The 56406-nt window shown below is 38.7% G+C and overlaps 3 protein-coding genes and 3 long non-coding RNA genes across 8 annotated transcripts; 2 read left to right on the forward strand and 4 right to left on the reverse strand.

The window, feature by feature from the left end:
- Positions 1-13965: 13965 nt before the first annotated feature.
- On the reverse strand, positions 13966-14358 carry LOC120322142 (techylectin-5B-like). Its single transcript, XM_039376994.2, has 2 exons — positions 14229-14358; positions 13966-14176 (listed from the first exon to the last, which is right to left on the reverse strand). Exons 1-2 carry the CDS (start codon positions 14325-14327, stop codon positions 13985-13987), a joined length of 291 nt encoding a protein of 96 aa, XP_039232928.1. The 5' UTR covers positions 14328-14358; the 3' UTR covers positions 13966-13984.
- Positions 14359-27236: 12878 nt separating this feature from the next.
- On the reverse strand, positions 27237-41564 carry LOC6523698 (plexin-B). Its single transcript, XM_002099534.4, has 5 exons — positions 40764-41564; positions 32466-37235; positions 31822-32408; positions 27609-27791; positions 27237-27547 (listed from the first exon to the last, which is right to left on the reverse strand). The coding sequence occupies exons 1-5, from the start codon at positions 41332-41334 to the stop codon at positions 27440-27442; spliced, it is 6219 nt and encodes a 2072-aa protein (XP_002099570.2). The 5' UTR covers positions 41335-41564; the 3' UTR covers positions 27237-27439.
- LOC120322138 lies at positions 28671-30661 on the reverse strand. The gene is made up of 2 exons (XR_005561904.1): positions 29003-30661; positions 28671-28947 (listed from the first exon to the last, which is right to left on the reverse strand). It is a non-coding gene; the product is annotated as an uncharacterized LOC120322138 (long non-coding RNA).
- LOC120322137 lies at positions 39631-41001 on the forward strand. Its single transcript, XR_005561903.2, has 2 exons — positions 39631-40678; positions 40745-41001. It is a non-coding gene; the product is annotated as an uncharacterized LOC120322137 (long non-coding RNA).
- A 2597-nt stretch (positions 41565-44161) lies between the features above and the next one.
- On the reverse strand, positions 44162-52328 carry LOC6523693 (transcriptional activator cubitus interruptus). 3 transcript variants are annotated; one of them, XM_015191235.3, is made up of 6 exons: positions 51987-52322; positions 48461-48821; positions 47750-48399; positions 47178-47690; positions 46951-47115; positions 44162-46896 (listed from the first exon to the last, which is right to left on the reverse strand). In XM_015191235.3, the coding sequence occupies exons 1-6, from the start codon at positions 51999-52001 to the stop codon at positions 44419-44421; spliced, it is 4182 nt and encodes a 1393-aa protein (XP_015046721.1). In that variant the 5' UTR covers positions 52002-52322; the 3' UTR covers positions 44162-44418. The 3 variants fall into 3 exon arrangements, with proteins under 3 accessions (XP_015046721.1, XP_002099571.1, XP_015046720.1); XM_002099535.4 differs by having other exon boundaries at positions 48461-48837; positions 51862-52322; XM_015191234.3 differs by having other exon boundaries at positions 46836-46896; positions 46951-47048; positions 48461-48837; positions 51862-52328.
- Positions 52329-54707: 2379 nt separating this feature from the next.
- Positions 54708-56148, forward strand: LOC120322141. Its single transcript, XR_005561917.2, has 2 exons — positions 54708-54976; positions 55802-56148. It is a non-coding gene; the product is annotated as an uncharacterized LOC120322141 (long non-coding RNA).
- The last annotated feature ends 258 nt before the right edge of the window (positions 56149-56406 follow it).

Raw genomic sequence — 56406 nt, forward strand, 5'->3', positions numbered from 1 at the left:
TACCAAAAGCTTATAAAGTAAAGCTTAGGTCAGCGTCTGCACTATTTCCTGCACGCGCCAACAAAAAGTAAACCAAATCATAACACAAGCAATATTAACAGAGCATTAAACTGCAGTTGCAAAACAGTTCACACGGGCACCTGCAATTCCTAATAAATATCAGCCACAACAGGAAATGGATAAGCAGGTCACACGGGCACATGCAATTCATGAGAAATATTGACGACAACAGGAAAAAGCCAAATTTATTAAGAAGTCATCAGCAGAACTGCAATTAACCAATTACAGCCGACTGCACAACTGACACACTGTTATCAAACTTTGATTCGTCGCTGCCACCGTCGCTGCACCAGCGCTGCCACCATCGCTGCCACCGCTATACAAAATTCTGATTCACAAAAGGCCAGATTAGGGAGCTAGAGTAGAACTTTAATTTAGTCTAATTTTTGCATTCAATCAATAAAGGTGGAAAAAATAAAATTGTAAATTTATTTTTTATCTCATTCATAAACAAATAAATTAACTTATATATACTTTAAATGGCCGGAAACGCTTCCTTCTGCCTGTTACATACTTTTCAACGAATCTAGTATACCCTTTTACTCTACGAGTAACGGGTATAAAAATACTTGAGTACATTACCACTAATCACTTTAAGAATCTGGAAATATGGGAATATTGGAATTCAATAATTCAGAACTATCTTTAGATAATATAAAAACTTTAAATCCATTCATTAAAATTAATAATACCAAGAAATCACTTTCCATCCCATAAATTGTTAATTTTAGTCATTATATATTTAATTTTTTTAATTGTTAATAAATATATCCACGTTATATTTGTAATCAAAAAACATTGGCCAGATATAGAAAAATCTTTTAATCAAGAAGAATTTTTAAGAGAATTAAGAGATCACCTAAATAAAACTCGAAATGAATCGGGACGCTCCATATTTGAATCAACAGGGGCCCTAGCCCAAATTATAAACAATTTTTCGAAATCCAATCTGAACGATTGACTTTCCTTTGTTCTCAAAGCTGCACTTCGCCGGCCTGAAACTATTTATATAAACAAATCCAAATCTTCCACCAAGTCGTGAGAACCAATCCGCGGCCGGTCCACAGCGTGGCTACTTAGATAAACTAACTATCGTAACGATAAACTAACTATCTGGTGACCAAGAACTTATTGCGCTTCAATCTGCAATCTGCATTGGTCAACAAATTTGAATTTCACAAAGCAATGAAGCAATTTCATTACCAAGCTTTTAATTTAAACACAGATCCAAATTTTAGAAGTTTTACGAAAAGCTCCTGGCCGAGGTTTGGAGAAAAATAATTATTCTTAAGCTGACAGTCCTATTTGGAAACGGAAAAAGATCGGACACCGATCCAAAGATTAATCTTATAAATCTATAAATGATAAAACAATGTCATATGATGAATACAAAATAAAAATTATATATTTTGTTTAATAATCACCGCAGTATAAAATATAATTTGCATGCTTAATCTCAACTTTCTAGCTTTTATAGTACCTGAGATCTCGACATTCATACGAACAGACAGACGGACGGACAGACGGACATGGCCAGATCGACTTGGCTATTGCTCCTGATCAAGAATATATATACTTTATATGGTCGGAAACGATTCCTTCTGCCTGTTTAGCCTCAGAAAGTTTGCTTAACGAAATCAATGAATTCGTTTGGTTGACTTATCTTACCTCTCTTTTATTACGGTACCTGTGTTGATTGTCACCTCGAAAGTTGGATGATATGGATCTTCTGCTTGACTAAGAGGTGCTACTCTAGTCAGAAACACAAGTCCTGAAGACTTATAACAAAGCATAGATGCAATAATCGACCAAGAGAATTTCTAATATAATTAAGCCGTTAATAAAGTCATGCTGGGCTACAGGCAGAAGAATATTCGATTGTTCTTCTGTGGACCGCCTAGAACAACCAGTTGGTCCCTATCGGACAATCTATTTGAAACGGATTGGATAGAGGACAAATGGTTTATATATTCAGGAAATTTATAAGACGGCAAAATGTAAGAGCACGTAATATAAACATAGCTATCAGAAAATGACAGCTTTACACATAAGAATTCTAAGTTACGAAACTCATCAAAAAGTACCTCTGACGTGTGGGTAGACCTAACAGCAATTAGGACTCCACCTCCCCGCCTGGAGGGACGATCATGCCTGTATACTGTGTATATACCTGGGAAAACTTCGGAGTTAAGTATCTCCGGTTTTAACCAAGTCTCTGCAAACACAATAATATGGGATGCAAAGGAAAGGCTATTAGAATACAAATTAGTTAGCTTACTACATAAGCCTCTTACATTTTGATAACAGATAGTGAGACTAGATTTTAGTTTTTTGAAGATAAAGAAGTAGAAGTAGTAGAGGAGGATGGGCAGTGATCTGGCCACTTGTGGGCAGCCTACCACCAGCGGCTTTCTTGCGCTTTGGAGATTCTTCTAATAGTTTGAGTCTATTAAATTGTGAATCAAGCGCAGAAAGAAGATCATCAGCTCGACGAAAAATATCTCTAGCCACGCCAAAACTGCTGATCAGTCCTTTCAAGCCACCTTTAGTTTGGCGCATAAAGAGTTGCATTTCATTCGCAACTCCTAGGCAAGTATCACAACAGTATTTTAGATTAGGGCCTTTAGCTAGGTCATCACTTGTTCGGCCGTTAAAACCAGCGCACTTAGTGTGCACCATTCTATCACATAGCCAACAGGTCATTTTTTACTGCTCAGGCTTTATTACCTGACGGCATTTGTTATGGAAGCAGACAACATTGGTTTCCATGTTTAAATGGGTTTTGACCACTGTACCAAAAGACAAAATCAGGAAATGTACCGCAAGAGCGCAGTCTGCACTTTAGGATTTTGTGTGGGAGAGAGAGAGCGGGTGCACCGTGCAGTTAAGTACAAAAACAACACCAAACAGGACTACGGACAACGCACGAAAAGAGAGAGTAAACAAAACGCAAAGACAGAAAGAGAACAGATTGAATTATTTATTAAAGTAATGCACATATCACAAAAGATTCACTCGCGAAGCGAACGGAACTTTAACTAGTACGGATTACGAAATTGAATTATTAAAGAATTTGTTAAATTCCACCGCTGGATTTAGCAAAACAAAAATAAATTCGGAGCGCAGAAAAAAAACACGACCGTTCGCTTTGAAGCTAGAATATGACTCTGATTGATACTGCGAGTCCCTATTATCCCCACAGATGTGCCATGTCCATTTAAACGAATTCAGTTTCCAATTCGATTGGCATTTGCCATGACAATTAATAAGTCCAAAGGCCAATCGATGTGGATTTGTGGCTTAGATTTGAGCACACCATGTTTTTCACATGGTCAATTATACGTGGCATGCTCTCGAGTGGGTAAACCCTCCAGTTTGTTTGTCCTAGCTAAAAATCGGCTAACCAAGAATATTGTACACGCCCTAGCATTAAGAGAATAAATTTCAAGGAATTTAACAAATTGTTCGGTATGATGTTATTTTCACATTCCCTTTTCGCGCACAGCGATTCACGCCTCTCACTGATATACCATATTCTTACACATTTGCAATAATAGTTGTTTTCATGCTACACAGAGAAAAAATTGTTTTTGTTTATATAGCATAAATTGAATCACGGCTAGGTGAGATGAAGTCCGGGTGAGCTTGTATACTTTATAAATGCTTCCTTCTGCCTGTTACATACTTTTCAACGAATCTAGTATAACCTTTTTCGTCCGCGTATTTGTGCCCGTGTCCTAGGAAGGACTCAGGCCGAGGGAGAATAAATATTAGAAAAGCCTGTGAAAGTTCGTACAGTTTGTCAGTCATCAGTCCTCAAGCTAAGCTGTAGCTAGATCGTAAAACGATTAGGCAATGTTTCGACCGCATTCCCTCCCCTTCATGCGTCCGCATGCCTGATGGATCGCCGCGGGCTCCGCACCCCTTTTGGAAATTTGTTTTTGTTATTTTGTTTTGTTAAAATAATAGCATAATTTTATTAATTAATAAATTGTTGGCCATGTGCCATGTGTAGTACAGAAAAATTAAAGGCTATCATACAAAGATTATGTCAAATTGACTATAATTGTTTTTAGCGGGGAGTATCGAATTCATCACCGGCACCGGTGCGCACTTAAAAAAAACAAGAGAGAACGCTATAGTCGAGTTCCCCGACTATCTGATACCCCTTACTCAGCTAGTGAAAGTGTGAAGGAGGTCTTTAACACTGACAGTTTTTGGCGGTTTGTGGGCGTGGCAAAAAGTTTTTTGGCAAATCGATAGAAATTTACAAGACTAATACAAAAATGAAAAAAATATCAAAACATTTTTCAAAAGTGTGGGCGTGGCAGCTTTGGGCGGTTTGTGGGCGTTAGATTGGGCGTGGCAAAAAGTTTTTTGACAAATTAATAGAAATTTACAAGACTAATGCAAAAATAAAAAAATATCAAAACATTTTTCAAAAGTGTGGGCGTGGCAGCTTTGGGCGGTTTGTGGGCGTTAGAGTGGTCGTGGCAAAAAATTTTCTGACAAATCGATAGAAATTTACAACACCAATACAAAAATGAAAAAAATATCAAAACATTTTTCAAAAGTGTGGGCGTGGCAGTTTTGGGCGGTTTGTGGGCGTTAGAGTAGGCGTGGCAGCATGATTCGACAAACTTGCGCTGCGTCTATGTTCCTGGAGTCTGTATGCTTAATCTCAACTTTCTAGCTTTTGTAGTTCCTGAGATCTCGACGTTCATACGGACAGACAGACGGACGGACAGACGGATATGGCCAAATCGACTCGGCTATTGATCCTGATCAAGAATATATATACTTTATATGGTCGGAAAAGCTTCCTTCTGCCTGTTACATACTTTTCAACGAATCTAGTATACCCTTTTACTCTACGAGTAACGGGTAAAAAATGGTTGGCTATTTACGACTACAAACGTCGCTCTGAGGGCTCTTTTTTACCATAACAAAAACAAGGCGGATAATCGCCGCTGAAAAGTTGAACATTGAACATTTATTGTCTATTAATGAAATGTATTGCCTGGACGAGGCTAACAATAAAATATTTTCTTTTATAACGACACCCTCCGGTTATCAATTTTACAAAAATATACGTATATTTAATAATCTTGTTTTTGCATAACAAAAACAAGGCGGATAATCGCCGCTGAAAAGTTATTTTTATTTAAACATTATTGAACATTGAACATTTATTGTCTATTAATGAAATGTATTGCCTGGACAAGGCTAAATAAAATATTTTATTTTATACCGACACTCTTCGGTTATCAATTTTACAAAAATATACGTATATTTACTAATCGTATAAAAATAAAAGAAGAACGAGAATATATGCATATATGTATATGAATTAACTCGATAGGTCTCTTTAAAATTCTCAGAGCAAAAAGTCTGGGACACTGTGGTTAGCGTATAAAACGATGTGCCAAGACTAAAGTAATTGGCTATGTAGCAGACGCATTCTTAAAGACGCTTCCTAAAGACCACCACCAGTAGAATGAAGGCCAGAGCCACGATTTAAAAATAAAAACTTAAAGCACATCTATCTAGGATTATCGTTATTAATTTATAAGCATCAATACGACATAGAGATCAGAAATAAAATAAAGAGAAGAAATGCTATTTCCTAGTATGAGTATGTTTCCGTTGTGATGGCGAGTGTTATTGTGCAGTTAATTTGGTGAACAGTGAATATGGTACAGTTACGTCATAATTCTGGAGATGTTTCTTGTTTTTAATTGGTTTGGAGTGATGTGTCTATTAGATTGTTAAGGGCCCAGGATGGTCTTTATTTATGGAGCTTTTCTGGTTTGTAGGGTAGATTAAGCTTGGATTTAAGTCTGTTTTATTATTAGTAGTGTTTTCCTTGTATATTAATTTAGCTTGACAAACCTGTAAATTGGTGTGTTCTATTTCTAAGGAGAAAATATTTGCTTCGTAGAGTAAGTTATTTATTGGATTGGAGCGATGGGCTCCGAGGGCTAGACTTATTGCGTAGTTGAACGTTGCAATTAAATTGGATAGACATTTTATTATATATAGTTTACTGTGGAGCATAGGTAAAAGGAAATCGAAGTGTGTATTCCATTTATATTGTTGTTTGTTGTTATACCTAGATTTGTTAATGTATTAGAGAAAGGAATTTGTATGTTAACGCAGCTTATTTAAAAACTACAGTTGAGTATTTTAAATATTTGGAGTTGGCATTTGGATAGGGATAGCTATGCCCCTGAGTAGGACCCCAATTCCCTACATTTTTAAAGAGGTTATCTATTCTGAAGCTTGTTTTTATTTTTTATTTCAATTTACTAAACGGAAGAAGTCGTTGGTGAATGCCGTAATTGGAAGAGCTCACATACCCATTCGAAGGCTCTTGAAAAATCAAGAGTGACAAGGGTGGTGTGCATTTTTGACTTCGTTGATCTTTTTTATGAAATTCTATTGTCTTGGAGAAGATCTTTTTAATGTTTAAATGGCTGAAATAAGTTCGGGATGTGTTGTTTTTTCTATGGTTTGGTCAGTTGGAGAGGGGGTATAGTTGTATTTATTGTTTCGGAACTCCTCTGAAAAGCTATTGTGCTAAAATGTTATACATTTGTGTGTGTCTCATTGTTCACTGGGTTTGAGATAGTATGAATTTTGTTTTACTGGGTTTAGTCCGCAGAATAGTCTTTTATTGGCCCATATTTTGTATGAAGGGGTAGTGTGTTGGATGGTTGAGGTAAAGAACTAGAAGGGTCTGTTTTTTGTTTACCTAAATTTTTCATTTTGTGCGTCTATATTCGATAATGTTTTCTATGGTATAATTTTATGAGGCAAGTTGTATTTTTTTTATAGTTGGTCGAGGTGCTTATTCCACCATGGGACCCTGTATGTTAGTATGTTTGGTGAGGTTTGTGCTAGGGAAGTAGGGTATTTCTGGCTTGTTAAGTGAGTACGTTGTTCTGTTCTCGGTTGGCTTCTATTAGCTTGAAAAAGGGTCTGTTTAATTTTTGTGTACCAGTTGTTGGAAATAGGGTCGTGGCAATAGAAAATGGTCGCTGCAATGGAGGTCGTTTAGTATTTCCCACTTGGCGTGAGGGGCGATATGCATGTAAGTATTGTGTGTTGAAAAGTGTGTGGAAGATTTGTCGTTTCATATAATAAGTATTTGTTGTTGGGAAGCCCCAGAACGGGTGGTCCCGTAATAGGTGAGGGTGTTTATAGCCTATTAAATGTGTATTGGAGTGTCTGGTTAATAATGTTTTTGGTCGGAGAATGTATGCGGAAAATCTGTTGGTGGGTTCGTAAGTTATGGGCTGGTTGCTCTGTGCGGTGCGGCGACTTCGATGGTCTACTTTTGTAACGGTTTCTGTTCAGAACTTGTTTTTACTTTCCTTTGAAGATTTGTTTTGATTCTTATTTGTTTTTTTCAGAAGATTGTAGTTGTTGCGATCACTGGGGTTGCAATATCTTTATTTTTAAAAACGAATGACATAGACGTTTGGATCGTTGCAAAATTACAATTAACTAGCAACTCTTGTTATCAAAAATAGGATTCTCTACTACGCAAACTCTACTGAGCTAGCCGCACGTATTCCGTAGCGAGCAGACAAATAAAAATCAGTTCGTTACATCTGGCGCCCAAATAACGTGATTATCCCGGCAGTAAACACAAATAAAGCAGTATGGGTAGAAGTTGGATCTACCGTCTCAAAAAGGAAGATTTCGCGTATGTCGCACAGAGGTTGCGCATATCGCTGTCCGGAAGGACAGAGGACATGCGGAAAGCCCTAGTGGAGTACTACGCAGAGACAGAGAACGACCCAAAGCTCGCAGCAGTCTGGACAGAATTGGAGGCAGCATATCCGGACAGACCAGGTCCAAGCATAAAACTTACGAACCCCGAGGGTGAAGACTTAATCGCAAGTCTGAACATGGAGGAGATGTTTCGAGAAGGGCAACGGAGAGAGACAAGCAGGGAAAGGAGGCCAAGTCCAGAAAGACCCAGGCCCAGCCCGCCAGACTACGCGAAAGTAGCGAAGCAAGTAAGAGAGTGGTCTTTTCGCTTCGACGGAGAAGAAAAACCCCTCGAATTCCTGGAGCAGGGGGAATGGTCCGCAAACACATACGGGTTGGACCTGAATATGATTCCCCGAGCTATGCCGGAATTAATGCAGGGAAAGGCTCTGAAGTGGTACATAGCACCAACAAGCACTGGAGGACTTGGGCCGAGTTCATAGACAGTTTCCAGACGTATTTCCTGCCCAGGGGATACTTCACGAAGCTCGCGGACAAGGCGAGACAAAGGAAGCAAGGGTTCAGGGAGGCATTCAAGGACTACATGGTCGAGATGCAGACCCTAATAAGACCCCTTGGGTATGGGAAGAAAGAAACGCTGGAGCTCATCAAGGAGAACTGCACGCCAGACCTCCGAATAGCGTTGAGATCCTACCACGTGGACGACCTAGAGGCTTTCATGATCCTGGCAGATGAATACGAGGAACTGCACAGGGAACGGGAGGCATTTGCGGAAGAGCACAAATACAGCCACAACAAAGCCCCGGCCGCAACACACGTCACGTGCAGAAGGTGTGAGGACTCAGGAGATCCGGGCACGCATACCCGGGAACAGTGGGCACAATATACCCCGGTCCAGGCCAGGCGACAAAACACGACCCTATGGAGGCCGCCAGTCACCGCACAGAGACACACTGGAACAACGTCAGGGGGCAACCCGGGTCAGAACCCAACCCATATTTCCAATCCACAGGAAGCGTGTCGCAGGTGCGGCGGACACGGCCATTGGGCAAGAGGCTGCCGAGAACAGAGGCTGCTGTTCTGCTGGATGTGCGGGAAAGTAGGAGTCCGAAGCACAGAATGCTGCCAGAGAGCGGGAAATGGCCAGCGATCCCAGCCGCAGAGAGACGGGCCGGGGTCGCAAGATGCCGCCTCTCCAAACTAACCGGAAAACTAATCGAGGAGGAGCAGCAGTTGTCCGCAGCGGTAAAGATCGGTGGGGACACGTACAAGGCCACAATCGACACCGGGGCAACAGCAAGCTTCATAAGTGAAGAGCTGACGGACAAGCTGGCTGCCCAGGGAGCGATTACAAGGATACGACGGCAGGTTAGGTTGGCAGATGGAAGGTGTGGCGAAATCAACGCAACGCTCGAAATAGGAGTGGAGTTCGGCAACAGGCGACTCGTCATGAGCCTGCTAATATTACCAGGGATAGTGGATGCGTTGGTGCTGGGGTGGAATTTCCTCACGCAAGTCGGGGCCGAGATCAAGTGCGCCGGTCATGAAATCCGAATACCGGCCAGAGGCAGACGCAACGGGTGGCTCGAGGAGAAGTTGTCGGTCGCATTAGTCCAAAAGGACGGCGAAGAGGACCACGTGGACAAATTCCTGGAAACAGAGCTCGCGGAGTTTCAAGCCATGACCGGAACGTCGAGTATAGCCGAGCACACGATAACCATGAATACTACCCCAAGAATCCAAAGATTCAAGGGGAGATCAACGCGAAGGTGGACGAACTGCTGAAGATGGGGATGATAGAGCATTCAAGGAGCCCGTACAGCTCACCCATAGTCATGGTGAAGAAGAAAACGGGAAAATGGAGACTATGCGTGGACTTCAGGCAGATAAACGCGAACTCCATAAAGGATGCCTACCCGATGCCACGGATAAACTACATCCTCGATCAACTAAGGGAGGCGCGATTTATAAGCAGCCTGGACCTAAAGGATGGGTATTGGCAAATACCACTGGAAGAGTCAAGCCGGGGCTTCACGGCCTTCACGGTCCCAGGGAAAGGGCTGTTCCAATGGAAGGTGATGCCATTTGGCACTCCGCGTCGGCCACATTTCAACGGGCCCTGGATCAGGTGATTGGACCGAAAATGTCGCCGCATGCATTTGCGTATCAAGATGACATCATCGTGATTGGCCGCACCCTAGAGGAACACAAGAGAAACCTCAGGGAGGTATTCAGTCGCTTGAAGAAAGCGAACCTGAAAATAAACCAGGAAAAATGCCAGTTCTTCAAACAAGAACTTCTGTACCTAGGGCACCGCGTCACAAGCCAAGGGATAGGCACGGTTACCGACCCAGTCTTGGCGTGCCCCGACTTCGGGAGAACGTTCATCCTGCAAACGGACGCCAGTGACTACGGGATTGGGGCAATCCTCATTTCATACTCCAGCCGGACCCTAAACGGAGCCGAGAAGAACTACTCGACAACGGAAAAGGAGTTCTTGGCAATTGTGTGGGCTATTCGGAAGCTAAGGCCGTACCTTGAAAGATACCACTTAAAGGTGGTGACGGATCATATGGCGCTGAAGTGGCTGAACAGCATAGAAAGCCCTTCGGGAAGAATTGCCAGATGGGCGTTGGAGCTGCAGCAGTATGACTTCGAGGTAGCATACAGGAAAGGCCGGTTGAACGTGGTAGCAGACGCGTTGTCGAGGCAGCCACTGCCAGAGTCGGTCTCAGCAAACCCGATATGCTGAGAAAAACGCAGGACAAAGGGGCCGAATCAGAGTGCAGCTGATCAAGGAAATGCGAGAAAAGCTAAAAGCACAGCCTCAAAAGTTCCCAGACTACGTGTGGGAGGTAGCACCCTCTACAGGCAGATTCCGCATAGAGCAGGGAACGAGGATGTAGTGACCTGGAAGCTATGTGTTCCGCGGCAGCTGAGAGAAACGGTCTTGCGTGAAAACCACGACGCCCCAGCAGCCGGTCATGTAGGCAGTCGGAAGACGATTGCACGGCTTGCAGACCGGTACTACTGGCCAGGAATGCAGAGACACGCAAAGGCCTAAGTACGACATGACTGCGCCAGGTTCAAACCGAATCAGCGGCAGGCGGCGGGAAAGATGTTGACACAGATCCCATAGGAACCCTGGGCGACAGTGTGCGCCGATTTCGTCGGCCACTATCAAGATCGAAGCACGGAAACAGTATGTTGTTGGTACTGAGCGTTTTCGAAGTGGACAGAGTTGGTGCCCTTGCGAACAGCCACGGCGGGAAACGTTGCAGAAAGCGTTCAGGGAACGCATAGTCTCACGATTTGGTAGTACCGAAGGTGGTGATCACGGACAACGGCGTGCAGTTCACGAGCCGGGCTTTTAAGAAGTTCCTCAACGACATGGGGATAAAGCAGCAGTTTACGGCACCGTATACCCCACAGGAGAATCCGACAGAGAGAGCAAACCGCACTGTGAAGACAATGATAGCGCAATTTGCCGGACAGAACCAGAGGAATTGGATGAAAGGTGGCCAGAAATCATGCTGGCTGTGAATTCCAGTGTTTCGGATTCCACAGGCTACTCACCGGCATTTTTGACACAGGGCCGCGAGCCAAGACTACCGAACGCACTCTATGACAGAGAAACGCTAGGTACGGGAAGGCAACCAGAGTCACCGGAAGGAAACGCTGAGAAGATGAGAGAGGTCTTCGAGATTGTGCGCAGGAACCTAGAGAGGGTGTCCCAGGACCAAGCAATGCATTACAACCTGCGGAGAAGGCAGTGGAAGCCAAGCGTACCAAATTGTGGATTTCATATCGCCGGTGATATGTAAGATTCGCCACCGGACGAACAAAAAGGAACGCACGGTACATGTCAGCGACCTAAAAAAGCAGGATCAGGAGGAGAAGGGTGGCAAGAACGTGGAGTCGGATCCATCGGAAGGCGTGCAGGAGAACGACAACACCTGAGAACGGACTGGGTTCGGCAGCCGTTCTAGCGTCAAGCCGAGGCGAGAGACAACGGATGCAGACTGCGAGTCTGACAACCATTACAGCGTCAGAACCAGAGCACCAATGAACATTCCCGACGGAAGCGGGACAGAAGGGGACCCGATCCGACTCTAACAAAAAAAAAAACCCACGAAGGAGGTAACAGACTACGGGTCCAGGACTTAAGGACAATGAGGCCATGCAACCGGGCAATAAGCTCGTTGAATGTCCCGAAGAAAGGGGAGAGACGGTAAGAGAGTCAAGGAAACAGTACCGTAAGAACGAGCGTCTGGAGTCGGAGACCGACAGTCAAGGAAAGCAAGTGTACGAGTCAGCAACGTAGAACGAAGTCAGCAGAGGAGCTACGACCGTGATAGTCACCAAGGAGCAAGATCGCTACGTCAAGACGTTCGGACGAGAAGGTCTCCGAACTGAGACGCAGGTAGCTGAGGTCCAAACGACGAAGCACCAGTAGCCGGGAGGCAAACGACAGGAGAGGCCAGACCTAAGCGGGCACCCGAAGAAGCGGCAGGGGTTGTGGTGTAGACCCGGTGGACTGTGTAGGAGATCGCGTGCTTGAACCAGGCGATAGCCTGGTGTGTCCGTGCAATCCAAGCAGGCGTGGTACCGGCGCCGCCAGTCCGAACCAGACGTGGGGTAGACGCGTTGCTGTTCCACAGGCGTATGCCTTGGGATCACAGCCGTGAGCTTCCGTGAGTCTGCGTACGACAACAATTCTCAGCCCACGCGACAGGCGCCCATAACGAAGGTCCGCGCCACCCAGGACGACGAAAGCGGCAAGACAGGGGAACCAGGCCGCCGAGCAGGACATCCAGGTCCGACCGCACCGACAGAAGAGAAAGGTAGGGTGGAACGTTCGTCTTTCACTGGGCGTTTTGCTACAGGGACTGCGGCGTATCCGGGCGATAGCGCGGTGCGTCGGAAGGAACTAAACAAGCGTCTGGCGGGACCGGCTGGGACAGAGCAAGGGACAAGAGGTTGTGGCTAGCGAGGCGTATGCCTTTGAGAGCCCGCCAATTGTTCACCCTAGTCTGAGAACGGTAACGCTTCCCTAACCCCTCGACCTTCCTTCTCGCCCGTCATCGGCAATACCAGGCGAAGGTCCGACGCTACGACGAGAGAGCAGAGGCGTCCGGACAATTCAAGTGCATTGTAAACTGAGCTCAAATAAAGACCCGAGAACGAAACTGCGAGTGTTATTACTGGTAACCGGGTGATCACGTTATTATATAAATTTGGTGGGACGAACGCACAAACTCTACTGAGCTAGCCGCACGTATTCCGTAGCGAGCAGACAAATAAAAATCAGTTCGTTACAAGTTGGAACCATCCAAATGTTTGGGCTCACTATTGGACTAACACGAAGTGATCCGTGTTATACAAATTTATACGAAATATCAAGATATCAGTTTTGCCAACTTCTTAGACGACAACCAATATATCGATTTCATAGCTTTTCTTGGAATCCAGCAATCTTACATGCGCATAACGAAAAGCTTTGATTTAAACTCACATCTTTCTCCAATAACAGCAAAATATTTTCGAAAAGCCGTAAATAATCATAAAAGCTTAAGCTTTATCTAGAATGGGCATTAAATAGCGTTTCTGGGTACAACAGCTGCCGACATCTCATGATGACATCAATGCAAAAGAGGCCTAATAGGAAGTTGGATATTTGAGCATATTGTTCCTAATGTGCTAGGAATGAAAGGGTGCCAGCGAAAACAAATATGTAAGACAATTCAAAAATTACTTGATACATATTGATAGTCTCCTGTTTTTTTTTAAAAGATTAGAAAAATGAAAGATCAGAAATTTAAGTGCGCTTTAAATTGTCTCATTGAATCTTTTTTCCGAGTTAAATTCATATAACTCGTTTACCCTTAACCCAGGAGAAGACATTTTAGAATTAAATATGCTGCACGCTTAAGCAGATGTACGGGTGTTATGATAAGTACTTCTAAAAAATTGTTTAGAAAATTGTATTGCTTGCCTCAGTATATGTTAAAGAATACATATAAAAAAACCTATTATTTCAGACAGGATTAGCTATTTAACTATAAGTGATCAAGATTAAAACGCGACCGCCTCAAGCACGGATACGTGTAAATAAATAAAAGTTTAGGGGCGATAGTACGCTTAATAAATTTCGATAGAACTCAGTCCGCAGAATTTAAATATCTTACCGTTTGTTGCCTTCGAAGTCTTCTAGTTCTACACGTAATGAATATTCCTCATTATTTGTCAACATATATATGTTCTCATTACCAAGCCAAAAGTCTTTACTTGGTTCACCGAACCCATTTTTGTAATCGGCCCAGTCTCTGTTAAAATTTTCACGGGAGTCCTTAAAATCGTCGCGCCTTTGTATTACCTAAAATTATCATACTTGATATAATGGTGTGTATGCGTAAGTAATTACTTACCGTCCAACCTCCATCCGTTGTTTCTTGATCGCAGTATACCTTTAAAAACCAATACGTTGTACCTCGAATTTGTAAATAAAATACTCCTGATTGCTTCATTCCAGCATTTAGAATGTCTACACAGGAAAATCCCTTAAATTAAAATATATAAATTGTCAATAAATAAATGTGTCAGCGTTGCACGATTCTCTAATAAATGCTTGCGTAAACAAGATTTGTCGTTTCCAATTTACATATATTTAAGTTACTTATTCTAAGAAGTTTCTTACTCTTGATTTGGATAAAAAAAACTCAGGAGGCGCCTCAATTTTCATAACCATGTTTCCCATTAAGCCTATCATGTAGATATTCCATACAAAATAAAGGGAAATAATAAATCTTTCATTGTAATCTGACTTCAAAGCGAATGGTCGTGTTTTTTTTTCATTTACCAAAACCAGCGGTGGTTTTTATATACTGGTATATATAATAATTAAAACTGTGTTCGCTTCGCAAGTGGAACTATTCTGATTTGTGCAAAATTTTAAATATTCTTTTAAATTATTTTTTAAATTAATAGTTTTTCAATATAGGTCTTTGTGTTTTGATCATTCTCTTGTGCATTGTGCTGCTTGGTGTTGTTTTTAAATGCACATTAACCGCACTGTGAATCCGCTATCTTGCTCTCCCACACAAAATCTTACTTGTTGGCTGTTTTATCACGCTAAGTGCGATGCTTTTAGCGGCTGAACAAATGATTGCTTAGCTAAGTGCCCAAATCTATAATACTGTTGCGATGCTGGTCTAGGGGATAAAATCGTTTATGCGCCAAACTAAAGGTGTCATGAAAAGACTGATCAGCAGTTTTGGTGTGGCTAGAGGTAGTATTCGTCGATCTGATCCTTTCCGATCCTAAACCTTATCCCGGACTGCCTTACTTATATGCGGTATTAAAGTCGATTCTATTCGTCAGTCGGAGCCGGTCTATTCGACGGAATTCCTGGCTGTGTGCTTAGGTTATGTGCGGAAACCTTGTGTAAGCTTCTACTCAAACTGTTTACCTTGTCTCTGGAATCTTCGCAGTCCCCTCGCATATAGAAGGAGTTATTTCTTATCCGTCTCCATGAAATAGTAACTTAGGTAGCCATCTGGTCCGCTACTTTTCACCGTATTTATAACACTTTCTCGTGTCCTTAGTTCGCAGATTATGTTAAGCTATGCATACAGAATAAGGAAATATTTTTCCAGTCGAACTTACAATCCGATCTAGACAGCTTTCAAAAATGGCGTTGGTAATACTAAAAGGACTGGGCGTACTTCCCTGGTACACAAGGCATCAAAAATAATTGTTATCATCCAGCGTCCCACAAGGAAGCCCCCATCCGCTCCTTTTACCCAGACCTTCCCTAGTAATATCCTATTATCTCTAATTCTGACCCTCTGCCGCTCGTTTAGCTATTATTCCTTCTTAAAACATAATTCAATTTTACTTATATTATTATATTTTCTTGTCTTTACTGTTTTTTATATCGCGTCTATCCTATCGCGAATCGAGTGGTACGATAGACACGCCCCCAACGCCCCTCAGTCGGCAAAAATTATCACAAATACTTTCAAAAATTTCTAATTTTTTGGAGGAGAACAGATTTTTGATTTAACTTGAGTTTTACTCCGCTACTCTTCGTCTTTTTTTCATCTCGTTCTCGTCCTGATCGACAACCAGGACCGTTACAGATCGAACGAGATCTAGGATATTACAGTGGTGGTAATGCCGCAAGATGTGTCGGCCGTTAGATCAAATCAGAGCTTTCCTCATAACCACCGTTGCAGAACAGCGGAAGTCCCTTAAGAACGCTTCCTTTTCAAGGACTCCCGAATCCCGTTCGCAATCCAGATTCTCGCTTCCCTAACTGCACTTCCTATTGACTGGCTATTTACTGACTGAGTGCTGCACTTGTACCGTACCCTTATTAGCCATGTCAATCCCGTTACTTTACTGTTTGCTCTTGGATTCTGCCACCAAACAACTGACGGGTTGAAGGCCTTGCTGAGGTCGGTGTCCTGGAACGATTTCGTGCTGCCGTATTGGTTTGTTGGTGGATAACCTCACTAAACCGCTCAATTAGCAGGGACTGGCGTCATGGCACCCATGTATAGCGATGTGAATTTCGCCATTACCTTCGTTTGCCTATAAGTTAATAAAACATAAATTCAAGTCACCTGACACCCGCTATTGCGAAAACAAATGTTCTATATGTAAAGTGCAATGCACTTGGCCAAAACGCTGAGCCATGACCACACGAGCGTCCGATCCATCACACGAGCATCCGCCTAAAAAATTTAACGCTGGGCTGGTTGATCGTTGCGGTGCAGTCGACTTTGGCTGCATACTCGAAGAAGTTTTCTTGCAAGGGGATTTGGATGTGAGCTTAGTTTTTCCTTGTATTTTTTTTTTTCTCTCTGTTATTGTCTCAATGACTGTGCTCGCTGTAAGATGTCAATGTTGCTTCTCGATGCATTGCCCCATAGCTCGGAGCAATAGGTCCATATGGGTTTAAGAACGGAGTTATAAAAAAGGACTTTGTACTCCAGGCTTAGGGGAGACCGAACGTTTATAAGCCAGTGTAGATCCTTTGCTTTTAGTCTCAGATGCGTCGTCTTGGCCTCTATGTGTTTCCGCCAGGTGAGCCGCTTGTCCAGATGAATACCTAAGTATGTTACGTCATCGGCTTGTGGGATGCGCGTGTGGTTCATAACCAAGGGCGGGCAGCTTTGTTTGTTAAGGGTAAACGTAACTTGTTTGCATTTTTGTTCGTTTACGCGTATGCGCCAATTTGCAAGCCAATTCTCTACACATGTTAAAAAGCGTGCTAGTTGCATCGTAGCTTTTACTGGGCATCTGGATCGACTCAGTATTGCAGTGTCATCAGCGAATGTGGATATTCTTAACTGGTAGTCTTTTGGGATGTCCGCCGTGTATAGGGTGTATAGAATTGGACCTAATACACTTCCTTGGGGCACTCCAGCTTCTATAGTACAATCACTTGAAGTGCTTGAACTACATCTAACCGCGAACACTCTTTTGTATAAGTAAGACTTTAGAAGCTTATGTAAGTTTTGAGGCAGCAGTTTGGTTATTTTAAACATACTCCATCCAACCATACTCTATCGAATGCTTGTGCAACGTCTAAGAATAAAGCTGTACAATATTCCCGATGCTCAAAAGCAGTGCGAATTTCCGTTGTGATGCGGTTAACCTGCTCAATAGTTCCATGTTTTGCCCGAAAACCAAATTGGTGCGATGGGAGTGTGTCGTGTGTTTTAAGGTAGGGACTGATTCGTAGCAGCAATACTTTTTCAAATAACTTGGAGAGACAAGTAAGTAGGCTTATTGGCCTGTATGATGATGGCTGTGTTTTGTCTTTCCCAGGCTTAGGGATCATAACTATAACTGATTTCTTCCACTTTTGAGGAAAGTATCCAATTTTGGTAATAGCGTTGAAGAGTAGGCAGATTTGTAGAACTGCAGACATTGGAAGCTCGATGATCATTTTCGGTGTTATTAAGTCGAAGCCAGGCGATTTTCCAGTCTTCAGTTGCTCTCTAATGACTTTCGTTATTTCGCTTGGCCGGAATTTTATGGGATCTTGTGGTGCTAAGTCAGATGCAGTTAAGGGTGGGAGAGTAAATGAGTTAGTGGCTGGATTTGGTTGGAATACCTTTTTGAGATGATCAGCGAAGACTCTTGCTCTGTCCATGTCACTACGAGACGAGTTTCCGGTAGAGTTACGGAGGCGTACGACAGTTTCTGCTGGTGCCTGCAGATTCCTGTCGACTTTCCACAAAGAGTTTTTTGTGCTGGTGGGCGTGAGATTCTCGATGTAACGCAGTTGTGCGTCCGCTTCTTTTTTCTTAAGCGCTTTAGTAAGTCTGCGAGAGGCTGCTTTTAGTCTACTCTTTGCGCCAGGTGATCTGTGCTCCTGTCACTCCCTTCGAAGTCGTCGTTTTTCAAGCACAAGGAGTTCGGTATCTCGACTTGTCATGTTAAACTTTTTACTGCATCCGTGGGTATCTTGTGGAGTTGACGCTTTTGCTGCTGCAACTACTGTTGATTCTAGGCTACCAGCAAACTGATTGATGTCTTGCTCGGTTTTCAATGAGGTAGAGAAGTCGGTTTGTGAACAAACATATTTTTTGTACCTCTCCCAGTTGGTCCTGTTGCTTGTGAGTCATACGGCCGCTCGATGTGTTGCAGTTGGTACAAAAGATTAAAGAGCACCGGGCAGTGATCAGATGAAAGTTCTGAAAGTGCCTCAGCTGTAATCATTGATTGGGATATCCTTTTGGTGATGGCAAAGTCAATCAAGTCTGGAAGCTTTTTAGGATCTGCTGGCCAGCATGTAGGCGTGCCCGGAGAAACATAATTAAGCTTGTTTTGCGGTTTAATAATTGCGTTGTATAGCTGTTTTCCTTTAGGGGTCGCTATCCAAAATCCCCAGTACATGTGCTTGGCATTCCAACCACCAGCTGCAACAAACCTTTCACCGAGCGAGTCGAAGAGTGTTGTGAATTTGTCCTCTGATATTGTGAAGCGGGGTGGGCAATAGACAGCAGCCAGAGTGAGAGCACCGTTATAGCATTGGAGGCTTATAGAGGTAGATTGTAGGCAGTCTTCTTGCCAATTACTAACAAAGTGGTGTTTGATTCGCGATCGTATTAGTATGCCAGTGCCTCCATGGGCCTTGCCATCCGGGTGATTCGTAAAGTAAAATTTGTATCCTGGTATTTGAAAATTGTACTTTTCAGTAAGTTGAGTCTCTGAGAGTAGCATAACATCAATGTTTCTGTCGGCTAAGAACTGAGCAAGTTCTAGCTTGTGCCGCGAAACGCCAATAGCGTTCCAGGTTGCTATTATTAGGGGAGTCATTATACTGTTTTAGAAGAAACGAGCATTTGAATAAGGATGTTTTGGTTCCTCATAAGCTCTTGCATAGTTGTTTGCATGAAGGCCATAAAGTCTTTCATGCTTTGCTGCATCGAAAGCATAATCGCTTCAACGCCAATTGGCTGCTGTTGCATGTTATCGTGAGTGTTTGTTTGATGAATGGGGGTGTCCGCTGCTGGTGTTTGGATCCCTGATTTTAGTGCACTTGCAAAGGAAATATTTGGCGCTGTTTGGTAGCTGGTAGGCAAAGGGATGTTAGTTGTACACGGTTCCATTGCTTTGTTAATTTGTTGGTGTGGTACGATCACGAACTGAAGTCACTCGTTTGTTTAGGTGACTCTTAAGATCCTTGTAAGCAATGCATCCTCGCCAGTTGGCTGTGTGGTTTTTGCCACAGTTGCTGCATAATTTAATTGAGCTGTCGTCCTTGTTCTTAGGACATTTTGCGGTACTGTGAGCATCGCTGCAAACGACGCAGATAGATTTTAGGGTGTAGTACGCTTTGGTGTGGCCATATTCTTGGCAGTTAGTGCACTGCACAGGATGCTTGCGCTTGTGTGGCTCTTCGACGGTTATTCTCCGGTGCAGTAGAAACTGTAGTTGAAGTAGGATGTACTTCATTTTTGCTGATTTTTTGACTCGATGGCTCCAGTTCGACTTTGAAGAGTGGCTGCGGCTCTTTCTTCCTGTTAAGAATGTTGATCACCGTTTTTGCCTTAAAGTTTTTCTCCTTTAGTGCCTCGATAATTTCGGATGGGATCACTGATGATTCAATTCCTTTAATGACAACCTGCAATCCTTTGGCACTTTTAAGCTGGTAGGTATAGTAACTCTTTCCAGCTTCATCCAGGTACTTGGTCACTGATCGATGACTAGACTCATCCGGAGTCTGCACTTTCGATTCATGTATGTTTCCCTTGGTAAGAGGTATAACGTGGAACTTGTTTTCTCCGATGATCGTAGCTAGTTTGTTACCCAGTGCACTTGAGGTTTTCTCTCGTATAAATATTGGTGGCGGCTTAATCTTCTTCTGCTCCTGTTCTTTGATTGGATGCCCTTCGCAGTCATCCAGTAGTGCAAACCTATTTGAAGTTGAGTTGTCAACGCTGGTGCGATTTATTTTCGGCTGATTGCCAGCCTGTTTGTGTTGTGGGCTTAGCTTTCGCTTTATTTGAATGTATCGATCCAGCCCTGTTTGAAACAGTTTTGTGTTTTGTTTTGGTTCTTGTCCGCTTTTGTTTTCTAGAGTCGGAGAGAGTGCAATTGCTTTAGTTGTTGTTGATTCAGCAGAAATGTACACAGCTCTCGGTACTGAGCATAGTGTTGTTGTTGTTGTTGTTGTTGTTGTTGTTGTTGTTGTTGTTGTTGTTGTTGTTGTTGTTGTTGTTGTTGTTGCTATAGGTGCAGTTGCAGTAGATATCGAAGTTACTGTGCTGGTAGCTACAGAGCTTGACACCGTTTGCAATGAGGAGAGCGCGAGAGAGACGCTCTCAATGCGTTCGGGTTCACATCGTGCAGTCATAAGCATTGGTGAGGAAGACCGCGTTCGTTTGCTCTCTGCAGGTGCTAGGTCTTTGGCCCGATGGATTGTTTGGCACTCGCGGGCGTCAGACACGACGGTGAAGTATGCATTGTTTCGTTGGAGAGAGAGCAGGCGCTCGTCTTGCTCTTTTTGCCGCTGAGCGCGCAAATCGCGTTGGCTCATTTTGGAACTGTCGATTTGTTTGTTGTCTATTTAAATTAGCTTTTGTTTTAATTTAATGTTTCCACACGCAACAAATATTATAGATTTGCAATTTAACATTGCTAATAGCGTCTTTTCACTGATATTTGTAATTTATTTTGTTTTATTTTTTCACTTCACTTAAATAAATTGATTTTATACAGAGCTCGATGAAAATACGTCTTACCCCGACGCGAGTACAATAATAACGTGATTATGATTTAGAATATTTGTATATATTTTATGGGGTCGGAAACGTTCCCTGCTACCTTATACATACTTAGCAACGAATTATTATAGCCTTTTATTCTTCGAGTAACACGTATAATGAATGGGAGCGTTACTGCTTTATTTTGTTATCGATTTTGCGCCTAGCATTCTCCGAAGTATTTCGGGAACGGTAGACACGGCTCCGGTAATGATCTGTCCCTTTCTATATGCAATCTTAATGTCGTTTTGCAGCAGATCAAGCGCTCTTCTAGCAATTTTTCCTATGTTGTTTAACTTTTTTGCCATCTTCAGTATCCTGCGTAAGAATCGCGCCTTTTCACTGTCGTCTGTTTGTATGATTAACGTCATTGGATGGTCGGAACACTTTTATTCTCTAACCAGCCTTGTATTAATGGTTCGGTGTCCAATTTGTTTCCCGATTCTGGCACAAAACGACAGCTCTCGGTCTCACGCGGCATGCAACGCGGTATCCCAAGTACAATAGGTTTTAACTGAAAAATTAATATTTTTTGGGCGGAAAAGCCTAAGAAAAATAATGTTTTCCCAAATAAGCGCCTATCGTCAATGCAGAAAACATTCTACATACTTCTACTAATTTTGTTTAAAAGACATCATCAATTTACTGTGACATTAAAGGTAATTCAACTCAGAGACTATAAAATCAATTTATAGGTTATTTAAAATCCACAATATTAAATTTTATAACTTTAGTAAATAGTTTTAACAAGGAAATTGCATCTCCTTACGTTTATTAACGAAATCCTCGATCCATGTTGTGTAAACTGTTGTTGTCGTTGTTGTTGTTGCTATAGGTGCAGTTGCAGTAGATATCGAAGTTACTGTGCTGGTAGCTACAGGGCTTGACACCGTTTGCAATGAGGAGAGCGCGAGAGAGACGCTCTCAATGCGTTCGGGTTCACATCGTGCAGTCATAAGCATTGGTGAGGAAGACCGCGTTCGTTTGCTCTCTGCAGGTGCTAGGTCTTTGGCCCGATGGATTGTTTGGCACTCGCGGGCGTCAGACACGACGGTGAAGTATGCATTGTTTCGTTGGAGAGAGAGCCGGCGCTCGTCTTGCTCTTTTTGCCGCTGAGCGCGCAAATCGCGTTGGCTCATTTTGGAACTGTCGATTTGTTTGTTGTCTATTTAAATTAGCTTTTGTTTTAATTACTAATTTTGTTTAAAAGACATCATCAATTTACTGTGACATTAAAGGTAATTCAACTCAGAGACTATAAAATAAATTTATAGGTTATTTAAAATCCACAATATTAAATGTTATAACTTTAGTAAATAGTTTTAACAAGGAAATTGATTCTCCTTACGTTTATTAACGAAATCCTCGATCCATATTGTGTAAACTTCACAAAATGTGCTCCGGTAATCAAATTCGTAAGATTTATTAAAGAAAAAATGGTGCTCCGGTTTTCGAAATCGTAAGAATTTTTCGATTTCTAAATCGGGCACTTTTGTCTGGCCAAAATGAAAAGTAAATGCCTTTTTTATTTCAAATCAGATCTTATTTACTAGGGGGAAAAAATAGTTTACTCAGTGATGTTTATTCCACATCGTCACAAAATCATTCTGCCCCTTAGTTATTTTATAAAAAATTTATTTCTGACCCCACCTCATATTTGACAAACAAAATGTTTCCGTCGGTAACAACAATTTACGGTAAGGGGTCGATAAGTACGTTGCCAAAAGCTATTGCGATGGACGCCATACTGTTAGTAAACCGAAACAGGCAGATAAAAATACATATAAAATATAAAAGAATTCATTAATTATTGTTGTTCGTAAGCAATGCTACTTAATTTAAGTACATAAATGGTCAAAGTATATTTGTTTAGCTATTGAGCTTTTTCAATAGCTGGTGCGAATGTTAAATAGCCTAATAAAGTTTTGTATATGCTTGTGGATGCTTGGCCGTTTTTACCGCCGCTTCCCAAAGTCCACCGAAATGGGGCGACCGTGGAGGGTCAATCGTCTCCGAAAGGCAAAAATTCTGAACGGAGCCTTGATGCTCGCTGCTGAAAAATACTCTTCAAAGTTCCAGAAGCTCATTCTTGGCGCCGACAAAATTGGTGGCGTTGTCTGACCAAATTTGCTTCGGCTTCCGCCGGGTGCATATGAACCTCTTGAGTCCGCACAGAAACGCATTTGTTGAGAGATCCTTGATCAGCTCCAGGTGCACTGCCTTGGTTTCAAAGCATATAACCGCAGGCTTGTTGCGTGTATCCGACTTGTGAAAGAAGGGTCCACAGAAGTCTATACCAGCAACCTCAAAAGCGTGAGATCCTTCCAAGCGCTTCTTGGGAAGATCCGCCATTATGTGCTCTATCAGCCGCGCCCTAATCCGAAAACATCTGATGCATCTGTTCACGGCCTTGGCCAATATTGGGATCGAATTGCACCCAGAAGAGCTCGAGGTCCGGCATGAAGATTGGTTTCATGGTAATGCGAAATAATTGCCAGAGTCACCGGATGGGACCTTGAAGGGATTTTCGGGTGGCGGCCATCAAAGTCCAATGACGAATTCCGGAGGCGACCGCCTACTCTAAGAAGTCCAAATTGATCCAGGAACGGCAAAAGCGAGAATATGGGACTAGACGAGGAAACTCTTCCCATCGTTTTTAGGGACTGCATGTCCTTCCATAACTGAGCGCGCGCCACCAAACGCAGCATCATCTGAGTACCCTCTTGAATGTGTATTCAAAAATGGGCTCACCCCAGGATGACGAATTCCATTACAAAATTTGTAAATGTATGCAAACACTCGTTGCAGTGAGAGGTAAGAATTTGCAAATTTAGAGCTAGCAATTACATACACGTACGGCGACTTTACAGTTCGACGAAGCTCAAGCACCGGTTTGTCAGGACAAACAGCTGTTGGCCAATCTCTTTAAGGGTCCGTAAGATAGGCGGGTCCATGAGCCAGAGTGACGACTCGCTAAGCTCAGGCAGGAGGGATCCTCTGGATAAGATGTCAGCCGGATTTAACGCTGTTGGAACATAACGCAAAGCCGTGGCATCTGTTAGCTCCTGAATGGCAGCAACCCTATTTGCCACAAATATGTTGAACCTGGCGGGCTCATCTCGGATCCAGGAAAGTGCCACCGTCGAGTCGCACCAAGAATAGTTGCGTCCTTTAAATCCTTTCAAGCCAACTATTTCCCTCATGATTTTAGCCAGAAGACTCGCACCACAAAGCTCCAGCTTTGGTACTGTTATGGTCTTCAACGGAGCTATGCGCGACTTCGAGCAAAGCAAATGGCTAAAACTTTGATTCCCTTTAGAAACCACATAAACGCAGGCTCCATAGGCATCAATGCTTGCATCACAAAAACCATGCACCTCAAGACCAGACTCTACCTCCCAAAAGCAGTGCAGAAGTGAATCAAGTTCAACATCAATGCTGTTTTTCTCGCACGCTGCAGAAGGAACGAGTGAAGCTATTAAGGCGCTACCGCACGGGCGCGCGCAGCCTCTAAAGTTTGTCTGGCGATCCGAGATATTGGGAGCGATAACTGCTGTTATGCTCGTTGAGAAATTCGAAGTGACAGACCGCATCGCAATTCCTACCGAGAATCCATCAGTCGCGAAATTGGAATCCCCGATTAAAGTGACGGAGCCAGACGACCTCGAACGCGGCAGCGGCTCGAGCTGCATTGCCGTAGCTAATGACCTGCCTTAAGGCAATTAAGCAAAGTGCTAGTCTCTTTGCCTCGCGCAGACGATCTACTGGCGCTTAGTCTCTAAATTGCGGGCTATAATATATGGCATACTCTGCACTATGGCACAGCATGCAACCAAGAGAATTTTGGGTGGTAGAAACTAGCGTCGCACAATTTCTGCCCACCTGAACGCCTGGCGCATAGGTTGCCATGGCGCAATACACGGCCTCCAAAGTCCTACATCGCTGCTCCAGGAATGCACCCGATTCCCACGACGGAATAAGGTTGACAAAGACCGGATCCTCCAAGCGCTCCTCCCACTTAGCTTGGCTCGCCGCATCCAGCTTTTGCAGCAGCACTTACACTGTGATGCAGCCAGCGATTTGCTCAGTGGTGCCCAAATCCTTCAACGCACGAATGTGAGCGTTAAACTTGTCCGACAATTCCCGAAGCGATGCCACTGAACCATTCCGTACTACTCTTACACCCAGAATCTCGGTGACGTGCGCCTGAAAAACCGATTATCCTTTTTTGAAGCAACTCTAAAGCCGCTTCGTAATTGCAGTTTGAGATCTCCAATGATCGGATAGTTTCCAGCGCCGAATCCCTCAAACATGACCCCAGATGCCGAAATTTCTCAAGGTTGGAGAGGTCCGGATGGGTGTCGATTATGCTCGTGAACACAGAGTAAAAATCCAACCAGTTTGAGTAGCCTCCGCCAAACGTTGGCAGCTGCACAGGCGGCAACACCATCGGCCTCGGCCTCAGCTGCGTCTGATGACCACTACACTGGTGGGGCACAACACCTTCCGCAAGCGTCGAGTGCGGCGCGAAATGCACATTGCGCTTGGCTATTTCCGCGTGCACACTAGATTTGAATTTTACGATGAATTCATCGAAACTCTCGCTCATTTCACTGCCAATTTCGTCGAAATCTACTTCCTCCAGTTCTGTATGCAGAACATTGAAGGCACTTTGCAGCTCATCAATCTGCTCCAGCCTTACCGTAAGAATGGGTTAGTCGTAACCGCTTAGCGTCTCATTAGACAGCGACGTTTGTAGCCTCTGCAACCTGCTGAACAACGCATTGGCATTGCGCTTTAAAAAGGTCACCCTGTTTTTGTCACTTTCAGCGGGCATAGCAACAAATCGCTTTAAATTCGGTTCAGCGGGAAGATGAGCACAAAATAAATGCCGAAAATGCAAGCGGAGTCAATGAACGTAACGGGGCGGCTGCACTTGATATATGTAGCAATGTATGTATGTATATAATGCTAGCTCGCTTAAACACAGCCACTATCACATAAATCACCACTCACTTGTCCAACCGATTGCATTTTTATATATTTATTTATAAACGGGATAAGTGCATTAATTAATGCATCCAAATTAACACGATCACGTCGGGGTCACCAATGTTTAGCTATTGAGCTTTTTCAATAGCTGTTGCGAATAATAAATAGCCGAATATTTTCCGATACTGTTTATTTTGTTTATTATACTGGCAGCTAGGGCCGACCAAGAGCTATATCGAATTCACAAGTTGAGTCTTTGCCGAAAAACTATAAATTCGTGCGAGAGCGGCATTTTGCACCATGGGCATCGCAACTGCTATTACTGACTACTTCTGCTTACAATATTAAGAGTAGTATTAAGATTAGTCTACTGCACAGTTTTGGCGGCGGTATGACCCAACAATATTAAAAAAGTTATTTCGAACATCGGTATTAAAACTTAAAAAAGATGGCAGCTCTAGATTTTTTCAAGCCCTCCAATTTCTTGCTTCTCCTGGCTTCAAAACAAGCAATTGCAAATATAAAATTTTTTGGCAAAAACCGGTGTTTGAGCAGCAAAACAACAGCTAAAATTTTGCGTAAACCACAGCACCTAAAAACAGAATCGTACGATTTGGCCCAAATCGAATTTAAAAAGAAACTACGATTACCTGAGCATGTCTGATAATAATAGACTTTAAAATTTGTATACATTCGTCGGTTAAAGGACATATATTAGAAGTATAATTCAAACAATTTAAATCCAATTTGAAAGTACCTCTTTATAAATTTTTTGCCCGTATTTTCTTCAGGGTTTAGGCGTCAATAATTTTGAAAATTTCGTGTCGAAAACGGATAAACTGAACCTGCAGGAACCGGAGTTTTTATTTATAAATCCTTTTTGTGAATTTGTAATCAGCAATAGTTTTAGACTGGTATTAAAGCAATCATAAATAGTTAATGGTTCCAGATACTATACTTAAAAATAAATTGTAAAGTCTACTTAGAGAGTGAAAATATAAAAAGAGTACCTAAATACTTTTAAGCTTAACTAAAAAATGTTTGTTAAATAAAAATTATAAAATAAAAATAATAAAATAAATAAAAAATAAAAATATAAATGAAAAAACCCCTCCATACTCTAGATATAAGTTCATCTAGAAAATCGTTAAAAATATTTAGTAATTTGACAAAAATGTTGTGTATTTTTCTTCGTTATAATATCGATAGGGCATAGTTCTTATAATACAAAGCCGGCTTTTCTTACACACATATAAATCCTTACATTTTAAACTAATTTTTATAGTTTTTGTCAAGTGTAAATAAACTGTGATCTTGGCAAAAAATATGAATGTGGCAAAAATTCTTAAAAAATCATATGGATGTCAGCAATTAGATGTGCAGTCACCATCTAATATAGCAGCAACATTTCCTAATTTTCGTGAAAGGTGCATCTTTCGGCAATTAATATCAGTTTCAAGTGATTCCATAATCTATAAACAGAATAAATGGATTAGAGCAAAAAATTAGTATATGCAAAGCTATATAGCTTACCTGATCCTTATATTTAGTTATATAAATATATAACTCTTTTAATGCAGAAATGGTATCAAACTCTTCATTCTGCCTAACTGATAGTTGTTGCATAGCTGTACTCATTTCCTGGTCGCTTATTTGTGGAAGCTTTGACACATCACGGTAAAACTCTTTAACCATAATTCTGTAGTTCGGAATATCCTGCCAAAAAAATGTTTATAAAAGAGGTTTTATAAAAATATTTATACCTATTACCTATAAATATAAAAATGTTTTATATATGTATAAAATTTAAATTTGTGTTACTTTGTTTTATTCCTGCTGAAGAAATGCGTCGAATGGCGCCATTGAGGTAATGCATGCTTGGGCAAACAGACATTTAAATAATAATACTACGCGTATTATGTAAGGACATCTAAAAAAATTAATTTTTTTTTTTTAATATTTAAATGATTTTACCCCACCCACGACTTTCTAAAATCCAAAATTTTAAAATTCACTTGCTAGTGTGAGGAAAAAATATACGCAAGAATGTGTGTATAAGAGCGTACTTGTGCTAGAAGACGATTTTCGGGCCAAAAATCAATGAATTCTGATCTAAGAATTGCATTTCATTAAAGCTTTGGTAAATTTCGTGGTAATATAATCTAAAAAAATATTATTTAAAAATTGATGCGTTGACTATTATTTGTTTTTAGAAATGTTTAATATTCGTTAGTTAATATTCCGTTCGAATTAGCTACAGTTTAAAAAATCTATATTTATATATTTTTGCTTAAAAATACGTACTATATGTAATAATTAGTACACACGGAAATGTTTAATGTTTAACACTAATATATTTCCATGTTCCCCAACTAAGCTAGTTTTTTATTGCTTGTCGATATATTTTCCTTTTTTTTATTAAAATAATATAATATGAATATAATATATATACAGCTGCGAAAAAAAAATAGCATCACTTGCCCAGTAAATCTATGAATAAGTCTCCTACCTAGAATTTAGAGCTTAAAAGGAGCTGAAATACCTTTTTAGAAAGGTTAAACAATTCACTTTTCAGGAAATAAAAAAAAACTACAATTGTTTTATTTATTCTTATCTTAAATAAGTATCTTTGTTAAAAACGACAAAATTAGGCGAAAAATAAAATAGCAGCACTTCATGAAAAATGCTTACATTTTTCATTTTAAACTTGATAGTAAAAAATTCACTAATAACAAATGTTTGCGTGCTAAAACTACACCCATTCCACTAATTTAATATTTGGTTGGGTATTACCGGTAACAGGATCGCAACGTTTAACCATGGAATCAACCAAGTCCTGGCACCGTTTTAAGGATATTTTGCTCCAGGACTCCTTAATTATACCAAAAGTTATTCGTTGTTAGTTGTTAGCTTTTCTCATATCTGACCAAGAATTTTTGATGGGATTACGGTCTGGGGACTGTGCAGGCCAATCCAAAACAGGAACAGATTTATTTTGGAACGAATCCTTGGCTCTCCTGCTGGTGTAGTTGGGGTCATAGTCTTGTTAATAGTATTCGGAAAAGGGTAGCATCATCGTCACCAAAATATCCACAAACACATGTTGATCCATGATGGTTTGTATCCATGGTATATTATGGTATTGCCCCAACTACATAGTACGAGAAACAAGCCCATACCATTATACAGGATCCTTCGTGTTTAATTGCTTCTACTGTGTAGTTTGGCTTATATGGCTTATATTCGGTGTTCCTAGGGCGCCTTACATTCGATCAAGATCCATTGCCACAAAAAAAAACTACCTTGCTCTCATCTGTCCATAAAAAGTTCGTCCATTTTTCGCATGGCCAATTTAAATGTTTCTTGACGAACTTAAAGGACCTTCCTTGGACTACAGCCTTTTAAACCATGTTCCCTTAGACATGTGTGAACTGTTTGCACTGTTGCGGATATGTTGAGATCCTTTTTCAGTTCGCTAGCAGCTTTAAATGGATCCTTCTTGCTCTCGGGCACTAGGCGCCTTTTGAAGAGAAAAAGAGTAAAAGTTTTTTCCCACTTTTTTCGGGATTCTCGTTGTAGGTGATTACATTTCCTATAATTTTGTTTTAGAATTGAAGGATTAGACCAATATTTCTGTGTAATTTTCCTTTAGAAATTGGTTTTAATAATTTTTTTTAAGGTATGTTTAAAAAATAATGTTGGAAATAGGAATACAAATGTCAAGTTTTATAACCATGTGTTTTTCATCAAAACAAACCGCCGACAAGTATTGAATATTTGAAAAAATCGATAGTGCTGACCAAAAAAAAATATAAAAAATAAAGGTATGGACAATTCAAATCTTTTTTTACATTTTTGTATGGGAAAAATATCTAGCATTATACGAAAAATCTGTATTTCATACCTTCGGTACCGCAACCTTAATTTATTTGATCGAGAATAAAATACGTAGTGGTGCTGCTATTATTTTTTTCGCAATGTATACTTATATATATTATAATATATAACAACAAAATATAATATAATAAAATATACAATATATGTATATATATAATATATTTTTTTTAATCATTTTATTATTTTCAGTCAATTCAGTCGTCAATTATTAAAATATTTTTTAACATTTAAATGCAATACTTAAAAAGTAAAACTTCTGTTTGTTTAAAAGATCAACTTTATGCACATTACATTCATTATTACTTTCATTGTGCACATAATGCATTGCTGTACCCTACATTTTTGTATATAGTGGTATCTCATCATTTTTAAAAATATTTTCAAAAACTTTAATATTTTTCGTGCAGATATTAAAACATAAAGATCAGATTCTATTGAGTAGGTTTTCTCATGTATGAAAACCCCTGATGGAGCTATTAATTCTTCGGTTTTTTTTTTAATTCTACCATCTGCTGTTATTGCAACTGGATCTTTCAGCAATATATCCAACAAAAGATTTACTTGATATATACACATAAACATATTTATACCCGTTACTCGTAGAGTAAAAGGGTATACTAGATTCGTTGAAAAGTATGTAACAGGCAGAAGGAAGCGTTTCCGACCATATAAAGTATATATATTCTTGATCAGGATCTATAGCCAAGTCGATCTGGCCATGTCCGTCTGTCCGTCCGTCTGTCCGTCTGTCCGTCTGTCTGTCCGTATGAACGTCGAGATCTCAGGAACTACAAAAGCTAGAAAGTTGAGATTAAGCATACAGACTCCCAAGACATAGAAGCAGCGCAAGTTTTTCGATTCATGTTGCCACGCCCACTCTAACGCCCTAACAAACCGCCAAAGCTGCCACGCTCACACTTTTAAAAAATGTTTTGATATATTTTCATTTTTATATTGGTCTTTTAAATTTCTATCGATTTGCCAAAAAACTTTTTGCCACGCCCACTCTAACGCCCTCAAACCGCCCAAAGCTGCTACGCCCACACTTTTGAAAAATGTTTTGATATTTTTTCATTTTTATATTGGTCTTGTAAATTGCTATCGATTTGCCAAAAAACTTTTTGCCACGCCCACTCTAACGCCCACAAACCGCCAAAAACTGTGTTTAAGACTCTCCTTCTCCCTTCCACTAACTGAGTAACGGGTATCAGATAGTCGGGGAACTCGACTATAGCGTTCTCTCTTGTTTTATTTTGTATCCAGTAATTTTTACTAATAAATTATGTAAGGGCAATGGAAAAGTTTTTGACAGGGTTGCAATTGTTATGTTGAATGTTAAAGGTACTTTTGGTAAAAGCCAGATGCAATGGTTCGTTATCGAGGTCAACAGTGTTCTAAAACATCATATCTAATAAAAATTTAAAAAAGCAGCATATTTTTTGAATTCTAGCAAAAACTTGAGCAAGTCTAGCTAATCTTAAGAACGATAACTTTATCGCATAATTTTGGTAAAGCCTTAAAGATTTAAAGATTTTCATAATTCGAAAACGAAGAAGAGGCAAAGTTTCGACATCATAAAAAAGTTTTTGGCATTAGTTTATGAAGTCTTAATGCGTGCGAATGTCGCTTTCAGCATAAGAGAATTTCCCATTCCATATATAGTACAATTGTGGTTTACTTTCTCCAACTAAACATAATGGGTAAACTAGAGGTGTTTTTATGAAGTATTAAGTGGTATCGAAAACGTTTTCTTTAAGGAAATAACTTATGAAACTAGTTTTTATTATCAAAACTATAAATTCTAATAAAATACCAAAACAAAATAAAAAAATGTATCTTTTAAACTTACTTTTGCAAAAAGCAACTTATTCGACGGTGAATCTTTTCCAAGTCTGTGCTCTGATGTTGAGCAAGCGTCCATAAATGTTTGTGCAATGACACTTAAACAGGAATCAACACTGTATGTTTTATTAACGTCAAATATAAAATCCGGATTCTTTATAAAATTAACCCAGAATCGAAGGGGTAGACAATTGGATTTCCAAGCGTGCACAATTTCAGTGTCAGCGATATCATGGCGTCGTGCAGCTTCATCAAGCAAGTCGAAAAGCCATTTAACGGCAGGTGGCAACTCCTCATTAACAGTTAAAATAATTGAGAAGAAATCATCCACAAATTTTTGTATAGTTCCTTTTGTGGCCAATAGACGTGTAAGGTAAACTTCTGGAATTGTTTTGTTCACCCTGTCTATACAATTACTTACGACATGCGACGATTGAAATGCTGGTGATCCTCCAGATAAAACGGAGTTTTTAATGTTCATATAATGATCAGGTATATTGGGCTTAACAAGATGGTAAAGTCGAGGCTGCTGCAGACCTGATTCGATATCGTTGTTAATTATAATATGACTTTGCGAATTATTTATAAAATAAACTGCAAATAGACAAAACAGTTAATTCGATATTCTTATATATTGGGCTTAGTACTTACAATTGTGGTAAGGTGCCGAGTTTTGGTTTTTACTGTATGGTATATGATAATTATCATTTTGCCTTGCTATTAGTGACATTACTGCAGATTCTTTGACTCCATAATGAGCTAATGTGTTGAGGCGTTTCCATCCGTTAACCGTTTTGGTTGTTAGGTCTTCATCTTGTAATGTAAGATGACCTCCGCGGCCGTGCCTCCATTCTAAGTCTACTTCATGTACAGATGGCCTCATAGAGAACGGAGTGTTTTTAAAAATTGCGTCAAGGATTTTTAGCTTTACTTGAGAAATGGTATCCCAGTCGTTTACGCGACATTGGACTTTTTCATCAAGATCATCTTGTAAAATATGCAGTATTACAACAGAGTGGGTAACTTGTTCGTGCAGAAGCCGTTCTTCTGAAAGTGAGTAACGGGCATCGTTGGTTATTGCGTCTACTAAGCCCTTTTCAATTTGATGCTTTATTGCTTTGAAAAGCAAAAATAAATTCGATCCGGCGTACTCTTTAAGGTAATCGTACATACAAATGGCTAAGTAGTTTGTCAACATTTTTTCGACAACGCTTTCAGTACGCCTTAGCATTAGCTGAGGATGTTTGCTGGTAAGTGATTTATCTATCAACCGCAATAAAAGGGACTTTAAAATTTCCGTGGCATATTCCATTTTGTTCATTAAAACAACCATTAGTAAAGAGGCCACGTTCACTCGGTCTCGAATTGAAAAAGATGACCGTTGAGCTTCTAATGTTTCTATAAACATTAGCAAAAAGTATTTATTGCCAATCAGCTGTTCAAATTGTATCATAGCAGCGTCATAGTTAGTTTGTGGTACACCTCCACGAAATTTTGGAGAATTTAAAATGGGATGATCTGATACACCAGGGAAAAACACCTTCATAATATAGTTGACGTGATCTAAAGTTGGTATTCCTGTGCTCTCCAAATCTGCTGTTAGGTCGGTCATGTCCGTTTGGAGCTCAGCGAACGCCTGTTTACATTCAGAACGTACGTTGCTTTCCAATGTAATCATCTGTATCTGAATACGTTTATACTCGCGTTCTGCTTGTGTTGATTTCCTTCTGAATATTATGAGTACAGTTACAAAAACAATGACAAGAAGTGCTACCGTTAATATAACGACGAACAAGGCATGTGAGAAAACATAAGGTTTATTTAAATCATACTTGAGATATCCTATAACAAAACGAAGATTTCGTCCTACTTTAACGACAACAAGAGGTAAATCAGTCGATTGATCCACACCATTTTCATCAGTTGGCAGTGGTTGTTGCTCCGGTGGAATGCATAAGAGTTGGGTAAGTGCCAGGCTGGTAATATTGCATTGGGAGGTGCCAATGGTTACATTTACGTCGTACTCATCAGCTGCCAAGTTTAATAGCTCGCCTTCTATGACCAAGCTGTCACCCTTGTAGAGTTTTACTCCGTCGTTTGGAAATGCCAAATATTTCGGGTCGGCTAAATAGACAATAGTGCTCCTTATGTCATGAAAATATTTATTCAAGTTTCGAACCAGTTGTACATTGTCCATTACAAAGCTTATTTGTAAATTTAATTGAGTTTCATGAACCTTTACGAACGTAGTGACATCCATATTATTGTTCACAAAATAGCTGGCCGAAGTTCCTCCAGTTGTGTATATACGAAAATTGTCTCCAAAGTCGGTTAGCCGCTTTTTTCTATCATATTCATTTTTAAACCTGCTTTCAGTTGGCGACGATAAATTTTGTAAGTGCAATTCGGTATCCGGTACTCTGTTCGTCTTTTTAAACGTTTCAAATTTGTAGTTAACCGGAGGAGATGGACATTCCATTTGATTAGAGTTGATCACTACGCAAGAAGTTTTATTGACTCGTTCATTGTCATAAAACACCTCTAGTTCAGGTTTTTGGATTGAATTAAGATATATTCCATGCACGGTCAGGACACGACCACCACTTACAAAGCTACGTAATGGCTTAATTTGCATTATACGCGGGTCCTGTGTGTAGTTAAAAATAGAGCAGGGTTGCCGCGGTGGCGTACGGAGTTGATAAGAACCAAAATTACTTCGATTCGGATTTGTATTGGTAATGCTTGGAGCTGAGAGATGGCATTCTAATGTCCTGTTTGCACCATCTATAACTAGGTGAAGGGACCGAATTGGTTCTGGTTGAGTCGCTTCTGATGTAGTACAACTAACTTGCGACGATGATGCTTGTGTAACGTCTATATGACACTCATACTCATCTAAAAATGCTCGCATAGTTGAGCCAATGTTCAAAAACTTTCCTATTAATGACAATTGTGTCCCTCCCGACCTAGGGCCAATTGTGGGATATAAACCTGTTAACAGCACATTCTTAAAATGAAATTGAACACTTGATTCAGTATATCCTGCATCATTCGCAACTTTTATGGGTGCAGACATTTCGTACAATGCCGCTCCAGTCCGGCATTCAATTTTTACCGATATTTGATAATTTTCTAGTTCACACGGCACAGAACCGATAAATATTTTGCCACGAACATCTTCCTCCCGGATACCCAAATTACTTCCTTCAATTGTAATAAGAGTTCCACCCTCGACTGGCCCAGATAATGGTTTAATAATATCGATTCTTGGTAAAGGGCACTCGTTTTCTATAGCGGCTTCAGATCCTGAGCTACTAGAGATTCTATTAGCTATGCAAGTTTCATTATATACACATGAGTTGCTGCACCAAGCACATTTATACTTTGGATCCCGAGTGACACACAAACTGCAGTCAGCGTGTTCCCGATGTGAGCCTAATACGTCGCACTTGTATAATGTAACGATTGCTGTGTCCACATAGTGCTGAAAGTTCCATGTAACTACAACCTTCGCCTGATATTCATGCGCATTAGTCTCGTAGAAATATGGTGTTTTCTCGCAAACTACAATTTTGTTTGACTCTACGTGAGCAGGGAGTAGCATCTGAGCAGCTTCAATATGTATGGTACATAAAAAACCAGCATGTGTACTCTTGGGTTTTGGTAAATTTTCAATCTCTAGTCTTATTTCAATTGGCACTCGCACAGGTATAAGTATTTCCGGACGATTCTTTTTTAAGTGAGGGCAGTGACCAAGAGTACTCACAGAATTTTCTATGTTCCGGCATTGCAATGATTTGTGAACGCACTTATTGTCAAAAATACACCAGTTGCAACCCCAGGAACTTTGCAGACACTCCTGACACTTTCCATGATGCGAGCAATCAAAGAATGCAAAATACCTTGATACAAAATCCTTATTTGTCTCCGAACTTCTTACTGACAATGGCACCAAAATATGATCAGTGTTTGTTGGTATTAGTGGTCTTTCATTTAATGGGGGTGTAGCACATCCAAGTCCATTTTCCAGAATTTCGGCATCAATGGGGGTAGAGTTCCCAAAAACACAACGGTATTTTGCATTAAAAGGTTCGGGCAAAGTTCGAATTATTAAATGCAGGTGAGTTAGTTCGGAAATTGGTATTTTGTCTGGGATAATAGATTCAAACTCTATACATTGCTGTCCACTACCCAATGAAAGCCATCGGGATGCAGATGTATCTCGCTGGCACGTTGATCGTACAGTGCACCGCCTCTCCAAAGAACACCATCCACAAAAAGGATCCCGAGACTCCAAGCAAGCGGAACAATTTGTGTACACAGAACAGTGCTCAATTCTGAGCTTAGTTATTTTTCGTTGAGAAAGCACGTAAAGAAAATCTTTTTTGGGCGACATCATTGTATTTGGTAATATACGATTTCCAGCATCCACAACTATTTCCTCGTACTCACCTGGACTTTGACCAGACAATAAAACTTTTTTGATCACTCCCTTGCTCGTTCCAAGAAATGCAAGTGAATGCTGTTGATCAGTCGTTGAAGTTGCTGTGACTGACGTAACGGAAACATTTTCAAAATGAAAAAGTGCATGTGCAGTGATTGGGGATACTCCGCTTATCTTAAGTCCCACAGAGCAAAAGTTGTATATGTTTCCGAGCGAACCAACTATTGGACATCTGCCATCGTTAATGGTGCCCGATATATATCCCAAATTTCGATCTTTTATAGTTCCGTTAAAACACAGATGGATATTTTCAATAAACATGTCTTCAATATCTTTAATGCTATATATACACATAGCAGACTTGCTTTCTGGCTGATTACTTATTTCTTTTGAGGGGGAAAAAACGGTTATTAAGACGTGATCGTCTTTTTTTATGCCCATTTTTTGTGCCAATTTGTGGCTGGCCGTGGTAATCTTAGCATCCCGCAGAATATTGTAGTCTACATTGTTCTCAGTTGCAGTGCATTGAATAGTTATTTCAGTATAGCTGTCGTAATTTGGATCTGTAATACAAATACGTGCCAAACGTGTTACATAGCCTGCCTCATCAGCTAAATGTGATTTTTTTTGAACAATTATAAAGTACGCATACTCAGAAGAATTAAATCCGTAAAGATAATCGACTAAAAAATGATCCCGATATTTTACATCGATATTTATAATTGATTGCTGTATTGAGAATTCTGCATAGTTTAAATCATCAAGCCGGCGGGACGAAATGGCTGGCACGTCATGGCGATAATCACCAACATTTGTAAATGTTGTCCCCACATATAAAATATCCTCTTCTTTCCATGTATATCTGGACGGACCTACAAATGCATATGTAGACGCGTTTTCATCGTTAGCAGCCAATGGAACTGCAAAAAACTCAGGCGGTGCCGGAAACCGTGGTAGGCTGTAAATTTCGCAGGCTCCTAAAAATAAACATAATATAATTATTTATCGCTGAATTTTTTTAAACCTTTTAGCATAAGTTGGACTTTTCATACGCGTTGTAGAACAAAAAGTTTACTAGATCCGTCGAAAAGAATTTTACAGGTAAAAGGAACCAAAATCTCGGAAACTATAAAAGCTAGTAATTTAAGATTAAGTAACCAGTCCCGCATAAATGACGCTCACGCTGCGCAAGTGCGCAAGTCAGAACATTGCGACGCCCACAAATAAGAAACTAATAGAAATGGCCTAGGCGTTAGAGGGGCATATTTTTGGCATATCAATAAAATTTTTGGAAGAATAATAAAATTTAAACTCCAAAACACAGCATGTCAACGATCTGAAACAAACTTCCATTGCGAAAGCTTCAATATAATTTACATGACTAATCTCAACTTTCTAGCTTCTATAATCCCCGAAGTCTATCCTGTGCAAGAATAAACAAATATCCTTTATAGGGTCGAAAACACCAAAAGCTATCACGAAAGTTGCTATACTGTTCGTGGACCGAAACAGGCAGGTATACATACTTATAAAATATAAATGAATTCATTAGAAAATAAGTGTTGTTTGTAAATAAGACTACTTAATTTAAGTACTTAAATGGTCAAAGTACAGTAAAAAAGTAATTGCGAACATCGGAATTAAAACTGTGAAAAATGTGGAATCTCTAGATTCTCTCAAACCCTCAAATTTCTCCCTTCTCCTGGCTTCAAAACAAGCAATTGCAAACATAAAAGGCATTTTTCACGTTGTTTGATTTTGACAAATAAAATAAAACAGGCGATAAAAAAACGAAACATTCCGATAGCAAAAATTTTGCGAAAGCCTGGGCACCTAAAACGAAATCGTACGATTTGGCCCAAATCTAATTCGAAAAACAATTACGATTACCGGAGCATCGATAAGAAATATTAAATTTGTGACATGCAAAGAAAAATTATGTCGGTAAAAGGGACGAGGACGAGAAAAAGATAAGGATAAAAAGAAAAACAATAATAGAACGAAATAGATTAACGAATTTCTTTTCTAAAAGGCACGCGGCCTTCTTCGCGGTGTTACTTGGGACTAGATTTTTGTGAAAAGCAAATAATTAAACTCATAAATTAATAACAGTATTCCAATTTGATTCATTTATTATTCCAGGTAATGGATTCATTTCATAAGCAACAACAAATTTATCTCACTAAAGGTAAATTGGTTTGAGACGATTTCGTATACTCATACTAATATTTTTTATTTTAAGGTTAATTGAAAATGTAGTCCCATTTTCCAACACAACAGCTGACCAGAACTCCGTAGGACAAATGCTCAAAAGAGTCCACCATTTTATAAATATTTTTTGTGTATTTTTGCTTACACTTAAATCCAATGCATAATTTAAATAATAAGTCAAATAAAAACGAAATAATTTAATAAAAAACGTGATGAAATAAGTAGATGTTTCATCTAAAAAAATTTCATGAAAATAGGACAAGAAATATACCTAAATAATGCTAAAAAGCGGATAAAAAATTTGTTACAGAAATAATTTACCGGTTAAAATGCTCTTAAAAAGCGGCGATTTAAAGCGATGATTTTGCAGTCTTTTAGTGGTGTTTATGTGATTATTTTCATACCGATGATTTCCTAGGATGGTAAAAACATCAATTTTTTCCAAACAAATTGAGCAGTGATCAAGCGCTCGAAATTTTTACCGAGTGGTGATACACCGGTGAAAAGGTGGTGGATGAAACTGCATTCATACATATATGAATGCCTACCCTGCAGTTTTCCAATTCATCGCTACTAAAAAACATAAAAAAATCATCTGCTACGCCAGCAGAGTCAACTGCTTCGGCTGCACAGCCGAATTTAATGCGATGAAAAAGCTATGTACTAACTTAAATTTTTAATCATATTTTAATTTAATTCATTAATTATTCATGATAATGGGTTCATATCATAATCGACCATTTACCCGTCAAAATATGCTTAAAAAGCGGCGTTGTTTTTTCTCTTTTAGCGGTGTTTATATGATATGAGTAAAAGGGTATATTAGATTCGCTGAAAAGTATGTAACAGGGAGAAGAAGGCGTTTCCGACCATATAAAGTATATACATATATTCTTGATCAGGATGAACGTATGAACGCTGAGATCTCAGGAACTACAAAAGCTAGAAACTTGAGACTAACCGTACAGACTCCAGACATGTTGCCACGCCCTTTCTAACGCCCACAAACCGTCCAAAACTGCCATGCCCATACTTTTGAAAAATGTTTTGATATTTTTTCATTTTGGTATTAGTCTTGTAAATTTTTATCGATTTGCCAAAAAACTTTCTGCCACGCCCACTCTAACGCCTACAAACCGCTAAAAACTGTCAGTGTTTAAGACTCTCCTTCGCCCTTCCACTAGCTGAGTAACGGGTATCAGTTTTTCTATCTCTAGTTCTCATATAGATAGAGCGGTGATAAAGCGCTTCAAATTTTTATTAGGCGGTTATTCACCGGTAAAAAGTAGATGGATAAAACTGCAGGGATTCAAGAAAATACATTCAGAAAAACGTATTTAATTGAAAATATTAAGTTTAATATGTGGACAAACGAAAATAATTATTTTTAAGGCTGGGCAAACGATGAAAACTATATTTAAAGGAACACGTCATTTAATGAAAATATTTAGTTTTAAGAGGTGGCCAAACGAAAATCTTTTTTTAAGGGTGGACAATCGAAAATATTTTAGTTTTTATGGGTGGGCAAACGAGTTTTAAGACATGGAAAAACCTTTAATTCTTTAATGGGTTATATTTTCCAAACTAAAACTTTTTTCAGAAATCTAAAGAGTGGGCAAACGATGTTTTTGCGATATAAAAAAAAGTCTAAAACTTCTTTTTGATTTTCGTAAATTTTTGAAATTCCATATCTGGGCAAAGAAATAGTTGGTGGGCAAATGATTCTAGTTTTTAAACTTCGAAAATTCGATTTTACTGACCCTAGCTTCTTTGAGCTATTGAAGTCTCGGGAGCTACATATAAAAGCAAGACAGTTAAATCTAACAATTTTTGTAACCGCAAGGTTATTTCATAGTATTGCAACCTTTCTATCGCTTACAGAACGTGTAAAACGTGCTTTTAATATAGGAAATTTTGGCATTTATCATTTTTATTTATAAGCGAAACACATTTACGTCACGCCTACTTCAACACCCACAGACTGGGTGCACTATTTGTGCCATCAAGAAATTCACAACTCCTACAATAACGCTCAAAAACGCACTATACAGCTAAGACATATAGCTTTAAAATCATGTCTTTGTCATCAGTTTCCTTCTGCACTCCCAATAACTGTCCTCATAGTTACGGCTTTTTTATATTGCTCCCAAAAACACTGGTCATTCGGTGTGTGCGAGTGTGTGGTCTACAGTGTACACTTAAAGTTATTGTAATAAATGACAAATACTTGTATAAACCAATACGATACTGACATTACTTTATACTTTAATTTTAGTAGATGTTGGCCATTTTACCTTGTCGAATGCTTCCACACGCTATAAGAATACCATCGTGAGCGTAGCTTACTACGAGAATTTTGTTGAAGTTATTGACAAGTGATGTTTCAATTTCTTCCGGACAGCCTCCTGCGTGACATTGCGGTGAATCATGTACAGGCCCAGTAACAGCCTCTGCCAGCACTCGAAGGTTTTCATTTAGTTTAAGTATTTTATTTGTAGCACCCGCAAATATAACATTATGCATAAAGTCGAAGCTCAAGTGTGTAAAATAATTCTTAGATTGGGAGTCCCCAACATTTTCTACTTGGTTGCCAATTGATCGGTTGCCATATGGGGACTCCGTTGATTGAGCTGGTATTGATGGCAAGTTAAACTGGGCGACTATGTCATTTAAGGGAGACATCACCTGAGCCGGCAGCTCTTCGAAGCAGCTAACTGAATAATGCTGCGAACCGATTATGGTAATAATACACAGTCCATGTAATACATGTATAAGGTTTGCACAATAAAATTCATTTCGCAACATAATTATTTTGGTTTTTGTGTATTGAAGTTGCTTGTAGTTGCGTTTGGGCATCAATTCCATATGTCATTTTTATTTTTATTTAACACTACATTTTCTCCTTAATATTTTAATTTTTTTATATCGAAAATATTAATAAATTGTGCATCAATATTTATAAATTAAAATCATCCACTTAGCTATTTTACATTAGCACGTTTGTTCGTAAAAGGTTCTTTAACACAAAAATCGATTAGTCAATGTAAACAAATATTTATAAAAAACTTCTAAAGCAACGCTCAAACGTTGTGTGTACACTATCAGTCTAGTGCAGATTATTGCGTTGGTATCGGCCTATCGCATAGACATTAAACTATCGAGGTAGATCGCATTGAAATACATTATTTTCACGGAACACATACAAAAATTAAGGGCTTACCATTAAAATATCTTGTATGTATATATTCCGCAGGTAGTTTCTGAATCCAAATACAAGCACTTGTTCAATGTTATTTCAAACTGGAAAAAAAACCGTATGTACAGGATAAATGCAGAAACCATAACATACTTATAACTTTACACTTATAACTTAACACTTTAGTAAATAATTTTAATGTGGGGCGCTCGTGGCATGAACGCTGCTATCCAACGCTTTGCTTGGGACCCTTATGTACAGTTGCGAAAAAATAATAGCAGCACCACTACGAATTTTATTCTTGATCAAATAAATTAAGGTTCGGGACCGATGGTACGAAATACAGATTTTTCGCATAGTGCTAGATATTTTACCTATCAAAAAATGTAAAAAAAAAAATTTGAACTGTCCATACCTTTATTTTTTATAATTTTTTTTTTTGTGGCGGCAAGGTCTAAAATGAAGCGAAAACAAAAATAGCATCACTATCGATTTTTTAAAATTATTATTACTTGTCGGAGGTTTGTTTTAGTGAAAAGCATATGGTTATAAGACTTGACATTTGAAATCCTATTTCCAACATTATTTTTAAAAAAAAATTATTAAAATTGGACGATGAAAGCATTGCACTTCAGATAAACGTGTGATGATCAAATAACCAATTTCTGAAGGAAAATCATACGGAAATATTGGTCGAATTTTGTTTGATGCTCAAACAAAGTGATACAAAATGCCATCACCTACAACGAGAATCCCGAAAAACGTGGGAGAAAACAATCATTGGGCACCCATCTCTTCAAAAGGCTAGTGCCCGAAAGCAGTAACTTACTGCCAGTAAGGATCCATGGAAAGCTGCTACCGAACTGAAAAAGGATCTCAACATATCCGCAACTGTGCAAACAATTCACACATGTCTAAGGGAACATGGTTTGAATGGCTGTAGTCCAAGGAAAGCTCCTTTTTTTTAAATGGGAGACACAAACCCAAGCGCCTTAAGTTTGCCAAGGAACATTTAAATTGGCCATGCAAAAAATGGAGGATCTTTTTATGGTCAGATGAGAGCAATGTTGTTATTTTTGGTGGCAATGGTCTTGATCGTATATAAGTCGCCATAAGAACAGCGAATATAAGCCAAATTACACAGTAGAAGCAATTAAACACGAAGGATCCTGTATAATGGTATCGGCTTGTTTCTCGTACTATGTAGTTTGGGCAATACCATAATATACCATGGATAAAAACCATCATGGATAAAATGGGCCTTCCAACAAGACAACGACCCCAAGCATACCAGCATGAAAGCCAAGTAATGGTTCCAAAATAAATGTTATGTTCTGGAGTGGCCTGCGCAGTCGCCAGACCTCAATCCCATCGAAATTCTTTGGTCGGATATTAAAAAGGCAGTTGCAGATTTTAAGCCAACTAATAAGGAAAACCTATGGACAGTGATTAAGGAGTCCTGGAGCAAAATATCCCCAAATCTGTGCCAGGACCTGGTTGACTCAATGCAAAAACGTTGCGAAGCTGTTATTGCTAATAAAGGATACACTACAAAATATTAAATTGGTGGTATGGGCGTAGTTATACCCGTTACTCGTAGAGTAAAAGGGTATACTAGATTCGTTGAAAAGTATGTAACAGGCAGAAGGAAGCGTTTCCGACCATATGAAGTATATATATTCTTGATCAGGATCAATAGCCGAGTCGATTTGGCCATGTCCGTCTGTCCGTCCGTCTGTCCGTCCGTATGAACGTCGACATCTCAGGAACTACAAAAGCTAGAAAGTTGAGATTAGGCATACAGACTCCAGGGACATAGACGCAGCGCGAATCATGCTGCCACGCCCACTCTAACGCCCACAAACCGCCCAAAACTGCGACGCCCACACTTTTGAAAAATGTTTTAATATTTTTTCATTTTTGTATTGGTCTTGTAAATTTCTATCGATTTGCCAAAAAACTTTTTGCCACGCCCACAAACCGCCCAAAACTGCCACGCCCACACTTTTGAAAAATGTTTTAATATTTTTTCATTTTTGTATTGGTCTTGAAAATTTCTATCGATTTGCAAAAAAACTTTTTGCCACGCCCACTGTAACGCCCACAAACCGTCCAAAGCTGCCACGCCCACACTTTTGAAAAATGTTTTGATATTTTTTCATTTTTGTATTAGTCTTGTAAATTTCTATCTATTCGCCAAAAAACTTTTGGCCACGCCCACTCTAACGCCCACAAACCGCCAAAAACTGTCCTTCGCACTTACACTAGCTGAGTAACGGGTATCAGATAGTCGGGGAACTCGACTATAGCGTTCTCTCTTGTTTTTTGCTAATTTCTAACAGAAATCTGATAGTCGAGGAACTTAAGTATGCAACGTCTTTTGTTGTTGGTAGCGATATGTTTGTTAAATAATTGTCAGCTTCGACTGTGGCGTCGCAATCATTATTATGTAAGCAAGTTGTAACAGATTGTAATAAATAAACGCAGTCAAAATAATTATTTAGTAAGTGCATAGTTTGCATTTTTATTTTTAAAATAGATAGGAAGACATTATTGTTGCTTGTATTTTAAAATAAAATTATTCTTTTCGAAGAATAATAAAATGATTTTGATTATAAATACAGGTGTAGGTAAATTACAGTTGCTTAATCAAGGATTTCAATGTAAATTAAATTTATTTATTGCTTATAAAGAAAGTTCAAACTAAAAATAAAATGTTTTATTTCTTGTCAGTGTTATCTAGATAACATTTTTTACTGCATCATTTGAAGATATCTATTCTCCTCAAGTAAGGAAGTAAGGGATGTTGTCATATCGTTGATTACCATATTTGTCCCATGATATGGATGTGTGGAACTGCTAACATCAGGCCACAATGTAGTGTTTATCTGCATTTCCGGGAGGCCTTGTATTTGATTGGTAAATGTGCTGTTTGTCTCCATCCAGTTTTGACAACTTTGTACATATTCCAAAGTACGCTGGTATGTATCTAAATGCATAACAGAAGTATTATTCGCCTGGGTGTCACAAACTATTTTTTGTGATTCAGAGGCAAGTAATTTTGATGTTGTTATTGGTTGCATATTTAGGCTAGAAATCTGACCTTCATTATTCAAATTAGCAGAAGGAGACATTTGAGACTGACTTATAATTCCGCATTGGATTTCATTATCATGGCGTCCGTTTACTTTTAAAATATTTTCTGTTTCGTTTCGTGGATATATTGAAACTACATTAAGCTCTGGTAAGCTAGTCATCGATGAATCTATGATTTGATTAAAATTAAATTTTTCTGGTTGTCGTTGATAGGCTGATGGTAACAAAGTTTGCTGCTTAATAGCAATGTCAGTGTTTATATATTTTCCAGACTGTTGGAAGCCACCGCATTTGGCATGCCCATGTTCATTTGGTACAGTTAGGGTACTAGATTCTCTCTGATTGAATGAACCCCCGATCGCCGTCATTGGAAATTTGTCTTGTACTGTAAACTTTGTTGTATTTGGTTGTATATCAACGTTCGTAGGGGGTGTTAAAATTTGTTTATTGGAGTAATATATATTTGATTGTTCTCGGTAGTGGCTTGAAGCTAAGATTTCGGATACATTAGACTCCATAGCTAAAGCTTGATGTTCTTGTTCCGTATAATTTGTGTCTTCCTTTACCAAGCTTAAGTACTGAAGCATTTCATCGGGAAGTATAAGTTCTTCAACTTCATCCAGATTTATTCTTTCATTTGGATGTTGGTCACTAGGCATTGCTATGTCAGCCTTAATTGAAGCAGTGCACAGTTCCTTTCTTAAACTATCCTTATTAACTGACGATGCTATATTATTAGACTTTCCAACATTAATATCAAAGCTATGCGGTGTTGTACTTAAGCGAGGAATATTTGTTAATGGATCTAAATTTAAGTTTGGCACTGGCTCAGTTTGACGTCGTAGTGTATTATTCGCTATTGCTTTATCAAATTCGTTTTGTCCGACTTGATTGTTGTTTTTCATGTGTAGAGAATTCATATAACTAGGAATAGAAAATCGGCCGCTACTGCAATTATGATAAATCTTTTCTGAATCTTTTTCCTGTAAGCGTTTTAAATTTGTGGCGATTAAGTGGGATGATGGAGGCGGGGGAAGACAGCTATTGTAAATTCCAACACCCTGAACATCAAGATTTGGTTTATTAATAGATGCATTCAAGTCCTTGTTTATTATGGGTAATCCTGATGTGGATGTAAATGCATAGCAGTTAACACCATTTGACATTTGGCTAGAGCGCCGTGAGCACCCTGGTGAAATGGGATCATAAAAGGAAGCTGCAGTCGTAGTACACGAGGGGATTGGTCTCATAGTAGGTATAGAAGACACCTGTGATGATTGACTGCTACGGCGACTTTGCATACTACCGTAATAAGTGCTTGCAGTCGAATTTTGACTATCGCGGCGAAACTGACCTTGCACCGAGCCAGAAACTGTGGAAATTCCTTGCTTATTCAATACTGTATTACGAAAAGTTGTATGATTTTGTAAGAGGTCTTCCGGAAATACTTCTATGGCCGTGTTGGTGGACATTGGAATTTTAATATCACCAGCGGTACATGGCTCCATTTTTAGTTCTGTAATACGCTGATTAAGTTCGCTAATTCCAATGGTACGATTGCTTTCCGGAATGTTGCAGAGCATTATCGTACTTGAGTTTATACCTTTAGTTTGAAGACGACTTCTAAACCGTTGCCTAGCCAAAACAGCACCTCCAATAGCTGAGGCAGACGCATTTCCGCTACCAATATTTACCATAGCACGTAAAACAATTGGTAGGTCTGCTACGTCCACGTCGTCGTCACAATTCCAGCCGTCATCTAAATGAAGATTTTCAGCAAGATCATCTGGCGAATATGTTAGCAAACCGTCCGATGCTCGAACTCCATTTACTAACTGATGATTAGATGAGCTTATATCAGATTCAGATTTAATGCTAGGACTAGACGTGCCTAATATTTTTCCTATATGTGAGTCTTCACTGCAAGGGCTTGAGTCGATATTGTGCTCTTGAAGATTATGTCGACCTTGACTGTTGTCTCGTTGTAACCGAGAGTTTACGTCATCTAGAGGCAATCCTTTATGTTTTTTATTTGCATAAAACTCAGCACCATGGACTGTTTTTACATGTTTTCTCAGAGAGCTTGGGTCAGTGTAACGTTTTGTGCATCCAGGTGCTTTACAAATGTACGGTTTCTAAAAATAGCTATAAATTAAAGATTTTAGTTCTTAAACAGAGGAAAGGCTTACCTCATTACTGTGTGTCCTGTTTTGGTGCTTTGCACGATCACTAGCGTTACTAAAGGCTTTGCTACATCCCGGATACTCGCAAGTGTATGGTTTTTCTCCTGTGTGTGACCGTAAATGAGTTTTCAAGTTTTCCAAACGTGAATATGCCTTAAAGCAGCCTTCAAACTAATTTAAATAAGTTTAATAAGGAATTCATATACATTTTTTTATATAATAATTGGTCTTACCGTGCATTTGTGTGGCTTTTCACCGGTATGGCGACGCATATGCACAACAAGCATATACTGCGCTTTAAATGGTTTTTCTCCGCGAGTACAATCTTCCCATCGACAGACAAAAGCTTTCTTATTAGTTTGGATATGGTCATTGTTTATATGTTTAACAAGTTCATCTTGAGTAATAAACTCAATGCAACAGCTACGCCAATGACAATTCGTTTCAATAAAATCTCCAGGCTCATCCTTGATATCCGTTGTATCAGCATTAGCACAATCATATTCATTTGATGGATTCGAGGCTGATCCGCAATTAACATAATCATCCAAGCGGGTGCTTACTTTAACGTCACCCGGAATGCTTTTAATATTATTTACTCCGTTGTTGTAACAACGGTCAGACAACTGTGATGAGGCACTGTCGGCTTCTACTTGAGCTACGGCTCCAGATGTTGATGAAGGCTGCTCAGTGATAACATCTTTAAAATGTCCTTTTTTTTCTCTTGCATCATCCAAGTTCTTCAACTACAGAAACGACATATCATATTATAAACTTTTAATATTTTAAATCTGGTAAAAATTACCGAGAGTGTTGCCGCTGCGACCTGGTTTGGATCCGCATTAACAAGCCTTGCAGTTGAAGATGTTGTAATCTGTCTAGGTGAATCGCTTAAATTAGGATGTACTTCATTTACTCTCAAAGAAGCAGAGGCTCCCATATGCCCTAAAGAAAATCCGGATGCAGCAGCTTGTTGTGATGTCATCGGATTTAATAGACCTGCACTAGCACGCAACAAATGAGCTTGTATTTGTTGTAGACGGGTTGAATGTGCATGAGACATGGGGTTAAGGGCGGTAGCAGAGATGTGACCGTATGAACCACTAGCCGCGCTACTTCCTCGAGAACCGTTCATAATTGTGGCTAATGAATTTGGCGAAAATCGAATCATTGAATTAATATCAAATGAATCGGAATAAGGCGATGACGAAAGGGCTCGTTTGCGGCTTATGCTGGCACGTATACTTCCTCCTGGTGGTCGAGGGCTACCTAAACGCCTGTTTCCATCGACGCTGAAGTGAAATTCAGTACTGGCTAAAGATGATGCTGCAGCTGCTGCTACAGCCGCATGATGCAGTTCACCAAGAGAGCTCATACCTCGGCTGCCCAAAAAATCACCTGATCCCAAACCAAGCCCTGCTAGATGGAACGCTGACGCACAATTGACATATGGATCTAAAGAGCAAAAATCGGTACTTTTTAAAGTTACTTTTGTACAAATGCAGAAATTAAATACCGTGAAATGATGAATTTGAATTACTTCGTTGCAGAGAATACAACTGTTCCATGTATCCGGGGATTCTATAAGCCGGGTGAAAGTCGTGTGCATGTGGTTGACCAGTAACATTCAAATTGTGAACATGTTGAGGCTGATGATTGTGCTGCTGACCAGTAGCGTTAGCAAGAAGGTTGTTTTCATTGCATATTGGTGGTTGAATTGAAGTTTTAATTGAATCTGATGGTCCAACCGTTGGAATCATTGATGGAACTGTTACCGAGCTTGAAACGTCAGTTGGGTGAAGTTGGTTCATACATGGGGATCCTGGTAAAACGGTTGCAGCTGCAGCAACAGCAGCTGCTCGCCTGGACGCTAAAAACTGCAATTCAGAATACCTATAGAAAAATAAATACATTTTTGGTTAAATTTTTTACATCTATAAGTAAGTTAGTATTCTTTCAACAGCTTAGGTTTTAGTTAAAATAAGTGGATTTTGGTCGTGGCATATTTATACCCGTTACTCGTAGAGTAAAAAGGTATACTAGATTGTTTTGAAAAACATTGATCTGCAGAAAAACTTTTTGCCACGCCCACACTTTTGAAAAATGTTTTTATATTTTTTAATTTTCTTATTAGAATTGTAAATTTCTATCGATGTGCAGAAGAACTTTTTGCTGCTGCCACCGTAACGCCCAAAAACCGCCTAAAGCTGTTAGTCTTGTGAATTTCTTTCGATTGGCCATAAATATTTTTTCCATGCCCACTTAACGCTCAAAAACGTCCAAAAACGGTCAGTGTTGAAATTTGTCTTCTTACTTTCAATAGCTGTATAACGGGTATCAGATAGTCGGGGAACTCAACCTCTCTTGTTTAATCTATTCCACATAAAAGTGATGTGTCAACTAAAACATCTCTCAGCCAAATAAAATGTTTAGAGTATATGTGTTGATCAGAATCACTAGCCCAGTCAATCTAGGCATGTTCGTCTGTCCCTCCGTGTGAACGTCGAGATCTCAGGATATAAAGATGATAGATATTCAGATGAATAATTCAGATTTTGGTGATGCCTATGATGTGCAAGCGAGCCCCCTGAAACGTCCAAAAATGTTACCATACTGCTCTGATTATTTATCATTTAAAATTTCTTTCGATTCCCTAAAAAGTTTTTGTCACGCCCACTCTAACGCCCACAAGCCACACAAACAACCAATTTTTTTGATATTTATTATTTTTAATATTTATTTTACCAATTTCTATCGGTATACCAAATTCCACGCCACTCTAACGCCTCTTACAAAACTGTCACGACCACACTTAATACAAAAAGTGTTATGATTTTCTTTTTTATTTCATTAGTTACTTGCAAAAAAAAGTTGAAAAATTCTGTCTTGTTAAATCCGTTGTATGTGCACAAAATAAGGCAGTCCACGTTGTATCAAAGAGCATTTGCTGGCAAGCATAAGCAAATACTTTAGATACATACATTTATGTTATGGGCGTTAGAGTGGGCGTGGCAAAAAGTTGTTTGGCAAATCGATAGAAATTTACAACACTAATACAAAAATGAAATAATATCAAAACATTTTTCAAAAGTGTGGGCGTGGCAGCTTTGGGCGGTTTGTGGGCGTTAGAGTGGGCGTGGCAGCATGATTCTCAACATTCTATGGTCGGAAACGCTTCCTTCTGCCTGTTACATACTTTTCAACGAATCTAGTATACCCTTTTACTCTACGAGTAACGGGTATAAAGACTGCTGTGATTATCCGATTCGTGTGTAACATAAAAAAGGGATTGTAAAGTAAAACAATTGCCAATTAACAAGAATTGGAAGATCGAAGAGAAAGATATGAAAAGTTTAAAGCTTTAGATACACTTTTTGGATTAATGTGCCGAAAAAATTGTTTTTCATCTATACATTCGAGTTTAAGAATCTTTTTTTTACAACTATTAGATTAATCCGTTCTTTTAGCAATGTAATTTGCATACCGATTCTTAAGAGTATAAGGGTAAGAAAGTATGTTCATATTAGGTTAAAGAAAGCGATTTTGATTTTAAATATTACAAATTTTAAAACTAAGATTTAAATAAGTTCTTGCCAAACCGCTTTTTTTTTAATATATTTTTATTTTATAAAAAAAAACGAAAAAATATAATAACATCCGTTTTGCCATTCTTATTATTAGTATTTTCTTTTGCAAATATTTGGACCAGTTTCGATTTTAACGCTAACCTTGTGACTGATGAGTTTGAATATAAAATTAGAAACTATTTTAGACATTTTTGGGGCTGAATTTCTAAGACGAATTTTGTCGATTTTTATCGATATGCGATAGAGCCTCACTCTAATTCTCTAGTTCTATAATATTGTATTTAAAATTCCTGGAGTAAAATAGCAAATCGCAAAAAAGATTACAATTCCTTTTTCAGAAAATGTATATACATTAATATACAAATATTTTGGGAGTCAATATGCCATTACCACTTGCCTAACCCCATTAAGAGGTCTAACAGTTTACGTTATACGGTTCATACTATTTCAGGCCATTAGTTTAAAAGTTATGAGCACTTCTGTAACAATTCCTAGATGAAACCTGTGTGCCATATTGGAAACAATGGCTAATTGCTTCTCTTTAAGGCATGTGTATATGTGATATTTTTCTAAAAAAAAATTCAGATTTTAGTGTCTTTATTGCAGAACCAACGAACAAATAATTTGATTTATATTTAACTTCCTTAAAGTTAATAATTACTCTAAAGAAAATGTATTTAGCTAAAGTAAAGTGTAAGTGTAGCAGTTTTAGGATGTTTATCAATGTTTATTATATTAACCTGCAAATAAAAAATATTTCTGTCTGTCTGCGCGCAAGTTTTTGATTCATGTTGCCACTCTAACGCCCACAAACCGCCCAAAACTGCCAGGCCCACACTTTTAAAAATGTTTTTTTATATTTTTTTAATTTTTTTGGTAGCATTGTAAACTTCTATCGATCTGTAAAAAAAAACCTTATATAATATATATAATATATAATATACATATGTATAATAATAAAAGAAATAATTTGATTTATATTTAACTTCCTTAAAGCACTACGTTCCTAAATACATTTTCTTGAATTGATAACTCATATACTCTAATAACTTATACTTATTAATTACCTATAACTAAAGGGGAGCTATGATTGTAATCTATCCAAAACGAATTATATAATAAAAATACAATTATAATATCTAAATATTTAAAAACAATTTGTAAATAAATAATTAGATTTTGATTGTGTTTATCATTACTTCGTTTTTAATTCATTTCCACTTATTTTCTTTTTGAGCACACACAATTCAAATTTTGGCTACCCTCAACAACAACAATTTAGATTTATTTAAGTAAAGCTTACTTATCGAATATACAAATAAAAACTTACGCAAGTGGAAAATATGTTGGTAAAGCGTAAGCGTCCATTTTATAAAAGTTAGTCCACAACAAGAACGACTTCGTTTTATGAATTCAAGAAAGCCAACAACATATATTCTTTTATATAATATTCACCGTCGGCGTAACCATTTTTGAAAGAGAGGCATTTCATCAACTTCCACACTTTAATTTCCACTTTTGGCCAGCAATTTCAACAATTTTGAGGAAATTCTTTGATTAAAACGTCGGTTTTTGCATTGTAATATTTAGTATTTACATCACTTAAATATTATAAATGCGAAAACCTATGCGCTCGTCTCACACGTGTATTCATATGATTAACAGTCCCGAACATATATACATATATATATATCACAAGTATAAGTAACGAACAATAAAAATCAGTTTTGTAAGACAAGTCAATAATTTTCGAATGCTGCGTCTTATTCCTGTGTTTCTCACGAGTGAACTGAGCGACATTAACACTAGGTGTTGCAATGCTTCGTTAGTTTAGATGGAGCAGTTCGGATCTCCTCTCACAAATACCATTATCCAAACACAGATACTGGTACAGATGCTACATAGATACATGTTAGTTCACAAACATAAATACAATACAGTAACAAGTGCATTGGAGATTTAAATGTCTGTGTGTACCTACGGATCACGAACATTCGGCGAAGGCGGGCAGATCGAAGATGGCTACACAACACATACACGCGAGTCCAGATACTCTTCGGTGTCAGTGCTGTTAACCTGGATATTTTCACGCTAACATGTGATAAAGGGCCATTTCTTTAGTTTTGGTGTTTCAGTCTTACTAATGTGGCTTCATTTGTGCCCTCGGCATTAGCAAGTTATTTACCACACAGCATACTAGCAGAACGCTATTGACAAAGACAATCGTAATGTACACAAAACGTACTTTCAAACAACACTTGCTCCTACATCCGCTTGCATCCCTGAATCAATCTGGATTTTGGCTCACTCGTTCCTATCTGTTGTTTTTGAGACGGTGGCGTATGCCAAATATTCCATTTACCTATTGTATTCAATATGGCCATTTCCATATACATATGTACATACATATATGTGTATACAAAAACACATATAAAAGTGAATTTGTTTCGGATATACATAGTAGTTTCATTAAATAGTATATGACAGATATATACTCGTTAATCTAAGAGCAGATACTAGCAATTTCAGCAATTAAAAGGTTTTGAACCAAGTATGTATGTATAACTCATATAACAAGCTCTACTTCGCTGCTCTTAAAACCGTGTTCATGCCTTTAAAATTAATTGCACTTTGGGGCTAGGTAATGGTCAATTTAATAACATTGTATTGAAACCAATTTAGATATACGAACGGACATCCAGACAGACGGTCGGACTTACATATGGACATGACTAGATTGATTCGGACGATAAGTAATATGTACATAGTCTTTCTATCGAGTCTTTCTATCTTACATATACTTTTCTACGATTTTAGTGTGCGCCTTTAATCTAGACGAAATTTTCGTATCTAACAAATGAGTATAACGAAAGGGCTCTAGAAAGAACCACCCAAACTACCCGTGTTTTAAACACGTATACTTAACAAGACCGCTGTTTGAACAATTATAACATTTTGATTTGTAGTCCTTGTTACATCTTTTTACAACAGTTACAGTGACTCTGACAATGTCTGGTGTTTCTGCAAAAATAAAGTTAATAATTACTCTAAAGAAAAAGTATTTAGCTAGAGTAAAGTGTAGGTGTAGCAGTTTTAGGATGTTTATCAATGTTTATTATATTAACCTGCAAATAAAGAATATTTCTGTCCGTCTGTCTGCGCGCAAGTTTTTAAATCATGTTGCCACTCTAACGACCACAAACCGCCCAAAACTGCCAGGCCCACACTTTTAAAAATGTTTTGATATTTTTTTCATTTTTTTATTAGTATTGTAAATTTCTATCGGTCTGTAAAAAAAAACCTTTTGTCACGCCTACTCTAGCGCCCACAAACCGTTTATAGTATAAACAAACTGTTTATACTTATAAAATGTTATATATATTGTCTAATATAATATATAATATACATATGTATAATAATATAATACATACTATCTATATACGTACTTTTTTGTCTTGTACTTGTCTTAAAAACTATAAGATCTAGAAAGTTGGTATTCCCAGTTTAATTCAATAATATTAACTAATATAAAGCCAACGAACTGAAAAAAATTCACATCTGTACTTTTAAAAAATGTCAGATTTATATATGTATATAACAAAAATTTGTTTTTTTGTACTTACGTTGTTGAAATACATACACATATGTATGTACATATAAACTACCTACAATAAAATACGAATAGATCGATAAGTTTGAAAAAAAAGCTGTAAGATTTCGTTGAAGACTAGAAAATTAATTTCAAGCTTCTTAATTAAAATAATAAATAACACCTCCTGGAAGGGTGCGCATAAATAAAGATACATAAATTGTATACATGTATATATGTATATTTTGATTCGTCCATTAAAGTATTGTTTTTGTAAAAATATACATATGGATGTATATAATTGTCATAATTAAAGAAAATGTATCTTTATATATCTATAGAAAAAAAATTGTTACAATTATGCGTATCTTCGCTGTATCTGTATTTCTTATCTGAAATTTTTTAGAATTTGGGCAGTCATAATGCCTATTTAACAACAAACATTTACTAGGCTAGGCCAGTGATTTTCCCAACTTCAAAACTACACACAATACATATGTATGCTGTGTGTGTGTATCCCTGTCCAGCCTTAAAACCAGAAAAATAACATTTTTCCTGCAAGTGCACAGCAGGATTGAATAGGGTTTCGTCAGATACTCTTGATATACATGCGTTTTGCGTTAGTATATACATACATATATATGTAAGTATATGTATCTGCCTTGCCTTTTGTAATTTAACGTCTTACTCAAATCTTCTCTCTACGAAAGAAGCGAACACATGCTGTGCTTCTTCAGCTTCATACAAATATCCATATCTGTATGTTTGTTTAACGTGCATTCGTGTGATTTTCCAAGATTTTTATGTGTGAGCATATGTATGTATAAATATCCGCACCAACTAATCGTATTTGCAGGTACGTCTGTACGCTTATTTAAGTATGTTGTGCACCCACACATAAATATATATGTATGTATATACATATGTGTTTGGTGGTTCCATTCCTTTTTATGACAAACGGTTTTACGGTTCTTGGAAACTACAAAACCAGAATTTTTGTAATACATACATTTAGACATATTAAGTATTCAGTATTTTTATTATTCAGTCAGATAAAATATACACAAATGCACATCTATATACAGTGGCTCACTGCTTATTTCAACCAGCGTCTATCTGAAACTTCAACGGTCTGTAAACGTGTATGTTTGCACGCCATTGTGTACACGTTTATCTCCATTCGCCAGAAGCTAACCCAACCACCTCTCCCTAATAACTATTTACCTATGTATGTACGTATTTTAAATTAAAATTCAACACTAAGGATTAATATATTTTATTGACAAATCATTAACAAATCGTTGAAATGAAATCGTTTTTCTCTCCGAATAATAAATTTAATGCATCTAAGATAAAAATGGTTTCGACTTTTTGCTTGCCTGGCCTCTTTAAGTATGCGGTGTACCCAATGACTTTATTTTCTTCTCCCCTTGGGCCCAGTACAAATTTTAAAGGCTTAATTAGTCAGCGGATCGAAACCGAAAAGGGGGAAAAAGTTGGGCTTTAGCGGTATGCACTCACACTTATATAAATAGACACATTGATAAGTATATATGTCTGTGCAAGTGTATATACATACATATATGCATACGTATACATATTAGTATGAACATACTACATCTGTACCTATACATACGTACACATTCAAGCCGTAAACGTAATAATGTCTTCTTGAATCCAGTTTCTTTTTCGATTAAGACGGAGCAGGCACAGATTGAAGCATCATCATTATCAAGAAACTGAGTCGAGAAGACCTTTGGAATAATGTTGTCCGACGAAGCTGAAAATAAAAAGAAAAAACAGACAAACAGGCGCAAAACCAAAATCAAGGGAACGTTTTTTGGGCCTTTATAGGTACATATATACATATGTAAAATGTATATATGTATATGCGTGTATAAATTAACCTTAATTTTTATATGTATGTATGTATTGAGTTAAAAATTTATTGTTAAATAGTTTTAACGCACGCAACTTTTTACATACTTGTAGCAACTCTTCCTAATAAACAAAATTTGTTTTCAAATATGGGATGTACATTCATACATACATAGAAGCCTTAAGGGGTTAAGCCTTTAAACTGGATGTTGCATACATTCACATTTACGAGTGCAAGAACATACATGTATATATGTACATTCTCACAAACGTCAATACGCATACAAACGTGTGATACTTGTATAAATATTTCGAAAAAAAATTCTCAAGAGACTATACATAGGCATATGCGTATGTGTATTAGGGCGGACCTCAGCTTTATTCAAAGTCCTGTACCTCCACCTTTTT

This window comes from Drosophila yakuba, chromosome 4, assembly GCF_016746365.2.
Source record: "Drosophila yakuba strain Tai18E2 chromosome 4, Prin_Dyak_Tai18E2_2.1, whole genome shotgun sequence".
NCBI classification, from domain to species: domain Eukaryota; kingdom Metazoa; phylum Arthropoda; class Insecta; order Diptera; family Drosophilidae; genus Drosophila; species Drosophila yakuba.

Coding starts and splice junctions, on each gene's coding strand:
- LOC120322142 (XM_039376994.2), bottom strand. CDS start 14,327: ATGAAGCAATCAGGAGTATTTTATTTACAAATTCGAGGTACAACGTAT. Junction 14,177..14,228: donor CAACGGATGGAGGTTGGACG/GTAAGTAATTAC, acceptor TGATAATTTTAG/GTAATACAAAGGCGCGACGA.
- LOC6523693 (XM_002099535.4), bottom strand. CDS start 51,899: ATGGACGCTTACGCTTTACCAACATATTTTCCACTTGC. Junction 47,691..47,749: donor TCGCAGCGGCAACACTCTCG/GTAATTTTTACC, acceptor TCGTTTCTGTAG/TTGAAGAACTTGGATGATGC. Junction 46,897..46,950: donor ACAGGACACACAGTAATGAG/GTAAGCCTTTCC, acceptor AGCTATTTTTAG/AAACCGTACATTTGTAAAGC.
- LOC6523698 (XM_002099534.4), bottom strand. CDS start 41,334: ATGGAATTGATGCCCAAACGCAACTACAAGCAACTTCAATACACAAAA. Junction 32,409..32,465: donor CTCGGCACCTTACCACAATT/GTAAGTACTAAG, acceptor GTCTATTTGCAG/TTTATTTTATAAATAATTCG. Junction 27,792..31,821: donor ATAAGTTGCTTTTTGCAAAA/GTAAGTTTAAAA, acceptor TTTTTTTGGCAG/GATATTCCGAACTACAGAAT.